The 72,089-nt window shown below is 43.0% G+C and overlaps 4 protein-coding genes across 4 annotated transcripts; 2 read left to right on the forward strand and 2 right to left on the reverse strand.

Moving 5' to 3' along the window:
- Nucleotides 1-1,680: 1,680 nt before the first annotated feature.
- On the forward strand, nucleotides 1,681-5,482 carry tmem236 (transmembrane protein 236; the record flags this gene model as incomplete). The annotated part of the gene is made up of 4 exons (XM_080546381.1): nucleotides 1,681-1,934; nucleotides 2,343-2,415; nucleotides 3,684-3,807; nucleotides 4,854-5,482. The coding sequence occupies 4 exons, from the start codon at nucleotides 1,681-1,683 to the stop codon at nucleotides 5,480-5,482; spliced, it is 1,080 nt and encodes a 359-aa protein (XP_080402507.1).
- Nucleotides 5,483-10,493: 5,011 nt separating this feature from the next.
- On the forward strand, nucleotides 10,494-39,932 carry cacnb2b (calcium channel, voltage-dependent, beta 2b; the record flags this gene model as incomplete). Its single annotated transcript, XM_080546354.1, has 13 exons — nucleotides 10,494-10,541; nucleotides 26,953-27,021; nucleotides 30,072-30,194; nucleotides 30,512-30,651; nucleotides 30,956-31,011; nucleotides 31,107-31,129; nucleotides 31,500-31,580; nucleotides 31,972-32,030; nucleotides 32,154-32,263; nucleotides 33,793-33,971; nucleotides 34,097-34,192; nucleotides 34,847-35,020; nucleotides 39,058-39,932. The coding sequence occupies 13 exons, from the start codon at nucleotides 10,494-10,496 to the stop codon at nucleotides 39,832-39,834; spliced, it is 1,935 nt and encodes a 644-aa protein (XP_080402480.1). The 3' UTR covers nucleotides 39,835-39,932.
- Nucleotides 39,933-42,092: 2,160 nt separating this feature from the next.
- LOC308172057 (macrophage mannose receptor 1-like) lies at nucleotides 42,093-55,864 on the reverse strand (the record flags this gene model as incomplete). The annotated part of the gene is made up of 23 exons (XM_080546968.1): nucleotides 42,093-42,316; nucleotides 42,687-42,854; nucleotides 42,975-43,091; nucleotides 43,339-43,488; nucleotides 43,892-44,057; nucleotides 45,160-45,371; nucleotides 45,561-45,666; nucleotides 47,027-47,113; nucleotides 47,336-47,478; nucleotides 47,762-47,859; nucleotides 48,175-48,236; nucleotides 48,322-48,482; nucleotides 49,005-49,043; nucleotides 49,726-49,790; nucleotides 51,613-51,725; nucleotides 52,011-52,210; nucleotides 52,325-52,473; nucleotides 52,619-52,734; nucleotides 52,941-53,054; nucleotides 53,153-53,310; nucleotides 53,453-53,607; nucleotides 54,942-55,062; nucleotides 55,579-55,864. The coding sequence occupies 23 exons, from the start codon at nucleotides 55,862-55,864 to the stop codon at nucleotides 42,093-42,095; spliced, it is 3,210 nt and encodes a 1,069-aa protein (XP_080403094.1).
- Nucleotides 55,865-57,946: 2,082 nt separating this feature from the next.
- On the reverse strand, nucleotides 57,947-70,502 carry LOC308172059 (macrophage mannose receptor 1-like; the record flags this gene model as incomplete). Its single annotated transcript, XM_080546970.1, has 17 exons — nucleotides 57,947-57,954; nucleotides 58,170-58,335; nucleotides 58,681-58,892; nucleotides 62,496-62,596; nucleotides 65,987-66,099; nucleotides 66,551-66,750; nucleotides 67,198-67,346; nucleotides 67,486-67,601; nucleotides 67,739-67,873; nucleotides 67,958-68,115; nucleotides 68,411-68,587; nucleotides 68,827-68,913; nucleotides 69,110-69,223; nucleotides 69,343-69,498; nucleotides 69,778-69,957; nucleotides 70,128-70,371; nucleotides 70,491-70,502. The coding sequence occupies 17 exons, from the start codon at nucleotides 70,500-70,502 to the stop codon at nucleotides 57,947-57,949; spliced, it is 2,328 nt and encodes a 775-aa protein (XP_080403096.1).
- Nucleotides 70,503-72,089: the final 1,587 nt, after the last annotated feature.

A 72,089-nucleotide genomic window follows, 5' to 3' on the forward strand; every position in this document is an offset into this window, starting at 1 on the left:
CTTAGGGGTTTTATTACCCCTCTGCCTTTTAATCTAAATGTGAGTTTTGGGTAAAAACAAACAAACCAAAAAAACACGAATCCATGTTGAGTGACTGCATGCCTGCCCAGATCTGGTCTAGGACCTGTCTTTCCGGCCTGAGGCTGAGCTGTCAGAGCCTTGGCTGGGTCTCCTGGCTGCACGCTTAACCTCTGTGTTATGACTAGCCTAAAACTAGCCTAAATATTCACTAGATCAAACACAGTACGATGTAGCAGGTTTCAAGAGGCTCACTGGGGCCTTGTCCAGAAGCAGCCCCTCCAGGGCCCCTCCAGGGAGGTTTCATGGAGACAGATTAAGACTAATCTTAGGCTAAACAGCATCCTCAATGGAGATTTTCCATTGCAAGTGTGATTTAATCCTGGACTAGTTTTACACCTTGTTGTCTGTGAAACCGGGCCCCTAGTCTCTTTGCCTTAGAGACACTTGTTTAGAGCTTAGAGGATTTGACAGGAACTGTGTACGCAGAACAGGGGAGGCTGGTGGAGCTAGAAATCGGAGGACAGGCTCATTGTAATCCATTGAATGCAACGAGAAGGGGAATGAAACATGTGTCTCATACTATTCGTTATTCTACTCCATGCATGAGCCCGTCCTCCCTCCGATTACTACCTCCAGCAGCCTCCACTGACGCATAATGGTATTAGCTCACCTTGACCAGATGGAATCGTTGCCATCTTGCTTGTACCTATCCAATCCTTTCAGATCTACACATGTGTCTGGATGGTACTAGAGGGGTCAGGGGTGGTTCCCTGGAGAGAGCCGGGGAACCGTGTGAACAAGAGCCAGTTAACTCAACGCACCACTTTTGCACCACAAGACGGGATGTGTTCTGTGCGGCCGTGATGGGATCTTAACTTATGGGAATGAGACGCTGCCTGTTTTTACGTTTTAAACCTCATTGTTGTAAAGGCTCTGTTAAATGTACCCTGCCGTTTCTATGTACTATTTTAACCATAATTATTGATTGGTATTCACAATAAAACTAGGCCAAATGTACAGAATATTGTGTTGTTTTACTGAATGTAATTTGTAACCATGATTTTATCATTGTTTTATCATAAGTTTTATCATTTAATTTATTATTGATTTTTCAGGTTAATTCCATAGCACGTACAAATATGGTCATGTTCTTATTACTTTTCTTTTATGACGTTTTCACCTTTTGTTTTTGCCACTAGATGGCGATATAGGCCTTAGTTGACATTTTGTGATAATATCCAAGTGTTGATAATTCCCCCATAGTGGTTGGTCACATAGTGGGTGTATTCTAAGCCATCCAAGTTATTTTTCATGATTTACAGTACACCTCTAACAATTCACCAATGCAATTTAAATAGATCAGGTCGAGGCTAAGTAAACTAACCCTCCTAGAGCTTACAAGATGGGAGTGCCTCTTTCTGTGACCCTATAAAAAGGCAAGCGTGACTGCCGTCATTACCTCGCCAATAAAAGTATACGATTCCCAGTGCAGTGTAAGCAGTGTTGCTGTGCAGAGTCCAGGCGTAGGTTGACTGGTTGGTTCACTGATTCCTGGTTTGGGGGAAATGCTAGTGGACATTCTGTCTTGGCCCTGAGCTCGAACCAGCGATCAGAGGGGAAGGGGAACTGAGACTCTGACACACAGGGACAGACGCCACCATGCCATCAGGGAAGATCATCAAGATCGTCGTCTATGAGGTGTTGCAGTTCGCCGCTCTCTGCGTGCCTGTCTTCGTGGTCATGGTGAGGTTCGGGTCCCTCATGCACGATTTGAAACCAGGGGATGTGACGGCCTATTGGCTGGTGGTGGCGGCCTCCATTGCCTATGTGACCTCGGTGACCCTGCTGGTGTGGGTCCCTCTGAAGTACTTCATCTTGAAATCCCGGAGGTTCATTACAGAGATTACACAGTGGTGAGTGAATATGAGGATGGTCATATGAGGATGGTCATAGGAATATCCAGAGTCGTAGGATGGAGTGTATCTATTAATTTCTATGGCGGAAACAGCCTCCTTGCTGGAGTAAAGTAGCTTTTCTGGGTGTTTGGATAGAACCTGTGTTGGAGGCTTGAAACTTTTTTCATGTTAACTTGCACCTAATTGTTGATGTATCAACCGGGGGGGGGGTGGATTCCATTAGGTTATTTGGGATTGTGGCAAATTTAATCAAAAACATTTCTGATTCAATTGTATAGGCAGTTTTAATGTTAAGATTAACACATTTTTTACATCAATAACATCAGTTATTGATCAAATCATTCTCTTGAGATATTGGATCGTATGCATCGGCTGATACACTAAAACAGATGTATTGTTTTTCAGGAGACCCACAACTTTGGCCTATGTGATATTGTGTACATTACCATGCTTCGCAATCTTGATGGCCAGCTCTAAGGTAATCTCATTTACTCACTTTAAAAGCATTTTGTCACTGAAAAAATACTGATTCACCATTCTGTTTATGACTGAGCTGCATATCGGGTCATATGGGGATGGGGTCCAGTAGAGGGGGGGTCCAGTCAGGGGGCAGGCTCGTTGTAATGAGTGGAATGAGAAATGCTGTTTGATACTGTTGGGGTTTTATATAATTTTATACTGAGAAATGTAAGTCTCTACAGTTTGGCGAATCTAGCACTCAAGGAAGGCCCATTTCCTTCCTGGAAGGGATGGGCCAAGATCTGTGGCGCGGTGAATAATTTTGACTATGGACAGGGCCATAACTTGTGTAACTACGGATTTGTATATGATTGGTTCCCAAGAATAGTGACCTCATGACCAAGGACAGTTCTATAAATACGAGTCCCACCCATCGTTGGGGGCTTTTTGCTTTTGGGCTATTGCTTCTTGCTTATTGGTCTGCTCCTTTCTCTCTGCGCTCATGTAACTTTGCTTAATAAAAGGCCTCTTTGGAGACAATTGATCTAAGCTCTTTGTGCTTTATACGTTTTACTAAATCTATTAAGAATCAATTATATCCACAACAACACCATCCCTCGTTCCTTTCCATACATCATAATGAGCCCGTCCTCCGATTCTTACCTCCACCAGCCTCCCCAGGTGGGGTCCTTCAAGAATGTTAGTGACAGTCATGTGTGACATTCTCTAATTTAAGAAGCGTCTCGTGTGAGAAATATGTGGGCACAGCCACTGAATGACAGGTGACTCAATGGTAAATAACTTTTATCACGGGACCAGAACAGTATGAGCCTGAGGTATTCAGTAACTGAACACTAAACACAACCGATTGGCCATTAACCCGAAACCTAACCTGATCCACTCTGGAATGAAGAAGGAATTTAAACACAACTCAAAGGTTACATCATGGCACCTTGTGTTTCATCCTAACACAAGCAAACATAACGTAAATAACGGCGACAGACCGCCATAGACTTAGTTCACAACATTAGCATGACACATTTATGCATAGGATACTTCTTTAAGACGGTGTTAAGGACATTCAGTGACATCTTAATGTGGTTTATGGCTTTTGGTCGTAAAATCCGATGGGTTCCTATAACATGGAATTTATGTGCGTGTGTTTTATTCCCTGCCAAAAATACCCGCAAGGAAGTCTTTGATTTCCTATTCCTTTGTGTGGCTTTGCCAGAGATGGATTCTAACCTTTACTCTGTCTCCTCTGGCTCCCTTTGTTATCTGTCCTAGGTGCAGGTTGATAGACACGCCAAGTCCGACCACTTCACTGAGCTGCCCGTCTCTCTGGTGCTCCTCGCTCTCATCTGTGTGGACATCATAGAGAGGATTCGGCCGTGTCGACTCACTGGACAGGGTCAGAATCACCCCTACTGCAGCTCCCTGCCACACCCTCACCTTATCCCTGCCGCACCCTCACCTTATCCCTGCCACACCCATACCTGCTTACCTCATTTACACATGCACTTTTTGTTGTTGTTGTTGTTGTTGTTTTTATTGTATTTTAATGTATTTATGTGCAAACAAACAAAAACATATGATGTGCAGTGCAACTATTGCTTCACTGATATTATCTGGATTTTCCCATGAACTTGACATACATGATATATACATGGTATTATTGATCTAGTGCCTGAAATGCTTCTAGTTCTAGCTATTTGTGTTTCCCACAAGACCATTAGGACATATAGGATTGTAGGAATAGGATTATTTTATCTCCATACCACTGCACATTATCAATACGAGACACATTTAATTGCTATGAGAAACTGTAGACCATTATAAGAATGGCAGCTTCCACGGGAAGGTTTGGCTGAGACTTTTGGCTATATTTTGTTAATAGCAAAGCATATCTAATATTGATAATCTGACTCCAATGTAATTATCACTATGTGCAACGAATTGTTGAGTCTGTGCTGATTTAGGGCAAGAATGGTCAAATAGAGTTGTATGGTGGGCAGTGTGCAGTTGTTATCTGTTGTTGTGTTGTGTCCTAACAGCAGACACTGTACTGTATGTGTCCAAGAAGAAATTCCTACGGGACAATAAAATCTTTAATCTTGTTTTATCTTCAGCTGGGGGGCACTTATGTTGCGTAGCGGGTTAAGCGCTGACCATGTAACCGCAGGGTCCCCGGTTCGATTCCGGCCGGGGACATATCCTGCATGTCATCCCTCCTCTCTCTCACCCATCCTTCCTGTCTAAATCTTCACTGTAACCGTCAATACAAATTAAAAATATGAGTGGGACTGCCCCACTCAGAAAAAATAACTTTAAAAAAAGACCCTTCAAACAAACTCTCAACATGCCAGTACTTCTACTGACTCTGGGAAATGACATGGGTGATTTCTATAATCCTGTGATAATTATGCTTATGTGGTTATACCCTCTTGTCTTTGCCAGTGGACAGTCTGGAGGCGGACCTTGACATGCCTGGCCCCGTCCTCACCCATCTGGAGTCTGTGACCACAGTATCGGGCCAGCTGGACCCTGGCAGGGGGCAGAACGGGTCGGCCGTCCTACCTGAGGGCAGTAACGGATCAGCTATGGGTCGATGGAGGGACCCGGAGGCGTACAGTCCCTCTACGGTCACCGCACGGTCGTCAGGCATGGCCTACCTTTACTCCTCCTCCTCTCACTCCCACTCTGGCCCCCTCCGCTTCCTGTGGGCGCGGGACGTGCGGTCGGAGATGTTGGTAGACAGCTTCCTGTTCTGGATGGACACGGTGGAGCTGGTGAGGGTGGTGGGGGAGCCGGAGGTGTTCTACTCTGGCTGGGTGTTCCCCATCTACATCCTGGCTTACTTCTCCACTCTTAGGGTGGTCATCACACCCCACAACCCCCTGCTGTCCTTCTGTGGGTTCGCCACCCAGGACCTCCCGTTCCTCATTGTACGATTGGCTCTGATTAGTGTTTTCGGTTATGTGACGCCCTTGCTCTACTTAATTAAAAACCTGCTGGTGTGCCTGACTTTCATCTACTTCACCTTCATGACCAAGCTAAAGATCTTCAGAAGTGAGAGGATGTTTTGAAGAACTATCTCTTTTTACGTTCAAATTAAGTCCTTTCTTTTAGTTGGTGACTGCACAGCATGTGTTTTCATTGTAGCACATGGATGCATTGACATGTTGATATACACTCACCGGCCACTTCATCAGGTACACCTTGCTAGTACCCAGTTGGAACCCCCTTTTGCCTTCAGAAATACCGTAATTCTTCATGGCATAGATTCAAGAAGGTGCTGGAAACATTCCTCAGAGATTTGAGGCCATATTGACATTATAGCGTCACGCAGTTGCTGCAGATTTGTCGGCTGCACATCCATGATGTGAATCTCCCCTTCCACCACATCCCAAAGGTGCTCTATTGGATTGAGATCTGGTGACTGTGGAGGCCATTTGAGTACAGTGAACTCATTGTCATGTTCAAGAAACCAGTTTGAGATGATGTGAGCTTTGTGACATGGCGTGTTATCCTGCTGGAATTAGCCATTAGAAGATGGGTACACTGTGGTCATAGAGGGCAACAATAATCAGATCAATAGTCAGAGCAACAATAATCAGGTAGGCTGTAGCATTTAAACGATGCTCACCATCAGCCTGAACCGTTGATACAAGGCAGGATGGATCCATGTTTTCATGTTGTTGTTTATGCCAAATTCTGCCCCTACCATCAGAATGTCGCAGCAGAAATCGAGACTCATCAGAGCAGGCATCGTTTTTACAATCTTCTATTGTCCAATTTCGGTGGGCCAGTGCAAATTGTAGCCTCAGTTTCTTGTTCTTAGCTGACAGGAGTGGCACCCGGTGTGGTCCTCAGCTGCTGTAGCCGATCTGCTTCAAGGTTCGACGTGTTGTGCGTTCGGAGATGCTCTTCTGCATACCTTGGTTGTAACAAGTGGTTATTTGAGTTACTGTTGCCATCCTTGGTAAACCCTAAACCAGCCCGTCTGGCACCAACAATCATGTCACATTCAAAGTCACTTAAATCACCTTTCTTCCCCCTTCTGATGCTTGGTTTGAACTTTAACAGATCGTCTTGACCACGTCTACATGCCTAAATGCATTGAGTTGCTGTCACATAATTGGCTGGATAGTTGCGTTAACGAGCAATTGAAAAGGTGTACCTAATGAAGTGGCCGGTGAGTGTAGATGAGCATTTTGACTCCTTAGCCAACAGCTACAAATGCATGTTAACCCCACCCAATGAACTTGCAAATTCATGTACAGTAATATCAGTAATATCAAAGACTTGAATCAATGTACAGTGTATCCTGAATTCTTTCTTTTTTAAGTTGGATGTGTTTGAATATAACGTTTGTATTTATTCATGCGGCATCGGATAATGTATCTTTTTGTGTTTACTATATCTGAAGAGGTACTGCAAAAGATGTCAAGATGTAAGTAATTTGAACTTTTTAAGAATTCATTGTTTATATTTTCAAGGACGGCGTAAAATGTATTGGGAGTTGTACCTAGTATCCATAATAATAAATAAATATGTTGTTATATGAAGCACACGTGTTTGCCTGCATTGGGATTCGGAGGGTATAAGACAGGGCTTGATGCTCACAATAGAGTCATGAGTTACAGCACTGCATGCAGAATAATTGACTCATGAATATGAATGAACACATACAGACCATCGCTTATAGATGCCAACAAATCTTGATACCAATTCACAACTTGACATGCAGATACATACAAGATAACGTTTATCAATGTACCCCTTGTGCATGTTAGTACATAGGCCTATTGTACCTTACACACATAGCAGCACATCAACACAAGCTATCCTCCTCTCTCTCCTGTCACTTTTGATTGTAAGCTTTGTCCTTGGGGATGCCAAGATTTCATCCAGCCCATTCTTTAGCCTGTGGCTCTACCAGCCTATAGTTTATGAGGCACCCTTGGCATATCACTCATGGGAATGTATCCTTGGCGCGTCTGTGTGTGTGTGTGTGTGTGTGTGTGTGTGTGTGTGTGTGTGTGTGTGTGTGTGTGTGCGCGTGTGTGTGTGTGTGTGTGTCAATGCAGGATGCAACAGGGACGAGACAGATAGATGCTTATATATAATCTGCAGTCCTCCACCAGGACAGATCTGACAGAGTGACGCCCCACGGAGCACTTGGTCTTTGTCCCCGTGATCGATGGCCGGGGCCGGCAGGAGAGACAGAGGATGGGAGCTGCCAACCCCTCCCTCCCTCCCTCCCTGACAGGAGCAGGTATGGAAGTACAAGAATAGCACACTTCCAGCAACTCTCATGATGACAGAGCACTTGTATTTCAAAAAGACGACATCTGTAGCTATTCATAATGAGATAAGTTCACCGTGGGCTGTGAGATTGGACACACACATTACTGATGATATACACGGCTGATGGCCAGACACCAGGCAAGTGAGTCACTAAGGGGGTACAGGTGATGTGTGTGTGTGTGTGTGTGCGCCCGTGCGCGTGTGCGTGTGCGTTTGTGGGTGGGTTGGGGGGGTGTCTGTGTAAGCAGTCATCTAGGTAGCTGTCTGAAATATGAGCAGGATTAGTCTTTAAGATTCTGCTTTCATCACTTGTGAAAGTGTCAGCGGAATAAATTAACATGATTTCCCCATATCCCTCCTCTCCTCTTGAATGATTCATGCCATAATCTATAGAACAGCATAGGATAGCAGGAGTTATTGCAACGACTCTGAGTATCTACATACTAAGGATGTTTTTATGATTGATCATGATTGATGATGATATAACTTACTTCCCTGCACTATTGCCACCTTATCTTGTACTATGCCTATTCTTTTTTGTCTCTTATGTCCTGTACTACTGACACTTTTTTATCTTGAATTATGCTTGGTTTATTATGCCCTAATGCCTTGTGCTGCAATGCAATGTCAGGATCCGAAGCCTAAGAATTTTACTCTGTTACGCTTGTATAATGTGACGTAACAATTACTTGAAACTTGAAACTTGAAACCTTTGATCATAGAGTGTATTTCTATGATCTTCAACATAAGAATCAAATGAAGAATAAAGGGTTCTCCAAGGCAGAGGCTTTTGCTTCGAAATACCTCACACGCTCTTAGGGAGAGGCTTTGCATTTATTCATTGAGTTTAAACTTCATAGTCAGCATAATGAACAGACAGGGGAAGGACTTACCCACGACGCCCCTGGAGCCTCTTCACAAGAAGACAAGGAAAACAGATGTAAAGGAGAAAAGAGAGAGTCAGGGGAGAGAGAGAAAGAGAGGGAGAGAGAAAGAGAGGGAGAGAAAGAGAGGGAGAGAGAAAGAGAGGGAGAGTCAGAGGAGATAGACAGAGAGAGAGAGAGAGAAAGAGAGATAGAGAGAAAGGGAGACTGAGATATATACTGTATATATAGGGAGACTGAGATATATATATATATATATATATATATATATATATATATATATATATATATATATATATATATAGAGAGAGAGAGAGAGAGAGAGAGAGAGAGAGAGAGACACAGAGAGAGAGAGAGAGACACAGAGAGAGAGAGAGAGAGAGAGAGTCAGAGGAGATAGAGAGAGAGATAGAGAAAGAGAGAGAGAAAGGGAGACTGATATATATATATATATATATATGTATATATATATATATATATATAGAGAGAGAGAGAGAGAGAGAGAGAGAGAGAGAGAGAGAGAGAGAGAGAGATAAAGGAAAGAGAATAGCAGATGGAAGGAGGTGAACAGAGAGACAGAGGGGAAACGTGTGTGGGGGGTGCGGGCTGGGGGGGGTTCTGTTAGAGGAGGGAGGACGGGAGGGGCTTTAAATCGTTGGGGCTAGAGGCACATTTGAATTCAGGCAGTGTGTCTCCTGCGCTAGCGGAATGCTACCTGCTCTAGCATGGCAACAGAGTAGCAGCAGTATCCTTCGTCTGCATCACGCACACACGCACACACGCACACACACACACACACACGCACGCACGCACACGCACCGCACACCCGCACACACACACACACACACAGACCATCACCATTCACCGAAGGAAGAGAGTGACTCAGGTAAGCGGGAACGCCCATGGGGAGGAGCCTTGAGAAAGAGGAGGAGTCAGATATTGTAGCCCAGGACAATGGGAGGAGAGATAGACAGGGAGGAGCTACTGAGGACCTGGAGGCAGAGGAGGAGGCGGAGGATGTAGCACAGAGGAGCACACACACAAAACTCAAATGTCAGCCTCTGGACACGTTTCCCAGGGTGGGCTGGAGAGAGAGAGATACGTAACGGCAGTTCCACTCCGGAACTCTGATTGGATAGCGGCGAGAGAAGGTCCACCACAGCAGGAGAGACACGCAGGAAAATTATATTTATTATGACTATCAATCTCACATTGGGGGCTCGTGATAAGGGCAGGGGGCGGGGGGCGGGGGGGGTGGGGGGCAAGCGACAGGATGGGTGGCACGGAGAAGGAGGGGGGGTGGGTAGTAAATAAATAAAAGAGAGAGAGAGAGGATGAAAGGAGAGGATCCCATTGAGATGAAGTGAGAAGAAACGCACACGCGCACACACACACACCCACACACACACACACACACACACACACAGACAGACACAGAACACAAACACACCTCTCTCGACACGCTAGAGTGTGTATGTCTTGCACGTCTAGAGAGCCTGCCTGCAATTCGGGATAAGTAGGGATTCCGCTCCCTGCAAGAGTGCCAGAGGACTTTTAAGACGCTGTGACACATTCCGGGATCACCTGCCGCGCCGTGGGATGCTGTCTCTGTCGGGGAGGAGAAAGTCATCTGGAGGAAGAACTTCTTCTGAGAAGAAGGTCTGTTCACACTGATCTCCCTCTCTGTGCACAACGCCCCGGCCCTGACCGAGCCCGTGGACCTACGGAACCGTGGTGGATCTCCCCAGAAACCCAGGAACCCCATTGGCTGGGATCTAGTGATCGACCTCTCCACCTGTACTATGGGGGATCCGGCGTCTCTGTGAGGAGTGAAGAGGAGAGAGAGATCTCCAGTTGGTTTGATCCCGGCCTGTCCTCCCCTCTGGACCTGCTGGATGTCTTGATGTATTGCTGTGGGCTGGGACATTGGCGGAGAGTGCAGTCCACCTATGTAAGTGACCACGGCATCCTTTTGATCCCATAGCAACAGCGGAGTAGTCTGTGGTTGTGAATGGAGGGGGGTGGAGTGGAGTGTGTGTGTGCGTGTGTGTGTGTGGGGGGGGGGGGGTGTATAAAAAGCTGATAAAAGGCATAACATCGTATAGAAGAATTGAACAATTATTATTCTATGTTCTAGGTGTACACAACTTGAATCTGTATTATACAGTAGAGGGTTTATTTGGCAGATGCTTTTGTCTGATGGTGTGAGGGATGTTAGTTCAGTCTTGGTCTACATTTCACAGTGTGTGTGTGTGTGTGTGTGTGTGTTTGTGTGTGTGTGTGTGTGTGTGTGTGCACGTGCGTGTACGTGTGTGTGTGTGTGTGCGCGTGTGTGATGCCTGCAGTCTAAGCAGTCTGTAAGCTGTAGTGTACTCGCAGTTCTTATGTGTGATGCTACCAACCTGTTATCTGCAGTTACCGCGGTTACGGCACAACACTCAATTATTGGCGTTTGGCTGAAACTGCCTGCCTTGTTCTCCACTGTGCTGGGCGGTTGCCACAGGACAGACAGTTCTCTGTTGAAACAGCTCACATAGAACACACACATACACACACACACACACACACTCACGTTATAGATTTTTAGAACACAGGAGTTCATGAAGAATACGAAAAAACTATCGAAGAAGATACCATTACATGTTCTTGCAACATCCATTTTTTCTGAGGCAGGCAACACATCAGTTTTCAATGTAATTTGCTTTTAAGTTAAACCTCAGCTATGCGCATCGGACGGATGCGGTATTAATGACTAAGGATAGTCATGGCGGTAGTAGTGTGCATGTGCCTAATATTGATAGAGCACAAATGATTTTGTAGAATAGGGCGAACGTAGGGATTCACAGAATAAGTCTCCCTCGGGTGTCATAATAGTTATGAAAGAGCTCAGGCCATTCTCATGTAGTTGAAAAAAAAAAGCCTGGACACCACACATCCCATATCTGACTGACACCACACATCCCATATCTGACTGACACCACACATCCCATATCTGACTGAGGGTTCTTGTGTCACGCATGAGAGGGCAGTCCAGTGCACACAGACTGACCTCAGTGGGCTGTCTCAGAGCCCGACATACCTCATTATGGACACAGGTTCCACCAGTGTCCTCTCAAAGGCAGACAACAGCTGAGAAGTCAGAGTGAGTGAGTGTTACACTCTCTTTCTCTCTCTCTCTCTCTCTCTCTCTCTGTCTCTCTCTCTCTGTCTAATAAGTCAGTCTCTCTCTCTCTGTCTAATAAGTCCTGTCAAAGCTGACAGTGTAAAGTCACGAGTAGAGGGTGTGAAACTGTCTGTACTGTAGATCGTAGAAGACCTTAGGCTAGCAGTCATCACACCGTCAATAGGCTTACGGTCACGGTAGACGCTGAATAGGCTCTCACTGCAGTCACTGAGATTAACACATGGTGTGTGTGCCTGCTGCCTACCCAGCATTCAGACAGAAAGAGAGGCTTAGAGACCATCATTGATAGCTCAGAGATGGTAAAGCCAATGACGCATCAATATGATGCTACAGACAGCTGAAGTGTTTTTTTTGATGGAGGTGACAGGAAAAAACTCACACTTAACGAAAAATGTCAAACTGCCATTTTTTTCAAAATGGTAAAGCTGACACCTCAGTCACATAGTGCCCATCTATAGTAACTCCTTTTCTTCTCTGTCGTAAGTCAGTCACGTCGTTTACTTCACGGATCACATTGCCCACCAACCACATTCTCAACTGAGATGAATGAAGGGGGGGATCAATCAGTCACAGCTCAATGTCGGCCACTTCACCTCCTACTGTACTTGGCACGCGTCAGTCACACATCCACAACTGTAGAGGTTCGATGGAGAATTCGCCATAAAACACACACACCTGTGGGCTATGGGACCAAGAAAGTAGCCTGAAAATACCAGTAATGTGAGATTAAAGTGTTTGCTAAAGATGTCACTCAAAGCATCAAGTGTGTGTGTGTGTGTGCGTGTGTGTGTGTGTGTGTGTGTGTGTGTGTGTGTGTGTGTGTGTGCGTGTGCGTGTGCGTGTGCGTGTGTGTGTGTGTGTGTGTGTGTGTTCATGTTAGGTTCCCTTGTTGGCAGAAGATGGATGTGAATTACATTAAGTGCTTGTTTGGCTCTCTGAGGTTTTAGGCGGACCACTGTTTGGTGTTCTGTTAGGGGGGGGCTTTTTAATGCTGTGCTGAGAATGACAGTTTGTCTAAAGTGGGGCGTCAGCAGGTGAAGGACACGGCTCTGATCGGGCGACTCTGTGTGACAGTCGGCCCCCATTATGTAAATGAACAGGGCGCTATTAAATCAACGTCGCTTGTCTGGCTCTAGGAGGTGGTTTTTATTTGCTTTCACAACAAATGGACAAATAAACAACAAATAAAAAGGTGGTAAACTTTTAAGAGTTTTACCCGCCTCAACATCGTCTACCGCAGTGGAGGCTAGTAGAGGTACTGTGGAAATCGGAGTGAGGCACGGAACGGAATGAGCTACGGTATCAAACACGTGTGATTTCCACCTCCACCAGCCTCCACTAGTCGAGCATCACCTGACATGGGTCTCCCTATACTCACTATACCATTCCTGACAGCATGGCAACATTCACCCACTGAACACTGAGTCGGGTTGGTCCTCATTATGCTGACGACCAACAGAAGAGGACAGGATGGGCTCATCTATCTGTGGTTTAATGATTTCCCCTTCAACGACTTTTACTGCGTTTAGACGTGCCGTGCAAGAAATGGGACGAACATCAATTATGACATTGAATCCATATCCTGCTGTCTCTGCCAAGGATAAACATACTTTTGAGGCGAGTATTGACTTTGGACACTTTGATCACTTGGATGTTTCCTCCTCTGTTGGAGAAGTCGAAACGTGATCAGTGTCTTAATGTCACAGAGACACATCCCTGTATGGCCGAGGTTACAGTCGACTATTAGCCAAAAGGTCTTTATGACTCCATACACGTCTCATGTCCATTCAGTGACATTCCTTGCAGGAGACACTGGTACAGTGGAGATTAGGGGACATAGGGCCGGTTTCACAGACAAGGCTTAAGCCTAGTCCTGGACTAAATCACACTTTCAATGTAAAATCTCCATTGAAGATGCTTTTTAGTCCAGGATTAGGCTTAAGCCTTGTCTGTAAAACCGGCCCATAGAGTGTGAGAGAGGGATGATTCTGTGAGAGGGATGGTCAGATGTTTTGGAATCTTCATGCTTGTGCCGTTCTTCTTCCAGTCCAATAGCTGAGTGATCTGGCTGCTGAGGTGACCTGTTGTCAGCTGATATGAGCAACAATGACATGCCCTCTAATCCACGTAGAGATAGTGACTGTCTCTCGCTCTCCCTCCTCCTCCTCTCTTTCTCCATTGCTTTTCCTCTCTCTCTCTCTCTCTCTACCCCCCCCCCCCCCCCCCTCCCTATCTCTTAAATCGCTATTCTCACAGCTGTTTGGAGGGCAGGATGACCACTGGCTGGCCCCGGCCTCTAGCAGCGTAGAGGAGGGGCGTGGGGCAGATGTGTCGTTGCATATTCATGCAGAGTTTGAATATTATTATCAGTCTGATGGGGGGCCAGAGCCAGGTCAGAGCCAAAGAAGAGGTGGAAGAAAGGAGAAGAAGAAGGGAGAGAGAGAGAGAGAACTTTCAGCATCTTCGATTTCCGCTCTCAGCAGCACAGTTGCTTGGCGGTCCAGGTTTCTCTCCCACTCCTCCTCCTCTGGCTATTTTTGCCCATATGTAGTCTGGTGTGATTGGACGGCTGTGTTCCAGGCAGATGTCAGGTTTATCTGGCGGTATTTGGCTCAGGAACGTTGTTGGAGGAAGTCAAATTAAAGCCCCTCCATGCCCAGCTGCGTGCTAAGGTGGTGGAGGAGCTCTCTCCGTCTGGAATCGGAGCTGAAGGGAACGGGAAGGAGAAGGGGACTAGTAGGGGCCCTCCTCTGCTCCCTGTAGCCATGTCCAAACAGCCCAAGAACAAAAACGTCTCCTGGGTGAGTAAGTTGTCAGGTGGTGTGGGGTAAAGTGAGGAGGGCTTGCGGGGGGCCAGGGGGTAGCAGGGGTACTAACTGTGCTTTTCTGTTTTGTTGTCTTAATCCGCATTCAGTTGGGTATAATCGTTTTATGTTGTTGTTGTTGTTTGTTGTTTGTTGGAGAGATTATTGGATCAGGAAAAGAGCAAAGGAAGCAACCCACACTAATACGATAGGTTGAAAAAAAAATCATTCCGTTGCCCTTGATGGGCTCCTTAACGCTGCCTCATCGTTTACCCTTCTAAACAGCTGTGTAGCCTCAGCAGGCTGCTGCTACCTGCCTGCCGTGCGTGACAACATGACGTCAGGCCTATTTTAAAAACCGATACCACACGAGAGACCGGCACCACGGAGTGCCGATTAGGCCCAGATCACTGGCTCTGATGTGTTATTATGGTTTCAAATTGAATGAGGCTTCAGATGAATAACTTTTGTTTTGAATTAAGGACGAGTGAAGAGTTGCAGTGCGCGGTGTATAGTCGGTGTATAGTCGAACTCTATCGAGAGTTTTTTCGTCTGCCCCATCCGTTGGCAAAAGCGGCTATTATTTCTGGAGCATGCTTTAAGGGTCAAACAGATGTGTGTGTGGTCCAGATGGCTGTGTTGAATGTGGAGAGGATACAGTGGGCTGGAGTGGTGCCTCCACACGTGTGCGTGCCTACTCAGAGCCTCCAAGCCCTGTGTTACTGGCCCCAGCTTTGTGACACACACACACACACACGCACACAAGTGCATACACGCACGCACACACACACACACACACACCGGCCTATAAGAGGCTTAAGGACAGATGTGCGTTTACGTGTGTGTGTGTGTGTGTGTGTGTGTGTGTGTGTGACAGAGAGAGAGAGAGAGAGAGAGAGAGAGAGAGAACACATGTATGTGCACTGGTGTGTACGGTATATGGCGGTGGGCTGGGGGTGCTTATGTGTGTGTGTGTGTGTGAGAGAGAGAGAGAGAGAGAGAGAGAGAGAGAGAGAGAGAGAGAGAGAGAGAGAGAGAGCGAGCACATGTGAACACATGCATGTGCACTGGTGTGTACGGTATACGGTGGTGGGCTGGGGGGGGGGGTGCTTATGTGTGTGTGCGTGCGTGCGTGTGTGTGTGCGTGCGTGCGTGCGGATGCGCGCGTGTGTGTGTGTGTGTACTGTATGTCTAGTGATGCGGTACATGCCAGTCTTTTTATGTAGCAGAAGGGGATGATGGTAAAGCAATATGGGGGCTTAACACTACGCTACACTATGACTCCATAAGGTCACTCTCACTCATCACATTCTCACTACCAACTGTAGAACATCTGCCACTGCCCAGTGGCTGAGGGCCTGTGCTCCAATAGCGAATTGATAAACAACACATTGAATAAATAACTTAATTATCACCTTCAGCAGCACATTCAAACTGAACAATACTGTCGAGAGGAATCAACCTCTCTCTAACCCTTGTTTAAGGAGATTTGAGGGTGCCATAGACCAGATTAAGCCTAGGTTAAGCCTGGTTCAATCTGAGGTCATGTATTACATCAGTGGAACGTTGTCCAGTAAGACATACCGCTGTGGGACGGCTGTGGTTCAGGAGGTAGTGCCGGCGTCTAATGATCGCAAGGTCGGCGGTCCGATCCCTGGCTGGCCACATGTCGAGGTGTCCTTGGGCAAGACACCGAACCCCAAATTGCTCCCAATGGGCCGGCGCCTTGCGTGGTAGCTTGCCGCCATTGGTGTGTGAATGGGTGAATGAGAGGCCGTTGTAAAGCGCTTTGTAATAAGGCGCTATATAAGTCAGTCCATTTACATTCTGTATCTTTTGAATGGGGGTGCTTCAGAGCTATCTTTGCCATAACGAACCAAAACAGACCATAGACCCCCACTTTTCAGGCACTTGGCATCTGATTATAACCATGACCTCTTTCTTCATCTCATCTTGCCTCCTCTTGGGTGTAAAACAAACAAGAACCCATTAGGAGAACACTTGGTATTGTGACCAACAGACTAGTAGATGTGCACTCAATCAAGGGCTAGTAGTACTGTGTGCACTGTACACTCAGTCAAGAGATCTCTGCTGTTCCAGTGGGCTCCTAGGGGAGTGGGACTCCAGTGGGTCCAGTGGATCTCTGTTATCATGTGGTCCTGATTGTGTCACGACATCTCACATGATGACGGTGGTCGTAATGGACAGTGGAGCGGAGGGATATTAATAGTGATGTGGAAGTTGTTCCAGAGCTCCAGATGTATGTCTGACCCAGTCAGGTCAGGTCCCACCCCCCACTGCTCCCCCCCCAGCCCGGCATGTATGCAGCCAAGCACACACATAAGGGACAATCTTGCAATGACATTATGTGGACACATTATATATACACATTATGTAGGAACACACACACACACACACACACACACACACACACACACACACAAACATGCACACACCTTGAATGCTTTGTCACTTGATATGTCTCATTTGAAGGTGAGTGTGTGCAAAGTAGACAGCCATGAGGCATTGTGAGGAATACCTGAAGTGTTGTAGGTTGATATTCAACCTGTTTATATGACAATCAATGCTATTACAGGTCTGACACTGATGGAGAGACCAAGAATAAGAAGACATAAGACCAAGATCAAGAATACATCATTCCATAAAATAGAATAGAATAGAATAGAATAATGGTAAATCAGGACATTCATCAAATCAGTGGGTTAATCAATAATAGTCAATAAGAGTGAGTTAAATCAATGTAAACATACATCAAACACACACAGTAAGTGTGGTTAGGTAGGCTACATAGCATGTGTGTCATGGTGTTTGCATTTTAATGGCATCTCACCATTTGGAACTGAGCCCTTGGCTTGTAGTCTACTTCCATGTGTGCAGCCAAACCCCAGCAAGTTGTTTGGATGGATTGACTCACTATCTATCTGCCGTCCCATGCAGAGCGGATGTACTGGATCACACACAGCATTGAACAGACATGAGAGATGACTCTTCTTTGCAGACTCAGCACTTGTAACAGTGCGCTCGTGGAGAGGATGGAACAGGATACGACTTCAAACACCGCTTAGGTCAGGACCGGCGCGCGGAGGAGCAACAGATGGAGCCACGCTGGGAATTAAGCCGTTAATGCCCCGAGGCTCGGGGACATCCAGGCGCAACTCCACACACACACTTCTAATACGAGTTAAGTGAACGGCGACACGCCACTCGTCCTCGCCGAACGCCGTCTGTCTGATTTGCGCGCAAGATCCCGAATCTGTAACGATTGTCGCCGTTTCATTTATATGACATAGCTCTCTCGGATACTATTGCTTATCGATCGCTTGAAAAGTTCTAGCCCTTCTCATGGCATATGGGTCAATGTTTGCACTATTGCAGCCAGGAGAACAATCGGACATTTAATAGTGTCCATCACAGCCTTGGAGCGACCAAAGGCAGCCCCGTTTAACCGCAATGCCGCCCAAGAAAAAGGTAAACTATTACAAACCTCTGTGTGTTTGTGTGTGTGTGTGTGTGTGTGTGTGTGTGTGTGTGTGTGTGTGTGTGCGTGTGTGTGTGCGCGCGCGTGCATGTGTGTGTGTGCGTGCGTGCCTGCGTGTGCGCGCGCGCGTGTGTGTGTGTGTGTGTGTGTGTGTGTGTGTGTGTGTGTGTGTGTGCGTGCGTGCGTGTGATGAGCAGGGAGGATAGGAGAATGTACCATCTGTTGCGCGTAGCATAATCTCTGCGTGAGGCCCTTCTGCACCACTGCACTGCAACACTTAGGACTTGTGTGCTTAGAATGACAAGGTTCTATCTCCGTTTAGAATGATAAGGTTCTATCTCCGTTTAGAATGATAAGGTTCTATCTCCGTTTAGAATGATAAGGTTCTATCTCCGTTTAGGGTAGTTCAGAGATATTGAGCTTCAAAGTTTTTACATTCCATTATGTTTTGTGAGATGGAACCTTTGTATTTTATGAATTACTAACTCAAAAATGTCAACATTTTTAAAATAACACCACACAGGCATTAATAAACACCTAATGAATCAGAGTAGCCTATGTAAAAAACTCAATTTTGACAAAAATGGAGATGGAACCTTATAATTCTAACGTCACGATTTGTGTGCAGGGTTGAGTTATTCCAACCTGCCCGTGTCATGAAGCGACTCTGGGAGGAGTCTGTATCCTATAGGAAACAGGTTTAGGTTGACAGTATTTTTGTGGTTGATAATCAAATATATAGGCTACAATTGTATTTATATTGCATGCATATTTATGAGTTTAACTGAAATAAGCCTACTGAAAACTGCCCTCCATATCATACATGCATTTTGTTTTGGATGATACAGGAATAAGTCTACATGACATATAACATAAGACCAGATATGACCTCTATTTGACATGCCCACAACTTTTAGATGATATGTGTTGATCAAAGAAGAAGTGGAGTGGCAAGGCTCTTTACTTTAACCAGGAGAGTAGGCCAAAACACATGTCGTTCAGTTGTTGTATTGCTTAACGTACGTATGCATGTATTGCAAGTATTACAGCTGCTGCATATTTTTTTCATTCAACCATGGTAGCCTGTAATATTCTGGGGAATTCATAGGCTGAGCAATATTGAGCCTAAAAGGTTACCAGCAATTTGAGTTCCAAATATTAGGCTTTGAGAGAGAGAGAGAGAGAGAGAGTTAGAGAGAGAGAGTTAGAGAGAGAGAGAGAGAGAGAGAGAGAGAGAGAGAGAGAGAGAGAGAGAGAGAGAGAGAGAGAGAGAGAGAGAGAGAGAGAGAGAGAGGCACTCCTGGGTTGGCCCAGCCTACTGTTGTCTGCAGGAAAGGCCCAGTGCTTGTTACCCAGAATAGGAAAAGCCTCTTAGCTGTTAGCCGAGATATCTTCTCTCCCTGACTTGAAGAAATGGAGCAAGGCATTTGGAAAGTTGTAATTGAAGGACAAGGAGTTTCAATTAGATGTATTATTCACTTTGCTATTCATTTTATTTCGTTTTTAATTTGGCAGCTTCAATCTTGTATTTACATTTTTTGATAGAAGAATGAATAGAGACTTTTATATTAACATAAATTAACAAAAAAAGAATGCAACTTTGCATTCCTTTCAATGCCCAGTACACAGTATCAGATTACATCATATTCTCTCTGTGCAAGCAAAGCAACCCACCACTACTGACGGGAAATACTGCACATCACCCCTGGCCAAATATGAAATGTATCCTGTTATACTAATGTAGTTATTGTATTGTTGTATCTGTCTTATATTGTGTTTGACTGCCCTACAGCAGAGAACGGGCCTTAGGCAGCAATCCCAGTACTGTTAGCAGAGTGAGAGGAGGTTGCATTTGTCTCAATCTCTCCAAATCCTGGATTGAGGCATGCCATCGTAATCTCCTTACTGAGAGACAATCATGACCAAGAGCAATACAGGGCAGAGAGGGCGGGGGGTGTGGGGGGTGAGAGGTAGGGAAGGCGGGAGAGCGAGATGAGAATCTAAGCTTTGACTATTCTCTCCCTTTGGTTATTATTTTCTTCAATACAGTTATTTTTTATCTACAGATCTTTTCGGCATGCACCATTGTATGTATTCTCCGGTGTATTTAAGCCAGGGGAGGCTGGTGGAGGTTGAAATCGGAGGACGGGCTCATTGTAAACGTGTTTGATACCATTCCTTATTCCGTTCCATTCATTACATGCATTCATTAGCCTGTCTTCCGATGTCTACCTCCACCAGCCTCGACTGATAAGATCACTTTCAATATTATAAAAGAGATCAGGGGAGTTAGCATGTGTATTGTTGGGATAGGCATTGATGAGAGCAGCTGTGGAAGATAACTGTATGTATTGTTTAGTTAACAGTGTATCATGTGAGCTCCGTAGAACTCTGTGGACCGGAGTGATTGAGTTACAAACATATCTCACATATTTGTTTGAAAAATCCAAACTCTTATAATTATAGACACTTTAAGTTACACTTTTATCAATAAAATACCATAATAAACCACAATGTCAATTACGTTTAAGCTGTAAAATATTTAACTGCCATTTTCAGCTGCAACTGTGGAGACTGGTCTCTCATGCCAAGCTTAACGGTGAGGTGCCAGAACGGCCATATCTGTTTCATGCCAGTAGTAGGCTTGGGGCGCGATGCCAGCTACCCCTGACAGATGAGGCCGAAGCGCTGATGAAGCAGGACCTGAAAGAACTGGACAGAAAACACATGCAAATTGGTACCCTGATAACAGCAATAGCAGTGAAGCGCATCATCTTTACGATTTATATCACCCAAGATAGATTACTTTAGTCTGAACAAAGAGGAAAGAGAGGTAGAGATGAAACACATTTATTATTTAGTCACTAGAAGGGCACTTTTTAACAATTGCTGGGCGTGAATGAGAAAGATTGTGAATACCTGGGCTGGCAGCCAAAGCCGTTTATGGGCAGACAGGAAATTAGTCTCAATTAGATCACTGACCTACTCTACATCCCACAAAGCTTTGGTGTAAGGCTTTTCTAGAGGCAAGCTAAGCACGTTAATTATTTTTGATTTTTCAACGAGTTTAGAAAGTTACTCTTGGTTCCTTTGTGGGAGGCCTACACATCTCAGCGGTTTTCAATTACAAGCGCTTCTCGGATAATTACTCCCAAAAATCTTAACACGTGAAGTTAATGATTAATTAGGCCTCCTCATCTTGTAATTGTCCTTTTTTACCTTCAGCAAGTTAATAGCACATTTCTTTGGTCCTGTTCTTCCACACTTTCATGTTTGATAGGAGCCCCCACATCCCCACCTCTTCCACTTCCATCGCTCTCTCCTCAGAGGTATTCTGTTTTCTCACACACACACACACACACGCACACACACACACACACACACACACACCTTAAACCTCCCTGTGTCTGTGTGTGTGTGTGTGTGTGTGTGTGTGTGTCTGTGTCTGTCTGTGTCTGTCTGTGTCTGTGTCTGTGTCTGTGTCTGTGTCTGTGTCTGTGTCTGTGTGTGTGTGTGTGTGTGTGTCTGTGTCTGTGTCTGTGTGTGTGTGTGTGTGTGTCTGTGTCTGTGTCTGTCTGTGTGTGTCTGTGTCTGTGTGTGTGTGTGTGTGTGTGTGTGTGTGTATGTGTGTGTATGTGTACGTGCATGAATGTGTGTGCGTGTGTACGTGTATGCGTGTATACGTGCATGCGTGTGTACGTGCGTGTGTGTGTATGTGTGTGCGCGCGCGTGTGTGTGCGTGCCTGCATGCTTGTGTGCATGTCCATCTTACAAGTTACCCTTGGAGTGCCCCGAATGAGGAAGCTAGCACTAGAGTGCTGGGCCAACCTGAACTAATTATTGTGACATCCTATATGCTATGGAGATGTACTGTAGCTGTACTACTGTCAGTATGTCCCTCTAAGGAATACACATTGATTTAGGTGTAGCGTTGAATTACTGTTAGAATGAACACTTCTCTCTGTATTGAGTGGTCCAGTCTCTGGGGACGACGGCTCTGCTGACAAGCACTTACACCTCTTTGTATAGTAGCTGGAGTATTATGGGCTAGGTTTTGCCCAATAGTGCTACAAAGCCTAGTGTTACTGTTTGATGTTTTTCGTAAGCTTCTTTCAGCACAAAAGTTCAAGTTACAATGGCTATTTCATCATGGGAGCAATTTTGCGCTGAGGCTGCAAATTTCTTTGCATTGTTTCCATGGAAACGTCTCCCCATATGTGCTCTGTCTCTATCTCTGGTGGGTACTCCATACAGCAAGCTGCTACGCACGACTAGTCTGCACCCTATATACACAGACCTCATGTTGTAGCCATGTAGCAGTGCAGATCGATTGAACGTGTGCTAGCCTTGAGCTAGCTTAATATCTCTGAATTCCATTCTTCATTGGGTCTCTACACATTTCCAATATTTTGACCATCAAAATGGCTTTTGGTGCATTCTACTAACTGTTTGTTAAAAGGGCTTCATGATAAGTAGTTTTCCCTTGAATCAAAGCAATTTGAAAAATATCAGGCAGTGGATCTTTATTTCCACATGGATGATTCTGTGTGATTCTCCTTTTCGTAAATCATCAAATTCACGAATTCACACGTGTTTGATACCATTCCACATTCCATTCCATGCATTACAATGAGCCCGTCCTCCGATTTCTACTTCCACCAGCCCCCCTTGTGTGTGCTGTTGGCCATGATTCTCCTCACCCTATCAGACATAACATCATCCACAGGCCTTTGCGCACAGCAGAAGTGTCCGGGAACGAGACTGTACCAGACAGGACAGTATAGTACTGTAAGCCTCAGGTACATTACATTGACTCTAACTCAGGTCAACACTGTTGAAGACACCGACTTTTGAGAGTTTGTCCTCCAGGGACTTACAGTACACAGATACAGTACACATTAGAGTAAATGTGGCCAACTGGCTCAACTGTAGGTGGCACAATTCCGTTGATATCTTACTTCGGGGGGGGGGGGGGGGTGATGGAGTCCATGTTCTTTATCTCCCCAATCAGCGGCTCTTTCCTAATGTGGAGTCCTGGCGGCGGCGGTGGCGGCGGCGCGTGCTGAAACAGCTGTGTAAACGCTTTCGGGTGTGGAGGAGTCACCTTGAGGCGCTGATCCCGTCCCGGGGGGACTTTTAACAGGGCAGCGATGGGCCTGACTCACTCCTTCACCCGCCGCCTCCTCCGCCTTCACTCAGTCCCACGTCACGTAATCACATTAACGTGTCAGTGTGCCTCCAACAGGCTGTCCTAAGAGACAGGGGAAGGAGGTAAGGAGACGGTTCATCAGTGTACATGCAACAGACTGTCCGGCAGGAGAGAGAGAAAGAAAGAGAGTGCAAGACGTAGGCAGAGGGTGATAGAAATGAAAGGGAGGGATTGGACACTGGTGGCTGATTAGAGAGAACTGTCATCGATAGAAAGATATACAGTCGAGTACAGTAGCACAATTAAGCGATGTTCTGATTCTGAGTCCGATTCTGATTCTGATTCTTTACCCAAACAGCCTATTTAGCACATTACGTGCTAACACTGACGATCGTTGGCAGTGGCACTATAAAAAGCAATTTACATTCAGTGCATACAGGAGCAGCCCCAACATGAATCACTGATACAATTATTATGGGAAAAATGGTCCAACAGTAGGTTGTTGCAATATTTACAATGCGATGAAAGAGTGCACAGCACACATTGGTTTTGCTTGGTTACATAGCATCATAGCATCCAATCAGCCTATATGTAATATATGCTATTTAGCTTTTATCTAAAGCAACTTACATGGCAGTGAGTGCATACATTGTTCAGTATATATGGTCCCAGCAGGAATTGAACCAACAACCTAAGCGTTGTTAGCACCATGCTGTACCGACGAAGCCACAGAGGACCACCAGCCTCTCTCAGTATGTCCCCATACTAACAGGGGGTGGAGACATCGGAAGACAGCTCGTTGTAATGCATGGAATTGAATGAGGAATGGTATCAATTATCAAACACGCGCACATGCCTCCACAGATATTAGCAAAATACCAAATCACAGTAGTGCCTTTTGTGTTCTATATTGTAAAAATGAGCAATACATTCCTCAGCTTGTTGTGCAGTGCCCTGCCTTCCTCACATTGACAGGCAGCTCTCCTTAACTCACCGGCGGAAACCGGCCTGGTATTGTTTAATAATTCACCAGTGGCGTTTTGTCCTGTTGGCTGCGTGACATTGAGTTGCAAGGGAGGTGGGCGCTGAGAGAACAGATGTCCATGCTAGGCATGGGTAAACAACGACAGGCGCCTGTGCATTACTCTGCTGCCCACTGGAGAACAGAGCACCTGCACCCCTCCTCCTCCTCCACCCCTCCTCCTCCACCCCTCCTCCTTCCTGCGACTCCTTCTGTTTGGGAGACCTGGCGATTCTAATTACTGCATGAGGCTCTACTGGAATTGTGTCCGCTTTTTCCACTACTCCGTCCTCTGACTTAGTGTCATCCAGGGGAGGCTGGTGTTGGTAGAAATCGGAGGACAGACGTCATTGTAATGCATAGAACGGAATGATGTCAAACACACTGGTGTCAATGAGTTTCCTTTCTCCTATTCCGACTCTCAGCCATAGCGTACCTACAACCTTTGTGTACATTTTAAGTGCCTTGGTTTATTCTACGCCTCAGTCTTCCAGTTCCTCTCTCCCCCATTGAATTCCTCATGTCTTTCTACTTTCTTCCTTCACCTGCTCGCATTTGATCGCATTTGCTCCCTATTTCCACTCTCTCCCCCGGTCTTCCACCCCTAGTCTCCTCTTTCTCCCAGACACAAGCAACTCTCCTCTCACATAAGCATCTCCTCAGCTCAAAGACATTTACTCTACTTTGGGCTCTACTACTCTTTGAGTTGATGTGAAACCCGGTATAACTACTCGGTCTAGTGTTTTCACGTTGTAATCCATCATTGTCACACCAACTGTGAAAGGAACATCACTGCCGGTAGAATACAGTGGGCACTCATTTGGAATAACAGAGGTGGGGGGAGGGGGGGGGGTGGGTGAGTGGAGGAGAGAGAGACAGAAAGTGAGTGAGATTCTATCGTATCAGAAAGCGAAATCCGACAACAGATCACAAATTCCTTTAATGTTGAAGGTTAACTACTTACAGGAATTGCTTCCGTGGGTGTATAGTCTTGACTGAGCCATAATTCCTGGGACACAACATGCGGGATGACCTGGCCTGGAAGGACAACACTAAAGGCACCATCAAGAGGGCACAACAGCGGCTATACACCCTGAGATGCCTCAAGAAACAACACAGCAAGAAGGAGATGCTGGTGGCCTTCTACCACGGAGCAGTGGAGAGTATCCTCACCTTCGGCATCTCCAACTGGTTCCACAGCTGCACGGCAGCGGAGAGAAGCGATCTACAGAGAGTCGTGAGAACAGCACAGAGGATCACCGGCACCCCCCTCCCCTCTCTGGAGGAGCTGTACAAAACACGCTGTCTCAGGAGGGCCTCCAAGATCTCCAAGGACCCGACCCACCCTGGGCACGAACACTTTGTCAAGCTGCCCTCGAACAGGAGGTACAGGACCCCGGCCGCTAAGACAAACAGACTGAAGGACAGCTTCTACCACAGGGCCGTCAAGGCCCTGAACACAGAAAAGGCCTAAGTTCTGGGCCCAGGACAGTCCGGACGGATTGTATGGCAGCTAGTGCTGAGGCACAAACATGTACATTTTCAAGCCTGCAAACTGTGACACTTTAAAATAATGTGAAAAAATACTTTCTTGTGAAATATGACAACCCTAGTTGACTATCTGTGCAGTATAGTACAGTGGATTGTGTACATAGCCTCTATTGATGTAAACCAGCTCCTTACCTTCTTGTGATTTTATGCATCTATGCTTTTTCCAAAATGTGTTTCTTTTTCCTTTCCTAAACACCAGGGGAGCCTCCCCTCCTAAATTTCGTTGTTTGGTACCTGTACTGTAGCAATGACAAATAAAGTCTATCTATCTATAATGACCCTACCAAGGACTTTTTGTTTTACTTCCTTATTACAGCGTTGTACCGTCATAAAATGTATTCCTCCTCCCCCCTCCCCCTCCTCCGAGGGAGTCGAGGGTGTGAGGTGATTTGTAACATTGGGATGTGTCAGAGCGCCAGACTGGCTCGGCTTGCGCCACCTCCGGAGTGTGACACAGAGGGCATTCATTACCGTGTCTTTGAGGGGACAATGTAATCACACATGGCACGTAAACCTGACTGTCCCGACTCCCAAGACGACAGGAATCCAACTCACATAAACATGAGTATCCCAAGAGGACAGGAATCCAATGCACCACATCCCATCTATACTGACATGCTCTCGTGTAAAGGACAGCTTGGTTGGTTAGACTTTAGTGTCGTCTACTAGTCAAGTCATATTTATTTATAAGGCACATTTAAAACAATTTCCTCTGACCAAAGCGCTGTACATGGATTAAAATCACAATAAATACAATACTAGTATAGTGACAGTAGGAAAGAGGGTCTTAAAGCTTTTTTAACGCCCAATATGCCATTCTGGAGGAATCATAAGGGTTTGATATCTTTCTCTGAGTTTATCACGATGTTTTTTATGGTGGAGAGTTACTGTACCATGTTAATAGGAATTGTTTTCTAATGAAAATACTTACTTACTTCTCTCTCTCTCCCCTCCTCTCTCTCTCTCTCTCTCTCTCTCTCACTCACTCACTCACTCTCTCTCTCTCTCACTCACTCCCCTCCTCTCTCTCTCTCTCTTTCTCACTCTCTCTCTCTCTCTCTCTCTCTCTCTCTCTCTCTCTCTCTCTCTCTCTCTCTCTCTCTCTCTCACTTACTCTCTCTCTCACTTACTCTCTCTCTCTTTCTCTCCCTCAGGGTTCGGACCACCGTCAGGAGGATGTTGCAGAGGAGAGAAACGCCCAGGTGCAGTTGGAAAAGGCCAAGGTACTTCCTCCAACGACCTGTCCTCTCACCGTTCGGAATTAGACTCCGAATATTTTATCGCCAAGTATATTCGCACATACAGGACATTTACTCGGTGTGGTTGGTGCATAGGGCATAAAGATAAAAAAATATATAAATATATATAATAATAAATATATAATATAATATAATTTAAAAAAAACAACGTAATAAAGAGCAATATAGCAGCAAAAATAGTTTAAAAAGACAATGACAGAAAGGGGCAGTAGAACAATACTACTACTGGTATGCTTACAGTACAATCCACGTACAATCCACTGTCACTGTTTGCCCTCGTCTGAGGAAGTTGCTCCCCTACTGAAGATTGAATTAAATCCTCTCACACGCTGTTCCCAGCGGGGTTCTGTAATGGACAGACTCTGACGTCGCTGCAGTCTGACCCGCTGGCTCTCCTGAGACTCCCGCCGAGTCGAAGGTTCCAAACCGGAGCAATTAGCAGCTTGATTGGCATATTTGCTGACTTTCAACTTTGCCTCAGATAGGATTAACTAACTCTTACCTCTGGACTCTTTACTCAGAGGAATCACTTTGTGACATTGCTTCTGAATTTCACGCTCGCAATCGAGTCATCCATTATGTTATTGGGGTACATGCATGGGCGTCACCACCATATATTTGGGGGGGGACGTGTCCCCCCCACCTTTGAAACAAGGTCGTTTGGACCCCCCCACATTTGCCATCAAAAATATGTTGCATGACTGGTCAGCGTTATTTTCATTGCTTCACAATCAAATCCGTTCCACTTTATGAGTAGGGGATTGCCCATATCCAGAAGTCCACTCCGCGTTTTACTTCTGTTTTTAACACGGCAGCAGCAGAATCAGACACGCACGCAGATTCAAAACATTCAGACTGAGGCAAGATGATATTTAGATCATCCACCAAGATGGATATAAGGAAAAAAAATTCTAAGAAGAGAAAAGTAAGTCAAAGTCATCCAAGTTTTCCCGTGAGTGGCCAAACAGCAACATTGCGTTCTCCCAAGGTCAAACACAGCCAGCTTTTCTGATAAGAATGTTAGCACCTTATGAGACATTCTCTGTATTAGCAATAGAATTAGCATAGCCTACTAGCAACCAAATACGAGCTAGATCAGCTATATGGCACTAGCAGTTTTGTTAGGCATTACTAGTGCGGTTAGACATGTTTAAATGCAGAACAGACACAGGCGAAATGTCATCAAAAGCACAGAATGGCGACAAACACCTCACAGTGCTTACCTGTCCTGTCATTATTGCATCTCCTGCCCGTGTTCATTGCCCTGAGCATTTGCACAATTTAATTTGGCCATTGCACCCACCCAAAGAATCAATTTTGCATCTGATTGCTTGAGCTAGGGTTAAAAAATAAGAAGAAAACACCTGTTCCATTTATTTTTCTATTTCTAAAATGCTTGTGATTGTATTTTTTGTATTGATGATTGTATTTCTATGTCAAATGTTCTATTAGAGAAAAACAATATGAACAAGTGCTCAATGCATCCCCATTTCTCCTGATATAGGTGGTTGAGAGTGAGAGTGAGTCAGGGGCAGCAGGCAGGGGCAGTGGAGACAGCTCTAATTCACTCTTTGATTTTGTTTGTTTGTTATAGTTGTATGTTCTGCAATGCACTGAAGAGGGCTAAGTTTGATTGTAATAGGCTCTGAGTAGCCTAGGTACATATTTTATGTTTCCTCATAACTTTTTATTCAATTTGTTGACTCAAAGTTACCTCATTCTTTTCTAATTCACTCTTTGATTCTTTTTGAATCTTCATATTTAATAAAGTACCTAAAAAGTGCCACGTGTCAGTGTCAGGCCTCTGTGAGTTAAACCAAAACATAATAGTAGTCAGTAATTGCAGACGATGCCAGCTCCAAGGAAAAACAAAGAAAGAGGGAGATTATTTTGGGTGTAAAACGCACCAGAATGCAGGAAATTGAATCTACTATTTAAAAAAATTCAGACCCCCCGAAAAAAAAGTGGCCCCCCCACATTCAAAAAGCTGCTGACGCCCATGGGTACATGAATATTGTCAGGAAATAAATCACCCAGATGACTTGTGGAAATGTGGAGGGTTGTAGTCGATACAGATTCTAGTCATCATGAAAGATTATGTAGTTCCTAATTCTTTACTCTTTCTTCTTTAGGGACGGCAAAATTAATAAGTTAATAGTTAATATACCATATGCTCACCATATGCTCATCTTTTAAACAGCTTCACATTTCTTATGAATGATTTAAAGCCATTACTCATACTCTGGCATCTTGGGGCTCTCACAAATGGCGCATCACCATAATTCACAGGAGTGTGTGCGTGTATGCATGCGGGCATGCGTGTGTGTTTGTGTGTCATAAGTACTGTATATCATCACTGCATTACCCCTTTGCCCTACCCCTCTAGCATATCTAAGCTTCTACTGTACACGGTCCATCATTAGAAACACACACACACACACACACACACACACACACACACACACACACACACACACACACATTTGTCTGCACTGGACACTACTCAATGCTTTGAAAGGACATTCATTTCACTAGGGGGGGTGGTATCCTGTGTTAGATTAAGTTAGATTAATAAATGATGGGTATTATTAGTGCTTCTCTAGGGCTGTCTGTCCGGCTCATGTGTTTATGCTCAAACGCTGGTATCAGCACAGTTTCTGTATGAGCGCTCCTGCCTAGGACGGCTGAAAGAGCTCTGTCTGTCAAGCAGACTTACTGGACACATGCATACACAACAATGCGCAAACACTCGCTCATAGTTGAGTAGAAAATGGTTGGCCTGTCCATTGAATAGGCATATAATGACAACACATGACCCTGTATATCGATAATGAATGATGTATGAGGCTATCTCTTTTAGCACTTGACAGTGTATTGAAACATCAATTGACTGATAGGCCTTGTGCCGTATTACGTGCACTTGCATCAGATGGTCGACCTTCCCTCAACCCACCTATTCTCTCAAATGGAACCTTCCTCTTCCTTCTCTTCTCTTCTCTTCTCTCCATCCTTAGTTCAAGCCTGTGGCGTTCGCTGTGCGCTGTAACTTCTCCTACACCCCTGCGGATGATGACAACATCCCTGTGCCCGGACAGGCAGTCACCTTCGAGGCCAGGGACTTCCTACACGTCAAAGAGGTCAGAGTTTGCGATATGCTGTACTTACTTGATGTGATTGGATGTTTACCTGGTGAATGGTTATGATGATGTTAATAATGACAACAACGATGACGATGATGGCGACAACAGTGATGATGATGATGATGATGATGATGATGACGACAACAGTGATGATGATGATGATGATGATGATGTTGATGATGATGACGATGACGACGACAACAGTGATGATGATGATGATGATGATGATGATGATGATGACGATGACGACGACAACAGTGATGATGATGATGATGATGATGATGACGACGATGACTTTGCCTTATGTCTGACAGAAGTTTAATAATGACTGGTGGATCGGGCGGCCCGTGAAGGAGGAGGGTGTGGTGGGCTTCATCCCTAGTCCAGTTAACCTGGAGATGATCCTTATTAGGAGAGAGGTGCAGGCCAGGAAAGCTGCCAAGGCCTTAGCCAGGTATACCCTCTACTTACTGTTCATCACTCATCACACTTTTAAGGAGGGATGTGCTACATACTGTTAATAAAGCCTTCATAAGATCTTTATAAGGCCTACATTGATGCTTCATAAATCAGGGGAGGCTGGTGGTAGAGGTAGAAATCGGAGGACGCCTTCAATGTAATGCACGGCATGGAATGAGGAATGGTATCAAACACGCATCTGAATGTATTTTACTTCTGTTAAAGTATTACTCCTTTTGCCTACTGACGTTGCTTGTTGTACATTACTGATACTGTTACAATCTCCTTTATTATTTCAGCAAAACAGCAGTTGCTACGGACCTAAACGCAAAGAAGTACACCCCTCCCTCAACAGGTTTGTTGCCACGTGTATTGATAATGTCTCATCATGTGTATACTTTACTGTACTGTACACTTTCTCTTATCATTATGTTCTTGTCCCTCCCACAGTTGCACAGGCAAAAAAGAAATCGGTAAGTGTGTGTTTGTGTGTGTTTGTGTGTGTTTGTGTTTGTGTTTGTGTGTGTGTGTGTGTGTGTGTGTGTGTGTGTGTGTGTGTGTGTGTGTGTGTGTGTGTGTGTGCGTGCGTGCGTGCGTGCGTGCGTGCGTGCGTGCGTGCGTGCGTGCGTGCGTGCGTGCGTGCGTGTCTGCTTGACCACTGCTTCTTACCCTTAGTAACTCTGCCATTGCATGTAATATTATGATACTCACTCACATTTGTGGCGTTCTTCAAAATCCTCATATTATGGGTCCATATCAAGCTTGTCCTGCATTGTGCTACACTCATATGCTTTTGAGTCATGAACCAATCACAAGGCTGCTTGTGTGTCCTGGATGGTTTAGGGGGAGCAGGTTAGCTCGTATGACGTGGTTCCGACCATGCGTCCTGTAGTGCTGATGGGGCCGTCTCTGAAGGGCTTAGAGGTAAGTAGTTTGTCGACTTGTTCCTGGTTTCACCAGCTGCTGTCACATAGGGTCACCTGACCTGACCTAAACTGGCTGGCACTTATACATCCTTAAGGATGGAGTGAAATATGGTCCGCCTTTGTAGGGGACAAAGTCTAGGGTTGTTGGACTTGTTATCCTTACTGGGGGAAATAAAGGTTTTCTTATTTGTTACTGGAGTGATGTCATTTTGTTAAAATCTTACAATGCACACAATGTTTTTAATGAGTCCTAAAGTAGAGTTGATATGCCTTGCATTGCCCTAATGAAGTTTTGTGTCAGAATGTATGTTTGTTTATTAAAAAACACAAAGCAGCTGGTGATTAAAGAGTTAAACTGTTACAGTAACAGGCATTTCTTTGGGTTCTAGGTGACAGATATGATGCAAAAAGCACTCTTCGATTTTTTAAAACATAGATTTGATGGGAGGTGAGTTTTCTGGATCTTTCTACTGCATATGCTGTGTATTAGATTAGATTAGATTCAACGTTATTGTCATTGCAAGTACCAGACAACAAAATGCATACTTATTTATGTTTTTTTCTTATTCAGAATAACAATTACTCGTGTCGCTGCAGACATCTCTCTTGCAAAACGATCCATACTCAACAATCCTGGCAAAAAAGCATTAATGGATCGCTCCAACACCCGCACCAATTTAGGTAAGAGCTACGAAGCTTTTCTCATAAAGAAATCACAACAAGCCTGGTCAACATATAGATCTGTACTACTACTTACCGTAATTCAATCAGCTTAACACCAGCTTAACAGTGTAACAGAATTCCAAGTACTCTTTCTCTGAAAGTGAAGTACTAGTCGAAATCTGAAATGATACCTCATTCCCAATTAAGTGGACTACCTTTGATCATACTTGTCAAAAGTAGTGCACAATCTGGGTAATCGAATGCCATGGGACAGGCTGGTGGAGGTAGACATTTGGAGGACGGGCTCATTGTCATGAATGGAATGGAATGAAGGATGGTATCAAACACGTTCCATTCCATGCATTACAATGAGCCCGTCCTCCATTTTCGAGCTCCACCAGCCTCTCCTGATGTACTACGACCTTTTTTTCTAATAGTCTGGGGTGAGGGGGGTCAGTACCCAATCATGGGGTGATGTGATTTACCTTGCTCTCTCCACTCTTGTCCCTCCCATTGCTCTCTTATCCCAGACACCGCGGGTATGTATGAACGAAACATCGGTAGCTCATCTGTGCTTGACCCTCTACCCTCGTCCCTGTTCCTCATTTATGTGCAAAGAGCCACTGTACTGTTGTCGAGAAACCCTATTGACTGCCTTGACTGTGTAGCTTGTGGTGCTTTTGTTGCTATGCTATTGTTATTGTTATTGTTATGCACATGGGCTTTGGCTTGCTCTTGTCACGAACCATCAGAAGAAGTTAGACTGCACTGATTTGGATGAACGAAATACAGCACAAGCCAATGTTCTCAATGTCTGTTTTAGTGGTAGAGAGGGGGGGGGGGGGCGATTGGTATCTGTCAACATGAGGACCAAAGAGGTGTCAATGAAAGTCATGGAAGCTATTATTAGGCTGAAAATCTGAAACATGGCCAAAACCTCGGCTTGCCAAAACCAAGAGTTTGGAACATCATTAAAAAAGAGACAAGAGTACTGGTGAGCTCAGTAATTGAAAACTGGCTGGTAGGCCAGGAAGACTGCTACAGTGGATGACAGTGATTGCTCTCCATAATTAAGAAAAAACCTTTACCAAGAAAACGTACCAAGTACAGTACTGTTTGTTCAAGTATTCATTCATTCTGTGACACACCTCCTCATGGCTCTGACAACATCAGTGTTGGTTGCCATCATCCCCACCCCTATGCCGTTGCTCTTGTCGTCTTGAGTCAATGCGTTCGCATAGATTTGCACATGTTTCAAATTAATATAAATGTACATTTTATGAGTATACAGTACAAATCTCTTCATAACAATGTTACGGTTGGCTGTTTTTAGGCTCTAGGCTCTAGAAATTGGGATCTGAATGCTGGTAGATATGTCTTATTGAACAGTGCATTAATGTGTGACTAACCCTAACCCTAACTATGTTATTACCTACCTACCGTTAAAATAATGGGAAAAAAATGCTGATGAGTAATTGTACAGCACAGTGTATTGCTGATGTAACTATAGATGGTTTATTAGCATGTTGTTACCGTGGAGGTCTCAGTGACCCCCCTCCACCATGTTGCTGCAGCCCAGATCCAGGGGGAGGTGGAACGGATCTTTGAGCTGGCCCGGAGTCTACAGCTGGTGGTGCTGGACGCAGACACGGTCAACCACCCCATCCAGCTGTCCAAGACCTCCCTGGCCCCCATCCTCGTCTACGTCAAGATCTCCTCCCCCAAGGTGCAGTAAAGCTCAGCAGCAGCTCTACACAGTGTGTACTATATATTACATGCTCCTCTGTCGTCGTCGTCCCGTCCCCCCCCGCCATCATCCTCACCCTCCCTCTCTTCGTGGCTGCTGTCCAGGTGTTAACGAGACTGATCAAGACAAGGGGGAAGTCTCAGACCAAGCATCTCAATGTTCAGCTCGTGGGAGCAGACAAACTGGCCCAGTGTCCACCGGTGAGAGCACAACCATGTCTAGGTCCCTGTACAGTTATCAAAGTACCTCCTTATATTTGACTATATATTTTACTAGGTCATCAATTAGTCATTTGACAAATTGTAGTCATGATCCCCAAACACGACCTACTGGCAGATACTTTTTGTTATTAGTTAGTAGCTATCAGCCCTATTGAGTAATAGTAATATTGTTACCGCTTCCTATCATTATCTAACTCTTCTGCAGTCTGTGAAGTTCCTCCCCCTCTATTGTACTGTATGTCTAGAATAGGCATTTTGTTAGCTTACACTATTGATGTCACTAGGGGGACAGATCTGCTTAGGTGTGTATCCAAAAAACCTGTCTCTAAGCAGTGTCTCCTCAAACACTGCACTTGGGTGTCCTTTTCTGGGGTGACCTTATTCCCTTGCGTCTTCTTATCTGAATCGTGCTCCAGGACCTAATCAGAGACTTGCTTGATCTGATTATCAGGAGAGCGTTATTTTTTATAGTCCTACTCCGCCCTGTCTTCTGTGTCTAAGCGGACTGGGAAAGCAGGCAACAATGACACAGATTGTGTCTCAAGTCTCTGACTGAATTAGGATTGTTATTAGAATCTCTGACTAACAGTCCTGTACCTTTTCACCTGGTCTCTGACGTCATCCTCTCTGCAGGAGATGTTTGACGTCATCTTGGATGAGAATCAGCTGACAGATGCCTGTGAGCACATTGCAGACTATCTGGAGGCGTACTGGAGAGCCACCCACCCACCTGAGGCGGAGCCAGTCAACCCCATGGCGATGCAGCTGGCAGAGAATACCTTACCCGCCAGCCCTGCTACTGCAAAGGTACAGTATGGGAGCTGACACGGGTATAGGAGCTGACAGAGAGACAGACAGGTATAAGAACTGACACAGACACAGACAGGTATAAGAACTGACACAGACACTGACAGGTATAAGAACTGACACAGAGACAGACAGGTATAAGAACTGACACAGACACAGACAGGTATAGGAACTGACAGAGAGACAGACAGGTATAAGAACTGACACAGAGACAGACAGGTATAAGAACTGACACAGAGACAGACAGGTATAGGAACTGACACAGAGACAGACAGGTATAAGAACTGACACAGACACAGACAGGTATAAGAACTGACACAGAGACAGACAGGTATAAGAACTGACACAGACACTGACAGGTATAGGAACTGACACAGACACAGACAGGTATTGGAACTGACACAGAGACAGACAGGTATAGGAACTGACAGAGAGACAGACAGGTATAAGAACTGACACAGAGACAGACAGGTATAAGAACTGACACAGACACAGACAGGTATAGGAACTGACACAGAGACAGACAGGTATAAGAACTGACACAGACACAGACCGGTATAGGGACTGACACAGAGACAGACAGGTATAGGAACTTACACAGACACAGACAGATATATCTATAGACAGGTAGAGTTACAGACAGATAGAGTTATAGAAAGATAGAGCCCTTAATATACTGTACTGTGTTAACCCAAGTGTTTGCAAGAGAGAGATGTTTTCTGTTAACTTCATGTACCATTAACTCATCTCTAATTTATTTCATTTTTTATAGTGGCTACAGGCACGGACACGTGCCCTGATATGCACCAGTTTTGGTGGTGGATCTTCGGTAGTTACTATGTTGCTACTTCCTTCATTAACGACACATTTTCAGTATAAAGGTGTAGCTTTAGAGGCGCAGTAGCTAGCTAGGTTAGCTGCCGATCAAACCCTTTCCTTTCCTAGGCTTCTTTAAGGTTAGAGTTAAGGTTAGAGACAGATTTCAGCAAAAAAATACACTTACTGTACAGTAAGGACATGGTTATGTCTAGGGTTAAGGTTATGGTAAGTTATCGATTTACGATTGGTTATGGTTAGGGTTAAGGGTGGGGTGAGGTTAGGATAAGGGGTAAGCATTAGTACAGTCTGCCTATTGCAATTCCAATACCCGCCTATTGCAATTACAGCCTATTGCAATTCCAATACCCGTGCGTACCTGTAGCCACTGCCTTTTTTCCATGTCATTTGGAGGTTGCCAAAAGAAGTATGTTTGCATAATACATTTACAGAGAAAAGACTACCTTTCTTATGGCAGCATCATGCAGTAGATCCTCTCAGCGATAGTAAATGCTATCATTGATAGATTGCAGAGATCACAGAAAACGCATGCTTCTCTATACTAACAGCAGTAATGCATGCTTCTCTATACTAACAGCAGTAATGCATGCTTCTCTATACTAACAGCATCATATACTGTATATATATATAGATAGATAGATAGATAAGTATATATATATATATTTATATATACAATATATATACTGTATATATTGTATATAGTATATAGATAGATAGATAGATAGATAGATAGATAGATAGATAGATAGATAGATACAGTTTCTTGCCAAAAGTTTGGATCCAAAAGTTTGGATTTTAAATCAATCAATTACGATGAGGTTTGACCAGAGATTCTCAGTATTTATTTGATGGGATTTTTGTACATATTGGTTTCACTATTCAACACTTTTATGCAGTCCCCCTATTTTAGGATACCCCAAAATAATGGGACAATTGGCTAGACAGGTGTTTCTGGTAAGTCAGGTGTGTTCCGTCGTATGTGACACGGTCTAGTGTTTTGGTCCGCATGTCGACAACCAATCAATCACAACACAAACTCGCTAGTCAAGCCAAAATACTGCAATGCATTGGATTCGGTGAGTAATCCCCACTGCTAGATTACTATAACACTACTTTACATTGTTAGCAGGCTCACAAAACAAGCTGTGTTAGTTGACTAGCAAATCACTTGAATTCATTGAATTCATTTGAACATTTGATAAATGTCCTGTGTCCTGGGTACCCTAAAACAGGGGAACTATGCATAAAACGTGTTGTAATTTCTGAATGGTAAAAAGAATATGTACACACACCATCAAATAAAAGCTGAAAATCTGTATCATAGTAATTCTTTGATTTCAAAACGTTTGGAGTGTAGAGCCGAAAAAAGCAAAAATGCTTCACTGTACCATTACTTACACAGGTAGCATTACCTACGCATATATATATATATATATATATATATATATATATATATATATATATATATATATATATATATATATACACACAAATAGTGCCTTCGGAAAGTATTCAGACCCCTTCACTTTTTCCACATTTTGTTGTGTTATAGAGTCAATTTAAAATGGATTAAATTAAAATACCCCAGAAAGTGAAAACATGTTTTTGGAAATGTCAGTAAATGTATTACAATTGAAATACCTCATGTACATAAGTATTCCGACCCTTTGCTATGACACTCTTAAAATTAGCTAAAATTTGCTAAAATGTCATAAACAAATCACTCACTAAGATTAATTGAGTCCATCTTAATGCAAGGATAATAGTTCATGTATTTTTGGAATTAATATCTTTGTTTTTATAGTGTCTCTGATTTGCATAGGAATCAATTACACACTGTGTAGATTAGGATGCCACTATCAACTCCCCAGGTCCTGCCAGTGACAAGCATACCCATAACCTGATGCTGCTATCACTATTCTTCACACAAGAGATGGTGCAGAAACTGCATTGCATGTGCTGGATTTGCACTAAACTTAATATAATGTTTTGTAGTAAAACCAAATAAACACATTTCCAGCCACTTTCTTTGCTGAATCACTTGAATTCATTGTTACAAACACAATTATGGATATGAGATAGATTTTTTTTTCCATGAAGGGATTCTTTTTGACCACTTGGTTTTAGACCAATTTTGTAGAGTGAATGAGCTGATGTTGTCCCATCAACTGTGCTTTTTCATCTCCACTATTAAACATTTGTGTAAGTCTCCCTAGGCCTCAGGGTCGCATTCCTGAGCAGTTGTGTTCCTCTGCATTTGTCCAGTTTGTAACAACCTGATCCACACAGTTTGTAACAACCTGATCCACACAGTGTGTCATTGAGTCTTATGCAAATCAGAGACACTATAAAAACAAAGATATTAATTCCAAAATTACATTAAGCATTAAGATGGACTCAATACAACTTACTGAGTCATTTGTTGATGACATTTTAGCTCATTTTAACAGTAATGGGTATTTCTTGTATTGAAATTTTAAGAAATGTACTGAAATTTCATTAGTCATTCATTTGTCATTCTGGGGTATTGTGTGTGGATTGATGGCAAATAATGTTTATTTAATACATTTTAAATTTAGTCTAACACAACAAAATGTGGAAAAAGTGAAGGGGTCTGAATACTTTCCGAATGCACTGTATATATATATATATATATATATATATATATATATATATATATATATATATATATATATATATATATATACATACATTTCATTTTCTACCATGTGACATTTTTCATTTCTCCACACTCCTCTCTACTAGCCATTCGGGAAGTGAGATAGCACCACCGCTGGTGAGTGAGACAGATAGCATCAACAACTAGCTGAGTCATATCCCCAAACCACTACTGTAGGAGAGTTGCAGACCTAGTGTTTTTAGCACTATTTGTTGAGATCCCTTTGTGTGTGTGTGTGTGTGTGTGTGTGTGTGTGTGTGTGTGTGTAGGTGTGTGTAGGTGTGTGTGTGTGTGTGTGTGTGTGTGTGTGTGTGTGTGTGAGTGCGTGCATAGATGCATACGTGTGTGTGTGTGTGTGTGTGTGTGTGTAGGTGTGTGTGTGTGTGTGTGTGTGTGTGTGAGTGCGTGCATAGATGCATACGTGTGTGTGTGTGTGTGTGTGTGTGTGCGCGTGCGTGCGTATGTGTGTGTGTGTCTGTGTGTGTGTAAGGTTACATAACATGGTATACTTTCATCCCAGGATGGACAGAAAAGCAAGAAGACGGCGGCAGCGAAGAGGAAGGGTTCCCGTGAGAACCACCTTGACCAGCAGCAACCCCAACCCCAACCCCAGGAGCAGAGAGCCGAGGAGGACCAGAGAGAGGAGGATGAGAGGCCCCTGAGGACTGAACCAAAGAGACCCCAGCACACCCACCACCACCACCACAATCACCGCAGGACAGAGGATTACAACCACACCCAGGCCCAGCAGCAGGGGGTAGGCCCAGGGGTAGGCATGGACATGCAGCCTGCTAGAGACCACGCCCAGCCTCGCCGCAGACTCCTGCCTGAGGAACAGGAGGAGGAGGAGGTGGAGGAGGAGCGCTACAACCACAGGGGGGTGGTGTCCCATAGGGACCATAACCACCACCATCACAACAGCAACCACCACCACCATCATCAGCACCATCACCATGGCAACAGCCAACCCCACCCAGGGGAGGACTATGAGCTGGAGCACAACGAACGCAACAGGCAGCACAGACAACCCAACCAGCAACGGACACACCGCGATCACCATCACAACCACAATCACCACAACCACTACCAAGGGTCCAGGGACAGAGACAGGGACCATGACAGAGAAAGAGAGAGAGACAGACACAGGGACAGAGACAGAGAAAGAGAAAGAGATAGAGATAGGGACAGAGACAGACACAGGGATATGGACAGAGACAGGGACATGGACAGGGGTAGAGACAGGGACAGAAGGCATGGTGATGTAAGACAGTACCACAGGGATGCCTATATACACTAGTGACTGCTGTTTCTATTGTGCGTGGGTATATTTCTATGCTGCTCCAGTTGCTATGCACTAGTAGTCCAGAGGTGCAGGGTCTTTCTTGTCCTTTCTCTGTGCACAATGTGGTTCTCGTCGTTATCATTCTGTCTGTGTACTGTATGACCCCTCTGTCCCTTCTTCTTTCTCTCTCTCTCTATTCCTACTCTCTCTCTGTTCCACAAGCAGGGCGTCTCTTTTCTCTCCTATGGACAGGTAGGCTGTCACAAGTACAGTAACATATTTTGCCCATTATTGATCTACCCCTACAGTATACTTGTTGTATCCAAGCCAAAGACAGGTCTTGTCTTTTGCCCTCCGAAGTTTTAAGCGTTTAAAAATGGGTGTTGTTGAAACCATTGTGCAGCAGAGGCAACAAATTAAACGAGGCAACAAGGTGCATCAACAGCTTGGTGCTTTGTGACCATGCCAGGCGAATCAGCTATGCCATTTAGCTGACGCTTTTATCCAAAGCGACTGACATTGCAGTGAGTGCATACATTTTTCAGTATACAGTATATGGACCCAGCGGGAACCTAACCCACAACCGAAGCATTGTTAGCGCCATGCTTTACCAACTGAGCCACAGAGGACCACACATGTACTTGTATGTTGCTATCCATATTATGTTACCCATTGCATGCATACACAACAATTTAGGCAAAGGATAGGCACCCAGGAATATCTCCTCATTTTCACTTTAAAGAGTTAGGTTTTATCTCTGTTTATGTAATTGTGTATTCTTTTACCAGAGTGTTCAATTTGAACTTGGATTTGATCAGAAGACAATTAATTTGCTGGGTTTAACCTTTGATTTGATTTGATTAATCCTCCTATAATTTAAATTATACTTTGAAAACATTGTGGATCTTTAGCAGCCAACATTTACTTTTCATGTCCCAACTATTTTTCTACATGATTGTAAAATGGAGTCGTCCTCAGCTTCCTACTTTTCTAGTCCTAGCCATAATTAATAATTATATTATAATTAGAATGTTGGTTTGAAAGAACACGTCTGTTCTACTCATTCTAATTCTGTGGTCCGAGCATTCTGACTAACCCGCACCTTGTCTGGGAGCATGACTTGTTTTTTTGTGACATAGACATGTACTAAATGTGTTGGATACTCTATGCATCAACTTGTGATAAAGAATATTGCTTGAATACTATTTCTATGCATTTGTATATAATACATAATTGCCTTGGTAGATAAGTATGATGAGAGTAGAGGCTCTAAGCACCTGTTGCACTGTCAAATAAAATGTTACCTACTTAATTGGTTTAATTAGCAATGACTCAAATGCCAGTACGCCAACCTGAATGACTTCCTTTCAAACTTGTGTTTTGCATACTTATTGTGTACAGTATTTGTTCCAAATTTGGTGTGAATGAATCAAATGTTCTTTTCTTTGAAATCATGTGGTGCGAGAGGCAAATTTCATATTTTCTTCTTGATGATAAACTCATTCAATACTACCACCTACCACCAATTTAAAAAAAACAATAATAAAAATAAAATAATAATAAAATAAAATAAACTATGATGAATTAAAATGAGAACCAGACCCAATAACTAGGACAATAACAAATACATATGCAAAACAAGTATTGTATTTATGTGTTTAACTTTGAAAAAAATCATAATTCATTACACAATCTTCATTACATTAGCCATATGTGTATGACTGAAAAGGAATCGATTAAGGTGATTATTGACATATGAACATCTTTAGAATACAGTATCCTTCTGTGGATTACATTATACAAACAAAGTGATGATACAGTAAGTCACAGTAAACATTATATTTTGGCTTCACACAACATGTTTTACTTCTACAGTAAATAATGAACATTCAATGTCACTGACACAATATGTGTCATTAATGTGAAATCTACATTCCATCAAAATTCTGAGTAATCATTGTATTGGAAAATCCTTTTATATATATATATGCAGTATATATATATATATATATATATATATATATATATATATATATATATATATATATAGAAAGTCAATTTCCTGTATGTGCGAATATACTTGGCAATAAAAATAATTCTGATTCTGATTCAACATTGTATTGCCAAAATGTCATTCAAAACCCAACGGTGATACTGTACATACCACCTTTTGCTGCAAGCGGATTGACAAAATGTGTCAAGCTGCTGGCAGGAAAAGGTGGTATATAGTTCTTCAACAATCACCTATTACAAACACATTTGTAAGAGGCCCTTCAGGTGTCCTGCTGCATGTTCTTGATCAATTTATTGGTGTAGTCCACAACATCCGACTGGGGGTGCCCGAGGTTGAAACACAGGAGGTTGTCAAAGGTGGGCATTCGACTGCCAGATCTCTTGTAGAGAACAAAAGCTGTGAGTCCCAAACCAAAGATGACAAGGACGACCACCACAGCCACGCCAGCGTTGATGCGCCGGTGAGCCTCCTGTTTCGCAGATACTACAGGACAGCAAAAACATATTGGCTATCAATTACCAAGGTAAGACACATTCACTGTTCATAGAACAATTTGCAATTACATGAGTCAGTCAGTAAATAAGTATTGATGTTTAACAAGGCCAGTAAACAATTTGAGCAGTTTCCCTTATGTAAGTCACTGTTTTATGATTATTGATTCCTGTTTTTGTATAGTATGTAGATCAACAAAACAACCTACCTTGTGTTGGTACTGGATTTCCTTCAATCACTACCGGTAGAAAAGAAAGCATATATATTTAATTTAATTGAATATTGTTCGAACTGAAACAATATGCTCTTCACTGAAAATAAACATTCCAATCAGTACAACCCTGTAGTGGTCTTATCTCACCTTTAAGTGTTTTGCAGATGTAACTCTTATCATGCCAGTGGTTGGCTGTGATCCATTTACCATCGTCAGAGAAGATCGCTGCATAGTTGTCATCTTCATCCCCAAAAGGTTCACCGTCAACCCAGTTAGTGTAGTCTACCACTGTTTTGTCAAACCAAAGCCACTGGCCTGGAGGAGAAAAGGCACTTTTATGTTACTTTTCAGCCGTATGAGATGGACAGTTATTGTTACATCATTTTTGTATAAATTGTACATTGTTTGTATACAACAAGAGACATTTAGTGGTACCTTGGTGTGTTCTGTATAGGCCTATCCAGAAGGACTGGTGACTGTCTTTAAGCATCTCCAGGTTCTTCTTAATGAAGGCTAGCTCCATGGGGTCCTCAATGCTAGCCAGAGTTGCCCCTTAACAAAACAGTTAACAGTTGTGTTTTGTTCATTCTTGTTCATTCTTATCACCGTTAATGCTTATATTCTGCATTATGAAGTGAAGAGGACATGGGAAATAATGGAAAATCCATTGCACAATGTGAATACAGTTAGAAACAAAAATGTATTACATTAAATACAAGAGGAGCTAGAGGTCACTCCTACCAGGAAGAGGAGCTAGAGGTCACTCCTACCAGGAAGAGGAGTTAGAGGTCACTCCTACCTTTCCTTACGCAGCTCGTTGCGGCGTCAGCCCACTCTATCTCACGTGTCAAGAAGGCGTAACAGTGAGCCTTGTAGGGCATCCAGAAGACACGCTGGTTAAACCTCTCATCCTCCTCATCGTAAGGGCACACACCAGGGTACTGGTACACTGGAGCCGGTGGCAAGACTGTGGGTGCGAGTGATTGAGATTTGAGATCCCCCAAACCAATGGAAGTAAACGTACCAGATAATTAGCACATTTTAAATCTTATGACAAAATCATCCCAAGTCTCTGAAGAAACCTTTTTGATTAAAATGACTTTGATGTGATTTGGGCAACGAAAAAGAATGGCAATATATATATATATATATATAAATACAAATTAATAAATATCTCCAAAATCTCCAAATATATAAAGCATCATAACGCATCAAATCATCCATGACTATTGAATATGAACCTTTCTGAAAACCATTTTATTGGGAGGCCCCAATAAAATCATTCATGCTCATGTAAACACTTTGTATAGGCATCTGATACCATGGCTCACATCATCTGTCTGATATCTCACCTGTGGACTGCTTACACACACTGTTGAAAGTGTGATTGCAGAAAGCTGTCTTCCATTTGGCATCCACATCCAGGTACACACAGGGGCGATCTCGGCTCGGCTCATCAACGGCCCAATGGACCACGCTCAGACGCCAGCCATCCATCCATCTGAAGTAGCCATCAGTCTGAGAAGGAAGGAACAAAATAGATGTGGCCACACAAACACACACAGAAGAAAAAGAAGAAATTGCATAAAGTGCCAGCGGAGGTGATCAACGACCACTCCCCTGAGACCAGCAGAACCCCAGTCTTCACTACAGAGCCTGGTGAGACCACACACACATATACACACACACACACACACACACACGCACACACACACACACACGCACACACACACACACACACACACACACACACACACACACACTCACACACACACTGTCTGTGTCTGACTGTGGTGTCTGTGTGTGTGTGTGTGTGTGTGTGTGTTTGTGTGCGTGCGTGCGTGTGTGGTTATGATGCTGTGGTATCATGCTGTTAAGAGATTAGACCACTGGGCTCAGGGGTTATGGTGGTGACAGAGCACAGCGCAGTCCTGGACTACATCCTGTCAGAGACAACGGCGCCCCACCACTCCCACACAAGTCTCTGACCTCCTCATGCCCACTACCCCCCGTACAGTTTCTCTACTATAAATAACATTTAAAAAGTCATTCTTCTAGTGTAATTCTTAAGTAATTCTGCCACTAGTGTGCCTTTCAGGAAGGCACTTAGCCCCTAAATTACTCCAGGGAGACTGTCCCTGTAAGTTCTAATTGTAAGTGGCTTTAGATAAAAGCATCTGATAAGTGGTTAAATGTAAGTTCCTTCTTCTAGCATTGTGACTGCCAATGGTCCCTGGTCCTAGCATAGATTATTTTTTTCTTATGATGACTGATGGATTGATGATTCACTTACTTAGACAAATGTATTTTTTCTAAGCTGCTTTGGATAAAGGCGCCTGCTAAATGCCCCCCCAAAATGTAAAAAGATGTAAAGAAACAACAAAAACTATTGAGGTTCAAATACAGTGTGCACCATGCAAAACAATAGAAGTGGAGGAAATGTGTACTTGTAAGCTATATGGATTGAACACTAAAAAAAGGTCTACCATATACTAGATGAGGCCACAGGGTCAGTCGCAGGCGGAGATGACTGTAATTACCAGCTAACACTGGAGGAAAACCTGCACACTCCAGTCAACTGTTGTGTGCAGCTTGAAGAAGTAACATTGCAGTACTGTACCTCTAGTCTATTGAGACCGATCCACAAAGGCGCCTTGAGCTTCAGAGCCTGCAGCTCAACGTAAGCCTCGGACCGATCATCCAGAATGCTAGCCAGGTGAGCGCTATCTTTCTCACAGTGCATCTTGGCATCATTCCAGCTCATTTTCTGAGTCGTCACCTTGATGGAGTCATTGCCCACCTTAACGTAGGCTTTGGGAAACACTGTTGGTGCTGGGACACGGATTAATGGATCTGGGGAATGGCAATGCAGAGTCAAAATAGAAATGCAGTTAGCATCAAGGTTGTGGAAAGGAAGACTACAGCAAAATACAAGTGATATAGGAGTGATGGTTTAGGAAAATAACACATCCTTGTTAGGCAGTCTGCATGTCCTGTTGGTCAAGACGGAGGTCTGCTCACCAACATTCCGTAGACAGATGTATCCATTGGTGTCGTTGCAGGGCTTTGACTTCCATTTTCCAAATGCAGAGCCAGGTGCACTGCTGTCCATCACAACACACTGCTCCTGATAAAGAGAAAGGTAACGGAGAGAGTAAACCTAATCAGTCTTACAAAAAGATATTCATGGTGACCTTGTACTCTGATACACTACATGGGAAAATGTATGTGGACACCCGAACATCACACCCATATGTGCTTGTTGAACATCTCATTCCAAAACCATGGGCATTACTATGGAGTTGGTCCCCCCTTTGCTGCTATAACAGCCTCCACTCTTCTGGGAAGGCACTAGATTTTGGAACATGGAACTGAGGTCGGGCACTGATGTTGGGCAAGAAGGCCTGGCTCACAGTTTACATTTCAATTCATCCCAAAGGTGTTCGATGGGGTTGAGGTCAGGGCTCTGTTCTGTCCAGTCAATTTCTTCCACACCAAACTTGGCAAACCATGTCATTATGGACCTTGCTTTGTGCATGGGGGCATTGTCATGTTGAAACAGGAAATGGCCTTCCCCAAACTGTTGCTACAACATTGGAAGCATACAATTCTCTAGAATCACATTGTATGCTGTAGCATTAAGATTTCCCTTCACTGGCACAAAGGAGCCTAGCCTAAACCATCAAAAACAGCCCCAGACCATAATTGCGTCCGCATACTTTTGGCTATGTAGTGTACATGAGTGTCTTTGAATAAAATGTAAGATGTATGTTATGTTGAGAATGCCTCAAGTATTAACGGACTTTACCTCTGCCCCATACTGGTATTCACTGAACTAGAATTGGAAAGAAAACACAAAGTAAACAGCAGTTTATGAGTAAAACATATCGGAACAGGTTAAAATAGTCTTATAATAACATTTAAAGAATTGTGCATACTTAGCTCTACTTGACTGAGTTGCCTGACACAATGGAACCAATGGAATAGTTCAACAAATAGTCCCAAAAGTGTTGAAAACTACTGGTGTATAAACCAATGTAGAATTGCAATAAATGTGCTTTCGGAAGGTCAGATTAAGCTGGGAGAGGACTCATAGACCTTCCGCAAAATTGTGATATCGTCCCCCTCACATTTTCAGTCAAACTTACACCAGATTTAGCCCAGTTGTTATAGCGCATTGGTCGCCCGTCGGCCCATAGGAATCGATGCCGGCCTATGGTATTCAAGCCAATCCACAGGTATGTAGTAATACCGCCAGCCATCTTGTTCATCATGGTCATCAGAAATACTACAATCCATAGGAGAATAAGTTGTTGAGCACCATACTGCAGTTTAGCACATGGATGTGATGTGTTCATTCCTTCGTTTTAGAGTTCAGTTATAGTGCTGAACTCTGTGATCACGGACAGTCAATTGGTTAATGACATGATGAGAAACTATTCGTTAGGGTTAAAGGAATCCCACAAACCTTGCGCACGTCTGCTGACAACGGATGCTAGGTTTCCTCCCATCTGTTTGCACTGTGCTTTAGCCTCAGCCCATGTGTCCTGGTGCGCTTCAATGATCCTGTAACACTATAGGCAACAAAGAGTATGTTCATTTTCCAAATCCTAAGAAATACACAAACTTAAAATAAATGAATAAATAGAATTCCCTTAGTGGAACATGATCAAGCGTGTTCAGGTATGGATAAAAAGCTCTGTTGGACATGAACAATTACGTCAAGATTGGCGACCACAATTCTGAGGTAGGCCTACAGGCACTACACTGCATTTAGAGGGTCTGTGACCTCTGACCTTTGATTCAAAGCTGTCCCAGTCGGGTGGACAGCCACCTTTGGGGGGCACAGTGGGGGCCGCAGTGCTGTTGGCAGGAGGTGACCCACTCCTTTTGCAGATGGAATCGGACCGAATTCCACAGTTGACATTAAACCAGAACCCTACAAATATTTAAGATATCATGCTGAAATTAAACACTTCAATCAAAACCACCTTTCAAAGACAATGCCATGTTATATGGATCATTTTGCCAAAATACTACCAGGGCTTGCTCATTTTAATGAAACTCGTCCAAATAAATAAAGTTTGGAATACTGCTATTATGCTGCTTGGAATCATTTCTGTGATTTCGATAATGCATGCTAAAAGATTGAAATTCCGGTCTCTTTTGAAAAATTATAAATAAACAATTCTTTCAGTCTCAGCTCATTTCATTTCACTCACCTTCGTTGGTCATTAACACACAGTTCTCATCATTGCTCTTGAAGTCAGGTTGCTCTGTAGCCCATCTCTCAAACAACACTGGGGAGCCATCTATCCAACTAGACACAACACAACCCAGGCAGTTTCACTAGCAACTCTGTGGACATCCCTAAGCACTTTTTTAAAGGTGGGGCAGTCCCACTCATATTTTTAATTTTATTGGATAGAGATAGTGAAGATAGATAGGAAAGTAAGGCGAAGAGGGCATGTCAGCAGGGCATGGATGCGATCGGATTCGTACCCATGTCGACATGGGCATATGTGTGCACTGTAGACGGCGGTGCTAGACCACTGGACCACCCCAGGCCACATTGGTGAGGTTTTTAAGGAACACTACAGTCTTATAAGTGAGAGATTTATTGTCAAATACTTACCTCACTGACCCATCAAGTTCAACTCTTAGCCCAATGTGAAAACGTCCATGTATCTGCCACGTCTAAACAAACGAACATTAAACGAAAGTCGTAAAAGAGTCTCTATATATGACTTTGAAGGCATGGCAGAGGCCGGTGGTTTAATACCTGTTTCCTCACAAACTCTTCATCTTCTCCATCCATAACTAGCAGGTCACCATGGCTCTGCTGACAGTAGTGTCTGGCCTCCTCCATGGCCAGCGAGTCTTCATTGATATAATACTGATTGCCTTTATACTCTATCCAACCATCCGCAGTCACATTGTAGTCTGTAAGAGGATAGAAAAGACTTTACATAAGAGTCCCTGGCATTACTGTGTATATTTTGGAAACAGATAGAAGATAGAGTAGTCCATGTATGAGGAAAAGGTCTAGGCGCTACAGTACGTACTGTATGTCACAGAATAATAAAACAATTGTAATGTTTAAGTCATTTTTATGTGCATTTTCTTTTGTTTATTGGATGGAGTGGTATCTTTTTGTTGCCTGTTAATTAGTGTTCATATGTCCTTACTGTATCTTGTGTTAATCAAATAGAATTCTGGTGAAGTGAACTGCCACAATGATATCGAGGGTAAAGGGTTAAAAACACAGTGTTCTGAATGTCTGTGTGTGTCAGTGGAACACCTGTGTTGGGTCTTCGGAAGAGGAGGTTAGTGGAGGCTTATTGTTATGCATAGAATGGAATGAGGAATAGTATCAAACACACCATTCCTCATTCCATTCCTTGCATTACAGTCGTTCTCAAATGTCCACCTCCACCAGACTCCCCTGGTCTTCAGGTGACTTACCAGAGACAGTGTCATTGGGCGAGGGGTTTGGTGTCTTTCCTGCAGGTGCACAGTCAAGGAGAAAGAACACAGATACAAACACACTCAGGGGCAGGTTTAATCAAACCGACATCTCTAGAAAACAACACTGGGGATAATCAAACTCCAAGGAATATGTGTATTTTCAAAACAAAATAACTAAGCATCCCCATAGAGGGCTCAGTTCTGTTTCGTCATTTTGGAAGGAATGTGTAATTAATTGTGTAAATGCAGTAGGCCTACAATGTAACACAAATTACTGTTATAAACTGTGCTGAGAATCAGTAGAAAGTAAACCCTAGTGCAATTACAAAGTAACTATTATACTGTTATTCTGAAGCCTAACAACCCTCATAACAAGATGTTACACTTACAACGAGTAACAAGAACTGCAGCCACCTGTGACAGACAGTGCCAAAAGCAACAGAAGGCATTATAGTTCGTGAGCTTAGAATGATAAGGTTCTATCTCCGTTTAGGGTAGTTCAGAGATATTGAGTGTCAAAGTTTTTACATTCCATTATGTTTTGTGAGATGGAACCTTTGTATTTTATGAATTACTAACTCAAAAATGTCAACATTTTAAAAATAACACGACACAGGCATTAATAAACACCTAATGGATCAGATTATGTAAAAAACTCAATTTTGACAAAAATGGAGATAGAACCTTATAATTCTAACGTCACTAGTTCATACTGTACCTCTACGGATCTGGCACAGCCAGTCATTGTGGCTCTCACAGTGGTCGACCTCCCAGGACCCTTCACTGTCAAACGTTTTATACTGGATGATTTCAACGCAACGTGATTGCACGAATTTAGTGTTAGGTTCTCCGTCAGTCCAGTGTAGAAAAGACAGCTGAGGAAAACAATAAAATACGGCAAGAAATGTACTTTGAGAAACACAATATTTCAAATGCAATGTTGGCTACTGTAGAAAACTATCATTGTTTGGTAAACTTGATTATTATCAACAAACATCCCACAACACGGGTGCCCAATCAAATCTCTATCGTCAAAAGTGACGTTTAGCCATTTCCGAGTCCAAACCAGAAATTCTCCGCACCAGAGTACCTGTGAACTACAGCGGTAGAATGACAGTTGAATCGTTTTTTAGACTCGGATCTATTCATACAACAAGGGACACAATACTTTCCCGTTTTCTCCATATTGTCAGGGTATTTGAGCCTCGGAAAAGCGCTATATAAATAGAATTTATTATTATTATTATTTCGGCATTTTGAAGACAGCGCCTCAGCCAACGTTGGACCCGGACACACGTCACGACTTAACAAGCGGATATAGGTTTTTAATATCTTGAGGGATTTTGTTACCGCCCGCCAGCGCAGCTGTTCATGCATTCAACGAGGAACGACCTTTAAAACTGATCACTTTAACATTGCTAATTGTCAAACATCTACAACTCAGCCCACCCACCCACACTTGTTAAAAAAACAAACGCCGACTTATAACCAATAACACAAAGTGACAGTTTATGGTAGCATGCATGTTTGTTTCATTTCGAAATGACTACTTTTGAGAAACTGTTTGGTGGGGACTTGGAAAGACCATAACCATGGATATGCTAGGTAGCTCTGTGAATATCAAGCTGTGCACAAGATGCAGGATGGTAGGTAGCTAAATATTCATTTAAAATTATTTAATAAGCTCGTTTTGACAGCTATTAGTAACGTTGTATTGCTGTGAGTAACGTTGTGATGCACACACAGACACACACACTGAGGCCTAGGTAAGATGCAGACCACCGTACACAGTTAAGGGGGGGATTGTCAAGTGGCAAGGGTGTCAGCAGGGTGGGCTAGTTCATTGGTTGCTTATGATGTTTTTGTCGGTATTTGAATGGAGGGAGGTGTCCAATGTGTGTGTGTGTGTGTGTGTGTGTGTGTGTGTGTGTGTGTGTGTGTGTGTGTGTGTGTGTGCGTGTGTGTGTGTGTTAAAATGTAAAAATATCCATATAGGTTTTAAATTCTGTTGCACTTTGGAATCTATCCTCGAATCTAAATCTGGAAATAGGATTGTTTGACTAGGGTGGCAGGTAAACTGGCAGCTAAAGTATTTATTTAGTAACATGGACATGGATGTTGGATGGATGTTGTTGGTTTGTGTGCCAACAAGAGACATTTTATGATAACTGAACCTGCACCTAAAAATAAAGAATTTTTGTAAAAGCAAAAATGTAGGCTACTGGTATTTCAACGTGACTCACCGGTGATCCATCACTCCATACGTAGCCACTGTTAGGATCCTGGGCACTGAGACCAATCCAGGATTTGCCAGACCTGAATGATTCAAAATTATATGAATAAGTCAATGATATGAACAAGTGCAATATCACCCGAGGGAAATTGAACAGGCCGACATAAGTACCGTAATGTATCATAGCTTGTGGGTTACCAGTGGGGCTCTTGCGCCATCTAGTTGTCAGTCAGAGTAATCTAACTCTGAGACAAAGAGACTGAAAACAGTGTCATTTTCAACCCTACAATATTCAGTATCAAATGCAATGTAACAAACACCTTACATCTTCTTGCAATACAGCCTAACTTTGTCTATGTTAATGTGCCTTACCTTTCATGTATGTCATCTTTACTGTGGATGCTGAGCAGGTCTCCCCCAATTGCCCTGCAATAGTCCTGAGCTTCGAACCAGGTCTTTTCACCTGACCGTGGCCCTGTGAAAAACTGAGACAAGGAAGAGAGGTATGGATTAAAGCCAAACTGAAGGAGTACAAGTAAACAATGCAGCTACAGTAATGAATTTCCACATGCATAGCATTAGATTGTTATGACATACTCTTAGTGGTCAAGGAATAACATTGCATGGGCATAGCCACTCAAGGTTCATGTCGTACTTTCATGTCTATAACATACTTCTGTATCATTTCTGATGCACTTTTCACTCAGTGAGTCTTGCAAAAACATTTTAGACTATGTAACAACAATTAACAATACTGTGGTTGTTCCTACCTTGTAGCAGTAGTTTCTATTGCTCACAGGTTTCCAGTCCTCGGGGCATTTAGTAGGGGCTGGGGTGATCGGGGCTGGGGTCATGACCACCCCGTCCGCCAAATGCTTGCAGATATACTTCTCCTTATTGGTGCAGCTCAGAACATCCCATAACCCAGCTGAAGTCCCAGTTCTCATGGCGACACAACCTTGTCTGCTGCCTTATGTTGTATTGGATGAAAAGAGAACAATTAAATAAGGATAAAACTATCCCGTCAATCAATCAATTTCCTTTTTTTGGAGAGGATATAATCTTTGCCATTCTTATCCCATACCTGGCATTTCTGAATTCCAGTTAACAAATGTCACTCTGTTTGTGTTTGTCCAAACAAAGTTGTCAATATTATTCTGGTTAGAAAGCCCAATCCAGAAGTACTTCTCTGGCCTCACCCCGACCAAGCTGATGAGGAATGCATTATCCACTCTGTGAACATTCACAAAAAAACAAATGGAAACCTTCAGTTTTACACTGGTGAGGGGAATTTCTCTCATCCTGAGTAGTAAAGAAAACATTATCTAAATATTATTTTACAGCAATAATGAACATATAGTCACAGTTGCTCTCTTACCCGCTTGAAACATCAGCCAAGTAGTAGCCTGAGCTGTTGCATGTGTCTTTAGCTTCGTTCCAAGTCTTTGTGTCTGATCCCACAAGGTAGCAATAGGAACCATACCTGTTCCAACCCTTGTGAATGAAAAACAAACAAACAAGTTCACTTCCACAGTGTTTCTCACAGGACTTTGTGTGACTGTGGCGGGTGGTACCACTTATTGACCGGGGGGGGGTTATGCCCTAGCTCCAGCCTTTCCGTGGACTAGAACACTAAAACTGAACCAATCAAAAAAACAAATAGATTGATTCAATATAACAGGCTAGTGTACTGAACTCACAGGTTTGCATCCTGGGTTGGTTTCCACTTGATCTCCAGAGGGTTTGGAAGCAGCCTTCTTCTTGCAGACAAACCCATACTTGTTCTCACAAACTTGGCTAGCCCACTTCCCGTCCTGCAACGGAAAGATGTCTAGCTTAGGGAAAGCAACAAGGACACTCAGCTGAGGATGGTGTGGAATGTGTGGATGATGGTAACATGGTTTGTCCGTACCTCTCCCCTGATGAGGACACAGTCCTCTCTCGGGCGGTTGGCGTGGGTGGGCATCCCAACGTGCCACCTGGAGAAGGTGACACTGGAGTGGTCGCTCCATTCAAACAGCAGGTGCGTCTTCTGGTCGCTCAGTCCAATCCACAACTCATCAGTGGATGCTGCAGACCAGGAACAGCCACAAGAAAATGTCATCAATGTCGTCATGTTGTAAGATAGAGATCATACTCCAGCAACATCCTGATGATCAGTTCAAGTGGAAAGTCTAAAACGTGGGCTGGAGAGCTTCATTCTTTCACTCACCGTATCCCAGCTGGGAGATGACAAAGCTTTGCTCCTCTATGTTGTGGATGCTCGCGAGGTCGCCTTCCTCTTTGTGACATTCTTTCAGGGCGTCGGACCAAGTTTTCTTAACACGCTTAAGGAGGTAGCACTGGCCAGCATAGGGGACCCATGGACTCGTACAAAAACCAGACACAACTGTCCATCAAAAGATGAGAAAGTTTGAAAATAAAATGTAAGTACTTTTCATACCTAAATAACAGATATCAGATAGTACTATGGTATAGTAAGTCCTGCATACATATACAGTACATATACATATGTGCAAATTTAATAGAGTACACTTTTCTCACCTGGTTGAACAGTTGATGCAGGCTTGCCCTTCTGACAGATGTATCCAAGCTTCTGAGAGCAGAGTGAACTTTGCCAGTAGGACTGCACTGCAGAATTTATGACTCCACAGTTATGCCCGGGATCAGAGAGTGGATGTGCTATAACCAGAGTACAACATCACTAAGTGGGCCTTAAGTATCACCTCCATAGTAATAAGTGATAGTAATGAGAAGTAGCATTCATGACACCATGTACATAGCTAGATGCTTGGTGTGGAAGCATGTTGGGAACACTTACCAGAATCCCATCGAAGGTAACGGAAAGGCTTCCCATCACTCCACTCCCATCCACTGTTCTGGTCTAGGATGTTCAGACCTATCCACAACTGTAAGTGCTCAAAGCTTAACAAAACTGTGTGTGTGTGTGTGTGTGTGTGTGTGTGTGTGTGTGTGTGTGTGTGTGTGTGTGTGCGTGCGCGTGTGTGCGAGTGTGTGTGTGTGTGCGAGTGTGCGAGAGAGATGGAGAGAAAGAGAAAAGGATGGAGGAAATCATTTCGAGATCATGCGTAATGTTCAGACTGCTGTACATGATCAAGTTAGTCACAGCCACCAGGGGGCGCTACCTGTAATGTAAGACTGCTCAAGGGGCTCAGTGATGCTGAGCAGGTCACTGCCTTGCTCTTGGCAGCTGGTCCGGGCTTGGTGCCAGGTCAGGGCAGAATGGGAGTTGAACTGGTAAAACACCTCTGTCACAGGATTTTTAATCCAGTTCTCAGTTACTGTAAAGGGATGAGATACAGCAATATAAAACATAGATGTATGTATTCAAAAACACCATCACAAATGACAAATTATGGCTTTCTGAACCGACATAAAATGTTGTACATGATTTTTTTTTTATGAGCTCAATTTGAAAGCAACAAAAAAAGGAAATAAATAGAAATTCAGTAATAGAAAATGTATATCAAAACGGTCCATTCTAACAGCCACTAACACCCATACATCTTTTGATGACATTCTGTACTTAATTATGGAATAGTTATCACCTACTGAATCGACCTTAAAACAGTTATAAACTAGCTTTTGTCAGACTTATTCTCTCTCTTATTGTATACTCACATTTGTTTGGACAGTACCCCCAGAGGTTATTCACACTATAGTTTGTTTCGGTTGCACACCAGGTACGTCTGGTATGGGCCTCCAGGTCGATGGAGGTGCAGTCTCCATACCATCGGTTCTTGTACAAGAAGGGAAACTGGCAAGGCTGGCCGTATGCATTGCCATCAATGGTAAATATTTCTGGAAGCAACCAGGAAATATAGTGAGGTCAGGATGCATTTGCAGAGTTTTTTGTTCCAAATTAAATACTAAATTCGGTATGAATAGATTTGAATTAGGGGGTTTAATCTTTAACTTAAACAGTATCCTGATGCATTAATATTCATCACTATAAGTTAATGTATATATTACATTATTTTTTATTTAACCATTTTTAATCTTATTTGGCCGCTTCACAGTTTTTGGACAGAATCTGCACAGTAGCTGAAAGGCTATAGGGCTCTGCACACAGCGTGCGATTTCTGTTGCGCGTCAACGTTCCATTTTGAAGTTTGAATGGAAGTCTATGAGAACATCGCATTTCCAAGCATCGCACGCTGTGTGCATTGGGATGCGATGTTTTATGATTTTCTCATAGACTTCCATTCAAACTTCAAAATGGAATGTTGACGCGCAACAGAAATCGCACGCTGTGTGCAGAGCCCTTATCAGTCACATATAAAATGATGAAGTGTGCCCATTCCCTGCCTTCTGTACCTCTGTGTCTTCTTGAGCAGGCGCCGTCCGTTGTACCCTTAATGGTGAAGCGGCTCCTGGGTCCCGTGTCTTTGGACAACGCTAGCCTACCGTTGTCACTAACGCGTATGTACAGGTCTTGGCCTTTGAGTGCAAGCAGCGTTTGATTCTTGCATTCCCACTGTTGGAGGTCACTCTTCTCATTGCAGTCATACCACAACAGTACACTACCCTCGCTTTTTCCCTGGACACTGATGCACTTTTTCTGGATTGGGGAGAATAGTCTTCCTTGAGATACCCAGCGCATCGAGATCAGAGGATCAATATTATCAATCGATGTAACACTCTCCATTGAAGGTCCATTGGGTCTCCCGACATGAACAGTCTTACCCCAGGCTGCATTGTAGAGACTAAACACGGCATCTATAGAGAAAGAGAGGATGGTTACAACAATTGATGGCAATACTAGTCTTAGAATATGCAGTGGTCCTTTTATCCATTCTACCTCTGGTTCCCTCTAAATCTCAGACCAATCTTGCAGAACCAATTGATTCCCTACTGAGGGGAGTCATTAATTAATTAATTTAATTAATTTTGCCATTTAGCAGACGCTTTTAATCCAAAGAGTCATATACAGGTATACGCGTACCACCGGTTGCTGTGAAAGTCAATGAGAACATACAGTACCTGATAGAGATGAAGACTGAGAGGTTTGCATGAAGAGTAAAATGGCAGCTACTGTTATCTTGATGGTTAGCATTGTCCTAGTAGGACTCTGATTGACATTAACGGCTCTGTCTTTACACTGTTGGCAGAGGACCTGAGTGTATGGTCATGCCATCTACTGTACTATTTAGTATCTAAAAAATGTCCTGTCACATGTTGTGTTTTTTCCTTCTTATATGAATGGGTGTCATTTAAGGATTTCAACACTGCGTGTGGGTGGGTCACTAGACACATTCTCACTTCCGACACGGACATGTGATATAACATCCACATGGAACATGTGGCAGATCCACTCTGTAAATATTTGTTTCTATTATAATAATAATTGACTATTGTTCTTACTCAATATACATTATATGTCCTCACAGAGTCCGACTCATAATCACACCTTAAACTTGATATTATCAAGTGGTGACATTGAAATAGAACTATGATAAACTCCATCAGACCTGAACCTTGAAATACATGTTGTTGTCCCTTAAAAACAGACACATAATATGTTATCCTTTTAAATTCAGATAAAACTGACATTATATTTTTTTGCTCCGAAGAAACATGATGTACCATCATATTCATCTATAAACCTAGAAGGCTGTACCGCTGCATCAAAACCATGTTAAAGACATTGGCTTCTTCTAGAGCTGGGGCGGGTCCTGTTGAACAGTTGTGTGTTCATGATTCATGTATTGTCATTCACACTCCCACTAATTCCACGGTAACTTCACAGTTCTTCTCGATATGCCCATGTAGGGAAGCCATGAGCCCTGTATCCCTGACTCCCACCCAGTCGTGGGTTCAACCAGTCAAAGGTCTTAAAGGCACTTAAGATCTGCCCTCCTGACCCAAAATGTGATCCAGAAACCACATGACCCCTGTCCTGTCTTGAACCCCCTACCCACCCACTGTCTGTACGTTTGTTATTTATGTATCTTCTGTTTTGTTAGATGTTGTGAGTATTTAAATAAAACCTGACATGAGTTGATATAGGATTCATGTGTGGGAGGAATAAGTTTTCTTAGGAAAAAGAAATGGTCTTTTAATAATAACAATAATAAAAGATGATGGGTCATCCGATTATGTTTGATTAATGAGCTACACTATGCATTTGTGAGGTAAATTGTTGTGGCCAGGGGTCATTCTGCTCCTAACAAAGATCCGTTTTGTCTCTTTAGACTGAACTTTTTTTGCTTTGCTTACAGTCACTGCAACCTTCAGCTTCATGTTGACCTCAGCATAGACACAGGCTGGCTGGTGTGACCTTGCATCCCATGTGATAAGACGGAGCGTTGGATTGACTTTGAATAGCACTTTCCCACTATTCAGTGTTTACATTATAGCTGCGGTATGGAAAAGAAGAAGTATAAAGTCTGAGTCAAGGCTAACGAAAGGGAAGTGGAGAGGCAGTAAGAGAGAGAGGCCCTGTGAGGATGTGATTCACCAGGACAGAGGAGGAGCAAGATACTAAGGACAGAGCACCTCAATGGGTCTAGTTTTTATCCTAGTGTTATCAAATAAAATAAAAAGTGACCCCATGTGTTGCAACTCTTGTTTTATACCATGTAAGCAGTTGAACAGTTGAACTTCTTAAGTAATTTTGCAAGCTTTTGACATTTTTTAAAATAACACATGTCATCGACACTTTCATTGAGTGAAAACTGCACACTCAACACACTACAATCACAAGACGCAACACATTGAAGTACAATACAACTTATACTCTTGTTTTGACCATGTTTGTGCCAAGTTGTTGTTCATAAAGCATCAACTAATTCATGACTTTTCAATATGAACCCTTCTGAAGACCACTTTTTATGGGAGGCCCATAATAAATGGTCATGAGGCAGCTGATGCAATAGCTCACATCATCTGTCTGTCTGATATCTCACCTGTGGACTGCTTACACACACTGTTGAAAGTTTGATTGCAGAAAGCTGTCTTCCATTTGGCATCCACATCCAGGTACACACAGGGGCGATCTCGGCTCGGCTCATCTACGGCCCAATGGACCACGCTCAGACGCCAGCCATCCATCCATCTGAAGTAGCCATCAGTCTGAAAAGGAAGGAACAAAATAGGTATGGATTCAGGTATGAACAGGAAAGTAAGAGCATATTTTATTTTCCTTAATGGTTAAGACAACCCATATACTGTATTACTGTATTTTGAGCTAATGGCTTTCTAATGAAGGTTCAATAATGAATGGAATAAATAATAGTATAATAAATATTACCCTCTCTTGCTAAGACATTTTGTATCAGGGTATAGAGGACCCATCTTCTACCATATACTAGATGAGGCCACATGGTTATTCGGAGGCAAATATGACTAATTACCAGCTAAACCTGCACACTCTAGCCAACTGTTGCAGCTTGAAGAAGTAACATTGCAGTACTGTACCTCTAGTCTATTGAGACCGATCCACAAAGGTGCCTTGAGCTTCAGAGCCTGCAGCTCAACGTAAGCCTCGGACCGATCATCCAGAATGCTAGCCAGGTGAGCGCTATCTTTCTCACAGTGCATCTTGGCATCATTCCAGCTCATTTTCTGAGTCGTCACCTTGATGGAGTCGTTGCCCACCTTAACGTAGGCTTTAGGAAACACTGTTGGTGCTGGGACACGGATTAATGGATCTGGGGAATGGCAATGCAGAGTCAGAATAGAAATGCAGTTAGCATCAAGGTTGTGGAAAGGAAATATGACTACAGCAAAATACAAGTGATATAGGAGTGATGGTTTAGGAAAATACTGCAATTAACACATCTTGGTAGAAATGTAAACAAAAATAACAAACATAAGCTTCATCCGCATTGAACTAGATAGATTCAAGACTCTAAAGATGAGTGACATTGATTGGCTGAATGCCTGCTTAGGGACTTTGCATTATGTCAAGACGGAGGTCTGCTCACCAACATTCCGTAGACAGATGTATCCATTGGTGTCGCTGCAGGACTTTATCTTCCAATTTCCAAAGTCAGATGCACTGCTGTCTATCACAACACACTGACCCTCCTAAAGAGAAAGGTAACGGTGAGAGTAAATCTAATCAGTCTTACAAAAAAATATTCATGATGGCCTTGTAGTCTGATATAGTAACTTTGAATAAAATGTAAGATGTACGTTATGTTGAGGATGATGATGATCATTGATATTACTATCATCAATATCATTAACATAATATTGCATAGAAAGACAGAGTGCCAAGGTTATCGTCAACATTGTCATATTCTATTCAGACTTGTGTTTTACAAATCACATTAGTTCATATTATGTGTAGTGTAATTACAATTTTATCATGTAATTAGTTGGTACTTAGTGTACCATTAAATATAGTGCAGTCATGAACGCTCATAGTTACTGACAAATTGGTGAAGTTACATTGCTCAGACAGTGGCTGCATTAATTCAGCTGCCTTAAGTTTGAATGCACCTTACCTCAGTGTCATCCGTAATGTAATGTTCCGACTAGAATTTGAAAGAAAACAGCGGTTTTTGAGTAAAATGCACACAAATCGAAACAGACCAAGGTTCAAATGGTATTTAAAATCATGATAAATACTTTGCTGTGCTTGATTGAGTTTGCCTGATAGAACCAATGTAATAGTCTCAAAGGTGCCAACTCTGCCCTCTGGTTTTTGGTGCAGGCCCAAGCAAACTAGTCAGTGTTGTGTTGTCAGGCACAGTATGTGGTGTCTCATCTTAATGCAACCCATCTACAATCCATCCTTGTATTCCCACACAACAAAGATTGGTGGAATGTACAGTATCTATATAGGCACTAGTTTGTGACAGTCATGTTTGTCTGCACATTTCTCTCATAAAAAGGCAGAGAGAGACAGATCTACATTACTGCCCCCTCTCACATTTTCAGTCAAACTTACGTCCACTCGAGCCCAGTTGGTATAGCGCACTGGTCGCCCATCAGTCCAGAGGAATTCATACCGGCCCATGGTATTCAAGCCAATCCACAGGTCTGTAGTAATACCGTCAGCCATCTTGTTCATCAAAAATACTACAATCCATAGGAGAGGTTTGGTCAGTCAGCATAATACTGCAGTTCTGTGGCAGTTGTGTACATGGATGTGATATTTTCATTCATTCGTTTTAGGGTTCAGTTATGCAGAACTTTGATCGTGCACAATCAATTGGTTAATGACATGATGAGAAGCTATTCATTAGGGTTAAAGGAATCCCCCAGACCTTGCACGCTTCTGCTGACAAGGGACGCTAGGTTTCCTCCCATCTGTTTGCACTGTGCTTTAGCCTCAGCCCATGTGTCCTGGTGGGCTTCAATGATCCTGTAACACTATAGGCAACAAAGAGTACAAAGCTCTGTTGGAACATGAGAAATTACGTCAAGATTGGCAACCACATTTCTGGGGTAGGCCTACAGGCACTACACCCTCACCCACTGCATTTAGAGGGTCTGTGACCTCTGACCTTTGATTCAAAGCTGTCCCAGTCGGGTGGACAGCCACCTTTGGGGGGCACAGTGGGGGCCGCAGTGCTGTTGGCGTGAGATGACCCACTCCTTTTGCAGATGGAATCTGACCGAATTCCACAGTTGACATTAACCCAGAACCCTACAAATATTTAAGATATAATGCTGAAATTAAATGCTTCAATCAAAACCACCTTTCAAAGACAGTTTCATATTACAGTGGGGTACAACTATTTGGGCATTGATTGTTAATTAATATAGCAAGTAAAAAGAAGCAAACCTAACCTCTAAATGGTACAAAGTTAAACTTAAACATGACACATTTCATCACATTTTAAAGCAAGGCCTTGTGCAAAAGTTGGGAACCCTGTCAGCTAGTACTTTGTAACTCCTCCTCGGGCAACTATAACAGCTTGCAAACGCATCCTGTAGCCAGCTAAGAGTCTTTCAATTCTTGTTTTGGGAATTTTTCCCCATTCTTCCTGGCAGAACACCTCTAGCTCAGAAATATTCTTCGGCCTTCTTGCATGCACGGCATGTTTGAGATCTCTCCACAGATGTTCCATAATATTCAAGTCTGGGGACTGTGATGGCCATTCCAAAACCTTCATCAGTTTTCATGGTTGATTTTGAGGTATGCTTCGGGTCATTGTCTTGTTGGAATACCCAACCTCTCTTCAACTTCAATTTCTGGACTGACCTTCGAACATTAGCCTCTAGAATTTTTCAAAGATTTTTTCTTTAGAAATAAGAACAGCATCGCGTCATCATGTGCTTTTTTTGCTATTATTCGGCCGAATACATTCGGTGGCCGAAGCTTCAGTGCATCCCAAATACCTTCTTTGGTTGTGCCCAAAAAGATATATATATATATATATATATATATATATATATATATATATATATATATACTGTATATGTTACGGTACATGTGGGAATACGGTACATGTGGGAAAACTAGGGTTAGGGTTAGGTGCTACGTCGACTTGGTACATGCTGGCGTGTCTAACCCTACCCCTAACCCTAATCCTAACCCTAACCCTAACACTACCCCTAACCCTAACCCTAACCTTAACCGTAGCACCCTAGCACCTAACCCTAACCCTATATATATATATATAGTTCAACCCTGGAATTATATTCGCCTGACTCATTGAAGCCCTAACAAGTAAATCACCTTGGTCTGGGCCTTAGTAATACTTTTTCTCAAAAGGTAACAAAGAATAATCCAAAAGGGTTCCCAAACTTTTGCACAGGCCCTTTTCATTTTTTATCATTTAAAAACTCTGAAAGGTGTCATGTTTAACTTTGTAGAATTTGAACTTGAATTGAATTAAATGTATTCTGAGAAAAAAAATATCTATCAAGAAATAATTACCGTATTTCAAAAAAAAAAAAACATGTGTATCACAATTATTGGAACCCCTAGACATTATTATGAACAAAATGTAAATTAAGTATTTTATCAATTTTTTAAGTTGATCAGAGTGCATAGTAATCCACGACTTCCTGTTTCACTGGGGTATAACTACGTGGTGACACAGAGGCTATATTCCCTTATTCATACATCAACATGGGAAAGATAAGAAAACAAACACATTTTTTAATAACCCTTTTTACTCATTTTTACCAGAGGTCCCAATAATTTTGGAGGGCACTGTATAATATGCTGCTTGGAATCATTTCTGTGATGCTAAAAGAATGAAATTCTGCTCCCTTTTGATAAATGGTAAATAAAATAATTGTTCAGTCTCACTTCATTTAATTTCACTCACCATCGTTGCTCACTACCACACAGTTCTCATCATTGTTCTTGAAATCAGGCTGCTCTGGGCCCCATCTCTCTCTCAACACCACTGGGGAGCCATCTATCCACCTAGACACCACACATCCCAGGCAGTTTCACTAGCAACTCTGTCTACATCCCCAAGCACTTTGAAAATCTGTTGAAATTAGTAGCAGTGGCTCATTTTTGTTTTAGTTTGTTTTAAGGAACACTACAGTCTAATAAGAGGGAGATTTATTCTTAAAAACTCATAAGCTTACCTGAGTGAACTATCAAGATCAACTGTTAGTCCAATGTAAAAACGTCCATATAACTTCCATATCTTAAAAAAAGAAAGGAAAAAAAAAATTCATTAAATGAAAAATCACCCACAAAAAAGTCAGTCTTCTGGATTGAAAGGGTGTTTGTGAATCTCTATATACGCTACATGGCCAAAAGTATGTGGATACCCCAACATCACACCCAAAATCACATTCCAAAACAATGGGCATTAATATGGAGTTGGTCCCCCCTTTGCTTCTATAACAACCTCCACTCTTCTGAGAAGGCATTCCACTATATTTTGGAACATGGTTGCGGGGATTTTCTCCCATTCAGCTACAAGAACATTACTGAGGTTGGGCACTGATGTTTGGCGAGAAGGACTGGCTCGCAGTCGGCGTTTCAATTCATCCCAAAGGTGTTCGATGGGGTTGAGGTCAGGGCTCTGTGCAGACCAGTCAATTTCTTCCACACCAAACATGTCCAAACCACGTCATTATGGACCTCGCTTTGTGCATGGGGGCATTGTCATGCTGAAACAGGAAAGGACCTTCCCCAAACTGTTGCCACAAAGTTGGAAGAATACAATTCTCTAGAATCTCATTGTAGCACTAAGATTTCCCTTCACTGGAACTAAGGGGCCTAGCCCAAACCATGAAAAACAGCCTTAGACCATAATTGTGTCCACATACTTTTGGCTATGTACAGTAGTGTATGACTTTGAGGGCACGGCAGAGGACGGTGGTTTAATACCTGTTTCCTCACAAACTCTTCATCTTCTCCATCCATAACTAGCAGGTCACCATGGCTCTGCTGACAGTAGTGTCTGGCCTCCTCCATGGCCAGAGGTTCTTCATTGATATAATACTGATTGCCTTTATACTCTATCCAACCATCCGCAGTCACATTGTAGTCTGTAAGAGGATAGAAAAGACTTTACATAAGAGTCCCTGGCATTTCGGTGTATACTTTTGGGTCGATAAAGTAGTCCATGTGTGGAGGAAAAGGTTTAGGCACTAGAGCAGGTACTTGTGTCACAGAATAATAAAATGGTAATGTTTAGGTCATTTGTATGTGCATTTTCTTTTGTGTTTTTTGGATGGCGTGGTATTTTGACTTTGTGTATCAGTGCAGTGTTGGTCTTCAGCAGGGGTGGCTTGTGGAGGCTGAAATTGGAGGACAGTTTGAGGACAGGCTCATTGTAATGCATGGAATGGAATGGGGAATGTTTGGAATGGGTCATTCCATTCCATGCATTCCAATGAGCCCGTCCTCAAATGTCCACCAGACTCCCCTGGTCTTCAGGTGACTTACCAGAGACAGTGTCATTGGGAGGGGGGTTCGGTGTCTTTCCTGCAGGTGCACCAAACAAGGAGAAAGAACAGACCAAATACTCAACGGCAGGATCAATCAAACCTCTCTAGAAACCAATCTAAAAGCCTGCAGAGGTCTGGTAAAAGACAGATTAAGATTAATATTATAATGTACCAGAATGATTGCAAGTGGAACATTTGGAAGATAAAAGATCTGCCCAGGATTTAAAGCATACTGTTGTACCACTTACAGTAATCTGTGAAACTTGTTTTAATTGATGGCAGCAGAAGAATGTATTCTGAAGTGTACAAAAGTGTCTGCTCGAGTACAAGCAAATGCTTCCAAATTAATTTGATGGTGCTTCATCATGCAGAAAGACAACGACCCAAAACATACTGCCATAGCGATTACAGAATTTTTCAGGGTCAAAAAGAGAATATATAGTGGTCTAACAGTGCACACATATGGGTTCGAATCCGGCCCATGCTCTGCTGACATGCCCTCTCTCCCTTCTTCTCCTTACTTTCCTGTCTGTTCAGTGTTCACTATATCTGTCCAATAAAATAAAAAATATGAGTGGGACTGCCCCACTCAGAAAAAAATAACTTTAAAAAGATAATATATTTAAAAATAACTCTCATACAAGGCAAGACAAGTTAGCAGAGTCACTTAGTTACTCGACCGTACGTGCCAGCTGAAGGTATAGCCTAATAATAATGTGAGGAATTACTGCCAAGCTAACAAGAGTTAGCTCAGGGAGGTCACAAGTTGAAAACCAACAAACTTGCCAAATTCCTCAAAAATCTTCTTTTGAATGTCAAGCTGAACCTCACAGTCCCAGTAGAGAATCATAGGATTCTCAGTGGAACAGTTAAGTTAAGTTGTTGCTAGCTACAAGAATACAACTACAGTACGCTAAGCAGTAAGCAGTGGAAAAGGATGTAGCCTAATAACAAGATTGTCATGTCCACCACTTAAAGATCAGCCTTCCTCTCCCACCACATACTGTGACCCAGACAAAAGCAACAGAAGGCAGACAGTTCTCATAGCTCATACTGTACCTTTACGGATCTGGCATAACCAATCATTGTGGCTCTCACAGTGGTCGACCTCCCAAGATCCTTCACGTTCAAACGAGTTATACAGGCTGACTTCAACGCAAGGTGAACCCGCATATTTAGTGTCGGGTTGTGAGTCAGCCCAGTGTTGAAAAGACAGCTGAGGAAAACAATAAAAGACAGTCTTGCATGAAATGTACTTTGAGAAACAATATGTCAAATGCAGTGTACTGTAGAAAACTTGTTTGTCAAACTTTTTATTTATTATTGATTGATTATTATCAACCAACATCACACAACATGGGTGGCAGCTAAACCAAAGTATTTAGTAACAACACAAACACAACTTAACTTAACTAAAGAAGATGCATAGCTTTTTAGTAAAAGATCAAATGTTTCAACGTGACTCACTGGTGATCCATCACTCCATACGTAGCCACTGTTAGGATCCTGGGCACTGAGACCAATCCAGGATTTGCCAGACCTGAATGATTCAAAATCATATGAATAAGTGTTATATCATCTGTGAGAAATGTAACAGGCCTAGAGAAGTGTATGTATCATAGCTTATGGGTTACTAGTGGGGCTCTAACTCCATCTAGCAGCCAGTCAGGGCATTGTAAGTCTGAGACCAATCAAAGAGACTGTAGAAACAGTTTTCATTCCTACAATATTCACAATCAAATGCAATATAAAAAAACATTGTACGTCTTGCAATATAACTTTGTCTATTCTAAAATGTCACGTTCAATATTAAAAGTTTCGAAAAATAATGAGTAGAAATAGAGTTGTATGGACACTTTTCCTGACAAGGCCTGCATTCTATGGGTTTAAGGATGTGCTTTACCTTTCACGTATATCATCATTACTGTGGATGCTGAGCAGGTCTCCCCCAATTGCCCTGCAATAGTCCAGAGCTTCGAACCAGGTCTTTTCTTCAGATCGTGGCCCTGTGAAAAACTGGGACAAGAAAGAGAGGTATGGATTAAAGCCAAACTGAAGGAGTACATACAAGTAAACAATGCAGCTACAGTAATGAATGTATTTTCACATGCATAGCATTAGATTGTTATGACATATGTACCTGTAGTGGTCAAGGAATGGGCATAACAGTTCGGATAGCATAACACATACATTAACATTAGCATAACACTTAACATTAACCACTCAAAGTTCATATAGCCTACTGCCGAACCCTTAAAGAAACTCAGAATCGTAATTATATTGCTATCGTAGTGCTTTGTGGAAACATGACGTATGTACGCTATAGTAACATAGTAACAACACAAGGTCTTGTGTTGCAATGTCAAGAATCGAAGACTAAGAATTTTACTCTCTTACCCTTGTGTAATGTGACGTAACAATAAACTTGAAACGTGAAAAAAGAAATAAATATTGTGCTTGTTTCTACCTTGTAGCAGTAGTTTCTATTGCTCACAGGTTTCCAGTCCTCATGACAGCTGGTAGGGGCTGGGGTGATCGGGGCTGGGGTCATGACCACCCCGTCCGCCAAATGCTTGCAGATATACTTCTCCTTATTGGTGCAGCTCAGAACATCCCATAATCCAGCTGAAGTCCCAGTTCTCATGGCGACACAACCTTGTCTGCTGCCTTATGTTGTTTTGGATGAAAGGAGGAATTTCAAATAAGGATGAAACTATCCCAATAAATAGCAGTAAGTCTGATTAGTAAACAATCCCCAGGGGTAGTGGTGGTCTAGTGGATAGTGAGTTGATAGTGAGTGGTGATCTAGTGGATAGTGAGTTGGACTTGTGATCGGAAGGTTGTGAGTTCAAATCCCGCCTGAAGCCACACCACTACTAGTGTGCCCTTGGGTAAGGCACTTAGCCCTCAGTTACTCCAGGGGGAATGTCCCTGTAATTCGTAATTGTAAGTCGCTTTGGATAAAAGCGTCTGCTAAATGACAAAATTAATTTTTAATTAATTTAATTTAATCCAGTATAATATGTGTCTTGTGGTGGTTTTGCCTTAAGTTTCATCTCAGTGTACAGTAAGGGATATGTTAGTCATATCATCTTTAGTGTTCTGATCCCACACCTGGCATTTCTGCATTCCAGTGAACAAATTTCACTCTGTTTGTGTTTGTCCAAACAAAGTTGTCAATATTATTCTGGTTAGAAAGCCCAATCCAGAAGTACTTCTCTGGCCTCACCCCGACCAAGCTGATGAGGAATGCATTATCCACTCTGTGAACATTCACAAAAAAACAAATGGAAACCTTCAGTTTCCGAATTTCCAAATTTCTCTCATTCTGAGTAGTAAAGAAAACATTATATAAATATTATTTTACAGCAATAATGAACATAGTCACAGTTGCTCTCTTACCCGCTTGAAACATCAGCCAAGTAGTAACCTGAGCTGTTGCATGTGTCTTTAGCTTCGTTCCAAGTCTTTGTGTCTGATCCCACAAGGTAGCAATAGGAACCATACCTGTTCCAACCCTTGTGAATGAAAAACAAACAATAACGTTCCAACAATCAGTCCAGCAACAATCCAGGTGATGTTTGTTATAAAAACAGATCCAAACAAAACACCAGAGAGATTCACTAAATATTACAGGCTAGTGTACTGAACTCACAGGTTTGCATCCTGGGTTGGTTTCCACTTGATCTCCAGAGGGTTTGGAAGCAGCCTTCTTCTTGCAGACAAACTCAAACTTGTTCTCACAAACATGGTTAGCCCACTTCCCCTCCTGCAACAGAAAGATGTCTAGCTTAGGGAAAGCAACAAGAAGGACATTATGTCTTCTGGGGATGATGTGGAATGTGTGGATGATGGAAACATGGTTTGTCCGTACCTCTCCCCTTATGAGGACACAGTCCTCTCTCGGGCGGTTGGCGTGGGTGGGCATCCCAACGTGCCACCTGGAGAAGGTGACACTGGAGTGGTCGCTCCATTCAAACAGCAGGTGCGTCTTCTGGTCGCTCAGTCCGATCCACAACTCATCAGTGGATGCTGCAGACCAGGAACAGCCACAAGAGAATGTCATTGATATAGTGTACTGTACCCATCTTAATTGTCCATCAATGTCTTTTTCAGAAATGGACGTCTTGCTTGTCAAGCATCAAAACAACATCATCCATACTTTTATTATTCCCTTTGCTATTGGTGAGACAAGGACACAGACTCGGAACAACTCCACTGATACAGTCATGTTGTAAGATAGAGATCATACTCCAGCAACATCCTCATGATCAGTTCAAGTGGAAAGTCTAAAACGTGGGCTGGAGAGCTTCATTCTTTCACTCACCGTATCCCAGCTGGGAGATGACAAAGCTTTGCTCCTCTATGTTGTGGATGCTCGCGAGGTCGCCTTCCTCTTTGTGACATTCTTTCAGGGCGCCGGACCAAGTTTTCTTAACAAGCTTAAGGAGGTAGCACTGGCCAGCATAGGGGACCCATGGACTCGTACAGAAACCAGACACAACTGTCCATCAAAAGGTGAGAACATTTTAAAAGAAAATTGAGATACTCTAAATAACAGATATCAATGTCCAAATTATCATAACTGGACATTTTTCATATTTACATTTTTCACATTTAGCAGACACCTTTATCCAAAGCAACTTACTTTAGGCAAATGTACTTGTTGTAAGTGAATGGACACATGTCATGGTATAGCCATACAATGTATGCCAATTGAAGAGAATACATTTGTTTTCTCACCTGGTGGAACAGTTGGTGCAGGCTTGCCCTTCTGACAGATGTATCCAAGCTTCTTAAAGCAGAGTGAACTTTGCCAGTAGGACTGCACTGCAGAATTTAGGACTCCACAGTTATGCCCGGGATCAGAGAGTGGATGTGCTATAACCAGAGAACAACATCACTAAGTGGGCCTGGACAACAAGTATCACCTCCATAGTAATAAGTGATAGTAATGAGAAGTAGCATTCATGACACCATGTACATAGTTAGATGCTTGGTGTGGAAGCATGTTGGGAACACTTACCAGAATCCCATCGAAGGTAACGGAAAGGCTTCCCATCACTCCACTCCCATCCACTGTTCTGGTCTAGGATGTTCAGACCTATCCACAACTGTAAGTGCTCACTCCCCAAGGCACCTTGCAGAGAAAGAGAAAAGGATGGAGGAAATCATTTTGAGTTACTAAGGTTGAGATCATTCATACTGTTCAGACTGCTGTACATGATCCAGTTAGTCACGGCCACCAGGGGGCGCTACCTGCAATGTAAGACTGCTCATGGGGCTCAGTGATGCTGAGCAGGTCACTGCCTTGCTCTTGGCAGCTGGTCCGGGCTTGGTGCCAGGTCAGGGCAGAATGGGAGTTGAACTGGTAAAACACCTCTGTCACAGGATTTTTATTCCAGTTCTCAGTGACTGTAAAGGGGTGATAGATGAGATAAAACATAGATTATTCAAAATGATTGTGGATCTATCTTTCTATCTATCCTTATCAACTTGATTAGATAACAAAAAAAAGATAAACAAATTGATTGAATTATAGAATATGATTGGCAAAAAGTGTATTTCTAACAGCCATTGACAACCCTGAGTTTTTGATGACATTCTGTACTTAATTATGGAATAGTTATCACCTACTGAATCGACATTAAAACAGTTATAAACTAGCTTTTGTCAGACTTATTGTATACTCACATTTGTTTGGACAGTACCCCCAGAGTTCATTCACACTATAGTTTGTTTCGGTTGCACACCAGGTATGTCTGGTCTGGGCCTCCAGGTCGATGGAGGTGCAGTCTCCATACCATCGGTTCTTGTACAAGAAGGGAAACTGGCAAGGCTGGCCGTATGCATTGCCATCAATGGTAAATATTTCTGGAAGCAACCAGGAAAGATAGTGAGGTCAGGATGCATTTGCAGAGCAGAATAGGGTGTTTTATTCTAAATTAACCTAAGAATTTTACTCTGTGTACCCGTACATTAGATGTAATAAAAGCAATTCTGATTCTGATTCTATCAGGAGTGATCATGTGCGAATACTGTACCTCTGTGTCTTCTTGAGCAGGCGCCGTCCGTTGTACCCTTAATGGTGAACCGGCTCCTGGGTCCCGTGTCTTTGGACAACGCTAGCCTACCGTTGTCAATAACGCGTATGTACAGGTCTTGGCCTTTGAGTGCAAGCAGCGTTTGATTCTTGCATTCCCACTGTTGGAGGTCACTCTTCTCATTGCAGTCATACCACAACAGTACACTACCCTGGCTTTTTCCCTGGACACTGATGCACTTTTTCTGGATTGGGGAGAATAGTCTTCCTTGAGATACCCAGCGTATCAAGTGACTATTCACATTGGTCCATGTAAAAGTCTCCATTGAAGGTCCATTGGGTCTCCCGACATGAAGAGTCTTACCCCGGTCTGCATTGTAGAGACTAAACACGGCATCTATAGAGAAAGAGAGGATGGTTACAACAATTGATGGCAATACTCTACAGTACATTGTCTTAGAATATGTGATGATCTACCTCTGGCGGCCTCTAAATCTCAGAAAAAAACAATTGGTTCCCTGCTGAGGGGAATCATATACAGGTATATGATTACTGTCGGTTGCTATGGGAACATACAGTACCTGATAGTGATGAACACTGGGAGGTTTGCATGAAGAGCAAAATGGCAGCTACGGTTATCTTGATGGTTAGCATTGTCCTAGTAGGACTCTAACTGATATAAACTGACACTGTCCTTACACTGCTGGCAGAGGACCTGATGTAAGGTCATGCCATCTACTGCACTCTTTAGTAGGTAAGAAATATCCTGTCACATGTTGTGTTTTTTTCTTCTTCTATGAATGGGTGTCATTCAAGGATTTCAACACTGGTCTGTCACTAGACACATTCTCACTTTCAACACTTCCACTTTTCAAGTCACTGATTCAAGGACATGATTCACTGGATTCACTTGTGCAAGAAATATGTCGGCCCCAACTTTAAATAATAACAACAATATAATATGGGGCAATGATGGTGTTCTGGTTGTGTTTGATAATGAGCTACATTATGCATTTGTGAGGAAAGTTGTTAGATCAGTTGTGGTCAGGGGTCTTCTTGTCATTCTGCTCCTAACAAAGATCTGTTTTGTCTCTGAGTAGAGTAAGTCTTTTTTGCCTTACTTACAGTCACTGCAACCTTCAGCATTATGTTATTCAGCATAGACACAGGCTGGTGGGACCTTGCATCCCATGTGATAAGACGGAGCATTGGATTTACTTTGAATAGCACTTTTACTTTTATTCAGTGTTTACATTATAGCTGGGTGGCAGCATGTGGCCCCTTCAGAGATCTGTTATGCACTACTGTGTTGTATCTCTCCATGCATTAAGCTTTTAATACACTCAGTATTTGATGTATGTTATATTTGATAGACAGATAGTGACATTGACAGATAGACAGAAGGTAGAGTAACTGGGCCCTAATTCAAATGTGCAAAATTGAGGCAATCTATTTATAATAGACGCAATGAGAAATAATACAATGGGAGTTTTAAATACTGCATCTGGCGTATCTATGATATGCGATGTATTTTCAGACTTTTTACAAAAACTCTGATTGAATAATTACAGTTTTCTCAAAGACATTGTTAAAATCAAGCTAAAATAAAAATCAAACTGTAGTATTCTGAGTTGTAAGGTATGTTTTGCTCTGCTCAGCACTATTTGCTGAATCAAATTGAGTCCAGGCTAAGGAAAGGGAAGTACAGAGGAGCACCATGTAAATGGGGGAAGCATCATGAGGATGTGAGTCACCAGGACGGAGGAAGAGAAGAGACCTCTGACCTCAAAGGGACTTCATAGATAAAGGTTAAATATACAAAACTCAAAACAGTGTTGCAACTCTCACTTTGTGCAATGTTAGAATCCCAGTTGACAGTTAAACTTCTTTGTGCAATGTTAGAATTGCGGTTGACAGTTGAACCGAAGAATCTTGCAACCTCTTAAAGAACACATTTTTGTAG

Source organism: Nansenia antarctica (genome assembly GCF_963989245.1).
Source record: "Nansenia antarctica genome assembly, chromosome: 16".
In the NCBI taxonomy this organism is placed as follows: domain Eukaryota; kingdom Metazoa; phylum Chordata; class Actinopteri; order Argentiniformes; family Microstomatidae; genus Nansenia; species Nansenia antarctica.